At 36.9% G+C, this 72,089-nt stretch overlaps 1 pseudogene; it reads right to left on the bottom strand.

Annotated features, from left to right (window-relative positions):
• Nucleotides 1–14,703: 14,703 nt before the first annotated feature.
• Nucleotides 14,704–61,044, bottom strand: LOC149206349 (uncharacterized; annotated as a pseudogene).
• Between the last annotated feature and the right edge of the window lie 11,045 nt (nt 61,045–72,089).

Below are 72,089 nucleotides of genomic sequence, written 5' to 3'. Positions count from 1 at the left end.
CATAGAAAATTTCTCCTTTATCTTACGCCTTTCTTCCTCTAGATTGAGAAGGGTGTCTACCTTGCTCTGAACAATTGGACATGGCTTACCTTGGGATTCTTGGGAAAGTTGTAAGGCTGGGTTGTACAAGCTCAGAGGAAGGATAACTTATTTTCCATACATGAGGATGTAAGTTGAGGTATTTAGAGAGGTCTTAGGGGTAACACGATCAGTTGAAAAGGCATTCACTAATGGATTATGCCATTTCCTTTTCTTAGAGTAAACAATTTTATTTATGATGTGAATTAAATAATTATTTGTATATTCAGTTAATATGTTTCCCTGAGGTTTATAGTTATATGAGTGATTTAAAACAATGCCATTTTTTAATGCAAAATCATAAAACATCAATGGAGAAGAATAAGTTACATTGTAAAAAAAAAGTGACGTTGGAATGTCAAAACCTAGTAATGATATTTTGTTTGATGAAGTGAATGACTTTCTACTCGTTCACTTGTATTAATGGAACTAATTCAACCCACTATGTAAATTAATATGTGGTAGTTAATATATAGCAGTGTTTCTTTGGTGAATGTGGAAAAATATCTCTAATGACATTTAATCCCCATTATTGAAATTGTTGTTTGAAGGCAATAGGATGCAATGGGGTTGCTGACTTCCTATCTTGACCAACACATATTTGACATACAAAACACATACAAACATAAGTGTGAACATCCTTAAATAGTGTGGGCCAATAATATCCGACCTGCATTACTTTTTGAGTTGTAATATATCCTGTGTAATGTCCACTAGTTGGCCTATCAGGAAGGTCCTTTAATACCCTTTGTAAATTTGGAGACTCCAAGCATCTTAGTAAGACACCATTATGGTGCTTTTGAAAAAGCATACCATGAAAAAGGTGATAAGATAAATCTTTGAGCCGAATAACCATTTTCTATATTTCTAATAAGTATGAGGGCAAGGTGCGTTGCTCTAGATACCATTATAGATCAGTGTACCTAGACGTGGTTGCACTTGTAGGGGTAACTTGATTGATGTTGTATATATCAATTTCTTGTTCCCATCCAAAAGCATCCTTTTATGGGGAGTTGATTGTTTCTACTGCAAGCTGGAAAAGACCATGCCCTTTGATTGTATAAACTGTTGTGATTTCTAGATCATATTCATGAAGACTTGTAATCCTGATTTTCCCTCCTCTCACCCAACTTTTGTTTTACAAAGAGTGATCTAACTGTTGGGTGAGGCAGAAAGATAATAACATGAATTTTCAAGAGGTAAGGCCTGAAACGCGTCATCGCCTTGTAGACTACATACAGTTGTCTATATATGGAGGGGTGATTCAATTCTGATCCTTGTAAGGCAACACTCATAAATGATATTGGTCGTTCGTTGCTTTTATTTTCCTTTTTAGTTAGAACGACTGTAATAAACGTGTCAGAAGAAAAGTTATACAACAAGAAATGTCTACTAAAGTCTTGGGGCATCATCTATCACTTGCTTGAATTGAGAAAAAACATATTTCTCCCTCTGGTCCCCTTTTTAAATAACATCCTTCTTGATCATATCTTGTAAAGGTTTAGCAATTTGTACGTAATCAAAGATAAGATTCTGGAGGAAATTCATCTTCCCTAAAAAGGATTGCATGGATTTCTTGTTTTCGTGATAGGGAATTTGAGAAATAGTCCTGACCCACTACAGGTCCACTTTAATTCCACTCTTCACTATAATGTGTCCTAAGAGGTTTCCCTCGAACACTCCGAAGATTATTTTCTTAGAATTTAATGATATGCCATATTTCTAACATTGCTCAAATATTTTCCTTAGATAATGAAAATGGTTAGATATTTTCTTAGAAAATACTGTAACGTCATCCAAATAATAGACCAAAATCTGACTGATAAGTCCTCGGAACGTGATTCCCATAGCTCATTGAAAAGTAGCACCAACATTTATGAGCCCAAATGATATTCACCTAAATGCTAATGTACCCCATTTTGGCCTGAATGTTGTTTTTATCCTATTGGATTCAACTACTAGAACTTAGTTGTATCCTAAAAATTCGTCGAGTAGCGAGAACATTTTTGCTCTAGATATCGTCTGCAGTTATTGCTCCATAGATGGCATGAGATAATTGTCCTTATCAGAAGCATGGTTTGAATTCTGAAAGTCTATGCATAAGTGTATTTCATTGGACTTATTTCTAACCAGAACTAAATTAGAAACCCACATAGATTGCCAAAATTTGAATATGGTTCGAGCATCCATCAAATTTCTTAATTCTTTTTGTATAAGGGGTTCAAGTGTAGGATGGACCTTTCTCAAATTTTGTTGAGATGGCTTAAACCCCTCCTAGATGGGTATTACGTGCTAGATGATTTATATATCATAAGTTTTTAAATCATCATATTTCCATGTGAATATGTCTCGGTACTATTTTAAGAGATAGATAAAAGCTTGTCATTACTAAGGAGAAAAATGTGTATCGAGGTTCACACACTTTAGATCTTCTTCCATGCCAAAATTGACTTGTCTGTGTAGCAATGTGGAACTTTGAGTATTTGTATTCATTGGTCCTGTGAAGCGACTTTGCAAGTCATAGATATTTTCCAACAACACCACACTCTTGGGCATTGGGTTTCCTTTGTGTGCTTAAACTCTTTCATGCAATGATTTCTCGTGCTCATCTTCAACGATTGCAACGTCTTTGAACACATTAGCTTTAGCCATGAAATCCAATTTTTTTGGTCATAATTGGATACACGTAAATTAGTAATGTTATCAAGAACATATGGCTTATAAATAATCTCAACATAAATACCATATTTAAGTAGTGGCAAACTATAAGTTGCATTAGCTGAAGTGTTTGCAATTGCATTGTTAATTCTAGGAACAAATTTAATATCAAATGATTGACATAAATATATAAGATTCCATACCTCTTGTTGATATTTTTTAAAGTTAGGTGATATAGAGTGAATAACATTTTTTACCTGACATGTACCAATTTCTGAGTCACCTATTACCTTTAATACTTCCACCTTGAGGTTGATGGTTTTCTTTAATCCAACTATGTGTTCCTCATATTATACAATGTTAGTTGTGCACTCGAAATCCAATTTGAATGAAATAATATGTTTCTTCTTGTAAGGGTCAATCATAATGCAACCATCTCCAGAGCCCTCTTGTGTTTTCGAACCATCAAAATACATAGTCCAAATATTAATAGCAACAAGGTTAATTCCTACACTAGTACTATTTACATCTATAATATAGAGGTCATTATTTCTAGTTGGAATGCAAGGAAGGAGTTCCAACTGTGTTTCTGGTGGTATAGAGGAAGGTTGTGTAAGATAACATCCTAGATCAACTTCTAAAAAAAAATCCAAATATTTCCTACACAAAGCTAATTGGGTCATTGTGAGCTTCAAGATCCGTTACAATATGCTTCATAAAAGGTTCACTTTCTTCTCGAATCTGGTTATTCTTTCCCTTGTAGGGAAGCCATACATGAGAATAGTTAGTAGAAAAGTATCCTTGCAATTTACTAGACCAATCTATACTCAGAAGTAGCCCATAGGCTTCCAGAATGTCCACAATGATAATGTGCATGCACTAATGAACTTTATCATTAGAATATAAATGAATTATAACATTGTTCAGTTCACCAATTTCCTAAACTTGTGATCTATCTCATTCTATAATCTAGTGTCATTATTTTCCCATTTTGCATTGATTTTATTAGAAACAAATAATGGCATGACATTTTCAAATAAACTAGAATCAACCAGAAAATTATGGACATAATAATTAAAGATATCAAAAATTAGGAGAAAAGGGGGGCAAGTAGATCTTGAATTTAAATTAGCTGCATTGACAACATATTCAATTATATTATTTGACTTACCTAATGATGCTTTGGAAGAAGAAATTTTCTTACTTGTTGAAGGAATCGATGAGAATGCTTAGATAATTAATTCTTTCCAACCTTCCAACTTTGCTAGCTCATAAATGGAAATATTTGCACAAGCTTTCTTCATGTCTTCAAGAATGTTATAATCAACACAGTTCATGACATCATCATCCTTGGTAGGTTGTGCTAAAGTTGTAGGAAGTGAAACTTTATCTGATAGCTTAGGGGTGATGGATTTGTTCTTTGTATTTATGGAAGTAATCTTAGGAGGTTGAAACTTGAGTGCTTTCGAATTTTTCCTGTGAGCTCTGAGTGGGATTACTTGGAGGTAAAAATTTCCTTAGCAGTTTCTTTCTCACGTATTGCTCAATAACTTCTCCTTTTCTCCCGAGATTTTATGACTTGGATTATTGTTTCAGAGGAGCTTCATCCACTAGGGAATCAATAACACATTGTTTATCGTTATTCAGAATAATATCAGAAGTGAAAATTGAAGCACCAACACTCATATTATCCTCTAGTGGGAATGGTTCATTAACCTCTTGAGTCTTCTCTGATTGTTCTTTTACTAACAAAATTTCTAGGACATTAGCAACCATTGCATTGATATTATTATTCCATTGCAGACATGTTTTTTTAGAATGTGCTTGTTGATGAAATGTACAGTAGTTGTCCATACCCAGGTTCACAACATTAAATACTACATTCAAACTTTGAGCAGACTTGGCTGATTGATTAATATTCTTCTTAATGAATGGATTGAAGGACTTACTACCAATATATGCCTCCCTTGACTTCCTTTTAAGTTCATATACTTCATTAGTGAGTAGCTTCAAAGACTTAGTAAAGTTGTCCATGTCAAAATGATCATTTTCTTTAACTTTAACAGATGAGGCTTGAGATTTTTTCCTAGTTCGCTTGAAGTCCTTCGAAACTTCCTGAAAAATAATGACTCAAATGGATATTTAGTCATTTTCTATAGAAATTTCTTTCGTGAAGTTAAGATCCAATGTCTCATTCGCAACTCTTTTCAGAAAGACAAAAATCTTAGTAGGCAAGGCAACAGTGTAATAATCCTTAATGATTGAATCGTGAGGTTGCACATCTTTGGGTAACTTATTCAAGATACGAGTAAATCTCTACTTAAAATATTTATCCTTTTCTTTATCCCCTATCTTAATGTTGTCGAGCTCTTAAAACAACATGGCACGAATTTTATCATCAAAAAATCTTTCTAAGAACAATTGCTTAAACTCCCTCCAATTATGTATTGAATTTGGTGGAAGGTTGTGGTACCATACTGATGCTCTACCCTCAAGAGTGTAAGGAAATAATATACAAGCAACATCATCATAATGTACCTCTAACATCCTCATATGCAAGTAGAAATCATCAATGTGATCCTCAACCTTCGCTTTCTTGTTTGGATCATACTTTGTAAGCAACGTTTTTGGGTCCTTAGGTAAACGATGAAGGTTTCCCATAAGAGAAATAGGCCCTTAGGCCATCCAATTCAATTGGTCAGCAACCATGTTTTCATTATGATCTTCCTCCTATTCATTGTTTGATTCAAAATACTCTTCTCCTTCACTATTCAAATTTTCATTATGGTTTGGTTGTTCGTTATCACCCAATTGTTTATTGTCTGAAAAATGAAAATCCTCCATGCCTCCCTCTAAATTTCTTGAAATAGTTGGTTGAATTCTCCCTTGATAAAGAGATTCTTCAATTGAGTCAGATAAGTCTTCAAGGCTAGATGTAACCAACTCTTCAACTGAAGAAACTAGAATACCACAATGGGTTGTCTCTTTCTTTGATTGCTTATGAGGAAGAATGGATGTAATAGGGAGTAAGCCAAGGGCTCTAGAAAAATGATGAGTGATAGGTTGAATATTCCAAATCTACTCGTAAGTGACCTCAAATCATGGTTCATATCTTCATGAGATGACACTTCCTTCTCAAATATGTGGGTTGGAGTCAAACTTAGCCAATTTCTACATTGAACGGAAGGTTCCTTATGTGAATGTGTTGAATTATCAACCATAAAAATGATGCCCTCCTTCTAGTGCCAAAATGTTGATTTTGTTGCAAGTCATCAACATACAAAATGTATACCCGATATGAAGTCCCAAATAGACCTCACATTGTTTAGAGGAAAACCCAAATGGGCTGCAATCCAGTGCCAAAACCTCTCCACTTGAGAGGAAAACCCGTAAATCTCTTCTCTTCCTTATAGATTCTTCAATTAAAAAATTCCAAGACGTTTAGACCAAGACCAATATCCTCCAAGACCAAATCAAACCTTTATAGATGATGATCTTTCCTTGTCCAAGTCAAACCCAATCATACCTCTTCTAGTAGCACAACTTTGATCTCCAACTGTAGTATTTTTTCCTCCATTGGAGACCTAAAATTTTCGGCCCTCCTGTAGTTGATGTTGCCACATGTGTGAGCTTCTTTTAACCTCCCAGGACTTCTTTAGAACTTCTCTTCGATTTCTCTAACTTAGGAGCTTGAGGATGGCTTCTTGTGACCTTATTTCCTTCTCTTCTTCAAGATCAAACTTGTAGAGGAAAACCCTAGACCTGCTATAGAAAACCTAGCCTTCCTTCGCACATGTGAGAGAGAAATAGCCCAAAACCAAGTGTTCTTCGTCCTCTTCCTTCTTCACTCCCTTCTTCCTCTTATTACTTCACTTGAATGAGTGATATATGAATGTGTTCCAAGGAGGACGAGTTTCCTCCTTTATATAGGCTTCTCAAAGGTGGACATGGCTCCTCAAATTAGGCTGACTTTCCAGTGGCCATACTGACTTGATTTTGGAGGGTATTTTGACACTTTTAAGGACAAAAATAATCGTATTTAGAAGTTACAATGTTCCCGAAAGGGTCTTCAACTTATGAAATGACTCTTTTGACTTCTTGACCTAGGACAAACCCTAGAATCACTCAATGGGTGATTGACCTATAAAATAAAAGACCTTGATCACGAAACCCATGCTCCAAAAATAATAATAATAATATTTTTCTTTCATTTTACAATTTACAAGAATCAAAATTACATTTCATATTTATGAAGACCGAACCTAGTTACATATTTTTCATCACTCCCTCTTAACTAGGGAGGTATTCATAAATGGTACATGGACATTCTCAATCTGAAGAGATCTCATAAGAATAGTCATATTGATAACCCATTTGTTTAGCTTCATAAAAACCAGCATTTTCATAGAGAAATGCCTTGAATAAGAACTCTATCTCTCCACACAATCAAAGCACAATGATGGCGAGACCAATGATTTAAAGACCCCATCATCATTGTCTCTTAAGGTACATACCCTACCCAGGTATTCATAGAGTATAAATTTCCTTGAACTATTCTTATCATCGATAGCTTGTCCTCAAAGAATATTGGTCCACTACTACTCTTATCTTGGATGCCCTACCTCATCCTCAAAGAGCATCGGATGCCAAATTCTTACCCAATCCTCCATTTTGTCTTCCCAAGAAAAGACAAGAATGATGTGACTATGTCTCCCTCTCAACTAGGGAGGATACATCAACCAAACCGAGTGTGTTTCTCAAATACACAAGATTCTTATTAGGAATATATTTTTTTAAGATGTTAGCTACATTCTCATTAGTGGTGATATATTGTAGCTACAACACACCATCTTGTACTAGTTTTTGAATATAGTGGTACTTGTTGTTTATATGCTTCATCTTTCCATGAAACATAGGGTTTTCAGACAATCAAATACAATTGGTGTTGTCAAAATATATCACTGTAGGGTCCATAGGTGCATCAAATAGGCCAGATAGAAGCTTGCTTAACTAGATCGCTCCTCTACTTACTTCACAGGCTGCAATATACTTTGCCTCAACACTACTCAAAGCAACTCTATCTTGCTTTCTTCTCATCCATGAGATCATGGAGGATCCCAAACTAAAAAATCCTCTTGTAGTTCTCCTTCCATCTTGTTCATTTCCTCCCAAGTTGAAATTTGTATATCCAATCAAGTGGAAACCATTCCTCCTATCGTATTTCAGGAAATAATGGATGGTTCCTTGAAGATATCTTAGAATATGTTTTGCTACTATCCAATGATCATGCTTCAGCTCCACTTGGAATTGACTAAGAACATTCAATTTAAAGCATATGTTTGGTTGAGTATTCATCAAGTACATCAAGGAGCCAATCAATTGTCTATAGTTGGAAGGATCCACACGGCTTGATTCATAACCCCTTAGTATTTTCAAATTTGTGATCATTAGGGCTGTGATTGTTTTACAATCCATCATGTTAAACCTTTTCAACATCTTGATCACATAGTTTCCTTGACCTAGATATATCTCATTAGGTCCTTCCCAGACTTCTAGTCACAAAATAGTAGTGCATCAGCCATAGACCCTTCATGTCAAATTATGCTTGCTAGTTGCTTCTTACATTATTTAATTATACCTTCCATACCTGTCAAGAGAAGGTCATCCACATAGAGAAGAATGATTACTGACTCTCCCTTCACTACCTTAATATAAATGTTTGGATCAACAAAACTATTTGTGAAGCATAATCTCTGAATATATGCATCCATCCTAGCATACCATGCCCTTGGTGCTTGCTTGAGTCCATATAATTCCTTTTTCAATTTGAACACATATGCCTTTCTATATTTAACTTCAAAACCCAAGGGTTGTTCTATATATACTTCCTCATCAATTGTGCCATTTAGAAATGGAGTCTTGACATCAGTTTGGTGGATGTTCCATCCCATCAATGCTGCTAAAGAGACCAATGAACGTATAGTTGTATATCTTGTTGTCAGAGAAAATGTATCTTCATAGGTGATGCCTTCTTGTTGAGAGAAGCCCCTAGCCACAAATATTTCCTTATATTTATCATTACTTTCATCTGTTGCATGTTTGATCTTGTAGATCCATTTGGAAGTTACCGCATATTTGTCTTTAGGCCTAGGTATGATCTCCCAAACTCCATTCTTCATTATAAATTGATATTCTTCATTCATGGCATGCTTCCATTCTTGGTGATTGACATCTTCTTCAAAAGTGGATGGCTCTACTTCTATTAGTTTTTTCATGTAGGCTACATACCCATAGTATCATTTGGGATTCTTGCTCTGCCTGAATGTGCCTTGAGCTACTCCATGACCTTATATGTCAACTAGTGTAGACTTAAACCAGTTAGGTCTCTTTCTAGTTTTGAGCATAACCATAGGTTGTATAGGTTCACTGGGACCTTCATCTTCATGATTTGATTCTTCTTCTTCCCTAATTTATTCTTTAAATACTAGAATTTTGTCATCATCAGAGTCCATAGAGAGATCCTTTTATTTCAAGAATGCAATACTCTCTTCAAAAATCATATCTCGATTGACTTCTATTCAGTTTTCGTCCTTTATGTAGATCCTATAGGCCTTAGAGGAGTTACTATAACAAAAAAATGTTCCCTTCATGCCTGATGGATCCAACTTATTTCTTTTGTCCTTAGGTATTTGAATATAACCAGGACAACCAAAACTTTGGAGATGATCAATGGTAGGTTTCTTCCCAGTGAATACTTCTTCAGGAGTTTTGTTATCTATTGACCTGAGGGGACTTCGATTTTGTATGTATACAACTGTTTTTGTAGCTTCACCCCACATAAATTTTTGTAATTCTTGATCATGTAACATTTCTTTCACACTTTCATCAATGGATCGATTCTTTCATTCTGCAGCTCCATTTTGTTTAAGATTATATGAGACTATCATCTCCCTCTTAATCCCAGGCTCCTTATAGAAAGCTATGATTTCCTTGGATGTATAATCTCCTCCACTATCATATCTTAATATCTTAATTCTTCTTTTTGTAAGGTTTTCTACTTCATCTTTGAATTCTTCAAATTTTGTAAATAATTCATCCTTGGATTTGATTAAGTAAACCCAAGTCTTCCTTGAATGATCATCTATAAATGTGACATAATATAGATGACCTCCAAGTAATTGAGGATCCATAGGACCAAAAAAATCAGAATGAAAAAGATCCAATATTTCTTTTGACCCTGAAGCACTACTTCCAAATGATCTCTTAGTGTTCTTACCCAATTCACATCCTTTGCATACTCCTTGATGATATTCTTTTAGTTCAAGGATTCCATCTACTATTGAACTTAGAGTTTGACAGATTTTGAAATGGAGATGACCAAATATTCTATGCCAAAGCTCACATGGGTTGATTTCAATGAAAGCAAAGGCTTGAGAAAGAGGAGATATCAACCTCTAAAGTCTTCCTTCACGAATGCCAATCACTTTATCGTTTTCTATGCTTAATTTTTTACTCCATACTACTACTTTTCCATCAATGAAAGCCATTATATCACCTTTATATTCTAAAATTGAAATGGAGATTAAGTTCTTATGTAAACCTGGAACAAATAGTATGTTGTTGATATGAATGTTGCCTCCATTATCTAGTTCTATAGAGGTTGATCTAATTCCTCTTACAGGATAGATCTTATTACCTCCAAGTTTTATGGAGTAGGAAGATTTTCCTTTTGACAATGTATTTAGTTTCTTGTGATGACCAGTCATGTGTCTTGATGCACCACTATTGATCACCCAAATGTTCTCATCTTGAAATGTGGTAGTGTGTGCCGAGAAGAGTCCTTCATCCTTTGTCTTGGTCACTTCCTTCTTTGGAGTAAACAGGATATTGCATGCTTCCTTGATACCTTTCTTGAGATGGCTTGCTACCTTTGAAAACTTCTTTAGAAACTTCTTCAATGTAGAAGAGATCTTCGTAATGATCTTAGCCAACCTTAGCTCTCATACCATGTTGAGAAATCTAAAGGGCAATTATTAGAGTGATTTCTCTTTCTTTGATAAATTCTTGTGATGTCTTTTTACTTACCTTACTTATTAGCTTCTATTATTATTATTATGTTTGTGTATCATTAAATAGTTACCAAAAACAATAAGAACAAGTACACAAAATATAGGTTGCAATACAGGGCCAAAACCTCTCCACTTGAGAGGAAAACCCACAAATATCTTCTCTTCCTTATAGATTCTTCAATTAATGAATTCCAAGACCTTTAGACCAAGAGAAATACCCTCCAAGACCAATTCTGACCTATCCGGATGATGTTCTTTCCTTGTCCAAGTCAAACCCAATCAAATCTCTTTCAGTAGCACAACTTCGACCTCTAGCTGCAAGATTTTGGCCTCCACTGCAGAGCTGAAATTTTCGGCCCTCCTATAGTTGTTGTTTCCATATGTGTGACCTTATTTTAGCCTCCCAATAATTTCTTAGACCTTCACTTGGATTTCTCTGACTTCTGAAGCTTGAGGATGGCTTCTTGTGACCTTCACTTAACCTTCTTACCTTATCTTCTTCAAGATCAAACTTGTAGAGAAAAATCCTAGATCTACTACATAACCCCTATCCTTCCTTTGCACGTGTGAGAGAGAAATAGAAAAAAACCAAATTTTATTTGTCCTCTTCCTTCTTCGCTTCCTTCTTCCTATTCTTCCTTCATTTGAATGAGTGAGAGATGAATGTGTTCCAAGGATGTCGAGTTTCCTCCTTTATATAGGATTCTCAAAGGTGGAAATGGATCCTCAAATTAGGCTGACTTGCCAGCTGCCAGGCTGACTTGATCTTAGAGGGTATTTTGACACTTTTAAGGACAAAAATATTTTTCTTTACAAGTTACAATGTGCTTGAATGGGTATTCAACTTATGACAATGGCTCTTTACTTCTTCACCTAGGACAAACCCTAGAAGAACTCAATGGGTGCTTGACCTATAAAATAAAAGGCCTTGAGAATGCAACCCATGCTCCAAAAATAATAATAATAATTTTATTTCATTTTACAATTTACAATAATCAAGAGTACATTTCATATTTATGAAGACCGAACCTAGTTACAAATTTTTCAACGAGTTGTGTTTTACAACATAAGAGAGAGTGCATATACTTTTGAGATAAGCAAGTAAAATTTGTGATACAAACAGTTATAAAGTGTACACACTTTCATGGAGGGGAAAAGAGAGAGTGACCCTTTATAATAAAATTAAAAGTACTATCCTAATAAATACACACATATGTGTAGGGAGAATTGTTAGTTAACTTATGAAATAATTCGCAGAGTAAAAATGGTTGTTTAAGCAAATAACATGCACATTTAAGTATAACCAATATCTATTATGAAGAATTAGAGTCTTCCACGTCATCTTGGTTTTCATTTAACTATCATAGTTTAGATTTCCTTTATTTTCTTATAAGATGGTCTCTTTGTGTCTCTCTTCCACGAGTCTCTTCTTGAAACCTCTGCTTGATGTCCTCCTTGAGCATTATTTTCCATGTAAATATGGGAATACCTACAAGTGAAGTTCACTCATGGAAAGATAAAATCAATCCCAAAATCACCTAGTCTACCTTGATTTTCTCATGCAAGACTCCATTTGTGATGGGACACTGTGCAACAACTAGGAGAGATTCTTAGGGATGCACAATGTGCAAATTCAGGAGGTAAGGAGTAGGAGGTTAAGCATTGGAAGTGTGCAATATAAATGGCAGGAGTGAGAGGCAAGGTCTTGCGTAGTAGGCAAGTCTAAGAGACAAGGGTGTCAGACTTGGGCACTGTGACTGCGGAATGCATAGTGATTCTAGAGGAGGCTCAAGAGATTGAGTAGGTTGCCACTAAAAATTTCATCGAATGGCCCTACTATCCACTAATACTGTGTAGTGAAAAATTATAGGCAGTGATGATCATGGATTGCGAAGTTGGAAAGTGTAAGCAACAAGGTTAAGTGACTATGCTCTAATGTTGCTCAATGCATAGTTGAAGGAGATTGTCCTCAAGGTGAGCACAATGCATAGGTCCAAGAGGTAAGGGTCTAATCACTGAGGATTATGAGTGCATAGTGTGTAGTACACTTGGATGAAGGTTGAATGTGCTCATGGATTGCATAAGATGTGAGGACACAGGAAAATTCAAAATTGACCAAGTGTAAGGTAAGTAAGGCATCAGAGAGACAGACTAAGAGCATACAAACGGGTCCTAAACAAGACAATAGGACACATAGTACCTGAAAACAACATGTATATAGTGAAATGATGACAAAGCCACACTTATCTTCAAGTGCAACAGTTATGATGCAAGCCTTTAGGACATAAGTGTCGACTAGAAAGAGAAAGTGTGCAATATAATGGTAGTGTGTCCAACACATGTTCTAATGACAAATAAGATCAACTAATGCAAGAGAGTGTGTTGGAGCTACTTCTAAAAGGTGCATCAGAGATTCCTTTAACAAAATTTGACACTTCGGGCTTCTTTAGAACGGAACTTGAACACTTAGAAAAACTTATAGAACATGTATATAAAAACTTTAACGACTCAAAATGATAGTTCACATGATCATTGGGAGGCTCCAAAATTTGAATGTAAGTAAAATTTTGAGGGTGTTGTAGCAGTGACAATAGAACCACATGTTCTTTTGGTCTATGTTCATCTTTATTTGAAATATGTCATTTCCATCTTATTAACCTTACTTTGTAGGTCTTGTATCTTGACATGGTAGGATAATATTATCATTTATTTTCAAATTATTTACCTCAATTTGGATTTGTCTGATTGTTTTATTCAATTGTTCTATCTCTACATCTTGTTGAGGCTTTTGAGCATATTTAGGAACAAAAATGTTTATTACATTTGAGGGTTTTCCTTAATATATTTTCCAACACCTCATCCATTAGCAACTCTGGGTGAAGAAGGAGCCTGAGATGAAATAGATATTTTTTATAGTTTCCTTTGTACTCACCTAAGAATAATTTCTGAGTCTCAATTACTATCCAACATGTCTTCTTCCATCTCTATTGATTTTCTTGTGGCTTCATCCAACGTTTCAATTTGTAATGATTTTATTGCATATTTTACAATTGATGGAATTGCATTTTCATAACATCAAAAAATAACTAGGTTATTTGGGCACTTTTCTTCTAGGATTTTTTGCATAGTTATGAAAAACACAAGCTCAAATATCTAATTCTTTATTTTTTCTCAAGACGTATTTGCATGAATTGTATAAATATGAAATGTAACAAGATAAGAATATCTAGTGATCTTTATCTTAGGAAGCCAAGATCTCAGAAACAAAAGAAAAGACATAAGGTGAAAATTTATTACAATAATGAGAAATAGCTACAACTACATTGTGGACAAATATGTCCTTTTATAAAGTGGGGAACATTATTTGTAGCCATCCCAAGTTTCAATACCATGGGTAAATACCATGGGTGGATACCATGTATGGATACCATGGGTGAATGTCATTATCCATTCAGATCAATCCTCCCCCCTTAGGAAGCAATGGTCCCCATTATGTGAAGTTCCCTCCTTAGAAGCTTTTGTTAAATATGAAAGAAGGATTTTGTGTGGTTGACCCATAAGTGTGGGTTTGTGGATGACCCAAAACCAAGTGTTGTTTAAGAGAATGATTTTGAGTGCTTGACCAATAACCATGGGTTTATGGATGACCAAAACCATGATGAAGATCTAAGGATAAAGATAACTGGTAATTCTCATGGGCCAACTGCAATAAATGGAATTCGATGGCAAGGGTTTTGAGTGGTTGAATCATAACCATGGGTTTGTGGATGACCCACAAACCATGATTAAAAAATATTTAAGGATAAAGGTACCTTGTAACGCTCGTGGGCTAGCTTTTATAATCATAGTGTGAAACATAGCAAATAGAATTCAATGGCAAGGGTTTTATATGGTTGAACTATAAGCGTAGGTTTTTGGGTGACCTGTAACCATGATGAATGCTAGTATAAGGATATAGATACCCTCTTCTAGATATAAGGAAGGTCCATGAGGTGTTGTATGTGCCATGATGGAGTGATAAGTTTTGTGCTCTTCCTATTAGATCATCATGTGAAGTTTCAGAATAACCATGCATAAATTGGCTAGGACCAAAGAGTGTTGTTTTTGGAAAAAAATTCAGCTCTAGTAGTACAATGTTGGAGGGGGTAGAATCACTTTTTTGAGATCACTGCTATATACAAGAGGTCCTTGCTTACTGTTTTCTACTTGTGGTACATTGTCTGGAGATTGAACACACTGAGGAGTACGTTGAAGACTTCCAGGACTTTTCTATGCAAGTACATTCAAATTGACTAAATGTGCATAATGTACGAGAATTGACTGCTGCAATTTATCGGACTACCCTACTAGATTTTACCATTGTAAAGCATGCACAACATTTTTAAGATGTGATTCTTGGCCTTCAAGTTGAAACTTTTTATATTCATGCTTTCGTGTTGAAGAGATCACTAAATAAGTACTTCAATCTAGAGGATATGGTTGTTGTAGCACATGGGATGAAGAATATGTTGGTTGTGTTATCAAGACATATTTATCAATTGGTTGTCAATTAAACGGATATATGGAGTAGCCTTTCAGGAAATGGAACCTCGTGAGGTTTGCATGTGTTTCCCATTGAATGGGATAGGTACTAGTGGAGTTGCAGTAGTTGGTGACTTGTAAGAATCACAACTGAGAAAATATAATATTTGATAAAGCTCATCAGATGGAGTATTTACCTTTTTCAGTCTTCGTGGAAGAGGTAACAATGGGAGTGGAGTAACAAGCTGATTCCTCACATTGATACTATTTTTTTTTAGATTGTGTATTCAATCTGTTAGGTTCCTATACCAATAGGAGTCATAATTTTGAATGACTGAGGTTAAGCCTTGTAATATTGTACATACCTTTGCTTTCTGCAAATGTTTTCCATATTATAGAATTAAAAAATGTAAAGAGGGTATGTCCTAAAAGAAGAATCAAAGGACAAAAGAATAAGAGAAGGTCAAAAAAATGAAAATATATGAACCCCAAAAAACAAAAAGAGACCATGAAAGTGTGCAAGTCTAAATGACACTACTATTTACTTTTATGTATAATAATGGTTGTGTGCAACTTTTTATTTATGCCACAATCCATGGTAATCAAACTATTTAATCTTGGTTATTTCATGCTTTGAATTTGATGTCTATAGTTAGAGAATAGAGTCTGACCAAACAGCTTAATCTTGGTAGATCAGTAGATAGGTAGAGAAATAAAAGGAGCTCATTAGTTTAATCTGAGCCCTTGGATGATATAAGGTTAGAAATAGATAGTTTGTTTTATAAAAGAAAATATAGAATAAGGGTTTGCTAGCCTAAATGCACTCAAAGAAATGAAGAAAACATGTTAAGGTAAATAAATGGGTAAGTAGAATAAAGGTTGCAGAAATATCAAGTGATTACACAAAAGCACTTATGTCATGTTTAAATACATCTTTTAAATGTGCTTAAGTAGTAAACAAAGCAAGGACAATGGTTTACAACTTGGTTTATTTAACATCCCCTTGGTCATTTCACCCCTCTACTTACTAATTTCCCATAAATAAGTTCAAAGTACTTAAATCCTTTAAGTCAAAGAGGCTCAGAGCATTTCTCTAACTTTTGGTGGGACTGGACCCTTGGCTTAATGACTTATGGACACAAGTGCTAGAATCCCCTTCATAAAATCTATTCCCCCTTCATTTCCCTAATCAAACCCCATTTTCCTATGGTTAAACTCTTTTTCCTAGGAAAAGCAAAAGAAACTCCATGTAAATCCCTTTTCACCCAAAAACCCACAAAAAACCTTTTATCCTAAGTATTGAGCATATGCACGCAAATATTACATGTTATTTTACGCTCAAGGGATATTACCCACTCCGCTCATTCACTTCATATTAATTTTTAATTTTACTATATAATCCCCAAAATTCCATTATCTCGTATTAATTAATTCCTTTATATAAATAACCCAACCCCTAGTTTAGTTATATACTATACACTTTACCCTATATCCCAAAAAAATTATTAATCCCAACATATAACCCTACCCGATCACCTAATCTTGTCATTAAGCAGTGCTCGATCTGCTAATCTAGTGATTAAATCTTAAACTAATCCCATACTGCCAAAGATTAAAGCTTGGCCCCCCCTTAAGCCCAAGCTTTTATCTCTCGCTCGCTTCCCTCGCCCGTCTGCCATTAGATCGACTTCTCGCTCATCCAATGGCCCAAAGCCATATCGGCCATGCCTGATGGCCGAACATTACCCACCCGATAAAGTGGTTTTCCCCAACCCCCCGATGGCTACATGTCAAGCTATGGACTATATCGGGTGACCCCTCCTAAAAACCACCTCTGCCTCATAAGCAGTGCGACGACCTCCAATACCGCCTCCCCACCAACTCGATAAACTGCTTATTATCCATAAATATGAATTTTCGTGCCATATTTGAAAAGTTACCCGTTAAAGCTTAAAAACCTGAAAACCCTCGTTTTCGTTCGTTTTTCCTGTTTCATAGTATAAACCCATTAAACCCTTCGGCGCCACCCTGAACCTCTGCAATGTAATTCGACCTCCAATTATGTCCAAAACACTGCCACAACTCCTTTCCCTATGCCATAAAAGCCATCAATTACCTTTCCTTCCAACCTATGTTTTCTGAATGATTGTTGTATTTTGCAGGTAATTAGCAGAAGACCAGAGCTTGGATAAATAGTTTTGATACTAGTCACGAAATTTGTTTACTCCAAGACTCGACAAGGAACCTATTCAAAAACCTGTATTCAGAAGAAGAATATAGTTACACACAGAGCCGAGAAGAAAACAGTCACACAGAGCATTGACAGTCAAAACAGAGGAACCAGACCGAATATGTAGTTAGAAGAAAAACATACAAAACATTCAGAGACTTGATCAATATCCATTACCATATGCTGATACATATAAAAACGAAATAATTTACTGTTGAAATACACAGTACAAAAGTTAAAATGTATAGTAAAAGTAAAAACATAGTAAAGGATATTGACAGGTCATCAAAGTAAAAGTGGATCGGATGAAAGTGTATCATATTGAAGAATCAAAGTGAAGATAGATTAAAAAACAGAGCAGAAATGGTACATTTTCCAGAAATTTCCTGTTTAAGTCATAATTTTTCAAAAACTATTGTGGCCAATCCAAGATGCATTTTGAGACACTAAAGGAGGTTTGAGTTCCTAAAATTCCACTCTACAAAAACCTATCTCACATTTTACACAGGTATTACAAAAAGGGAGATAAATGCATATCTTCAGAGCCTATTTTTCGGACTGTGCAAAGTCCTGTTTTTGACATCGTTTTGTAGAGAATATTGTGAACATCTGGAGCTGAATCCTGAGAAAGTGAAAGTGGTTTATCTCAAAAACATACTTATCTACAATAACTTCTTTCACTTTTTACATATCTATCTCAGATTGAGATATACAAAGGTATCACAAGACCCTAATTTTGCAGAATTTCTGGGGCATAATGCACAAAGGAAGAAGGTAGTTAGTGACTTGGAAGCCTCATCATCAATTAAGATTTGCTATCAAATTAGAATTTCTCTTCTTTGTCACCATAAATCCATAAATATAGTGCCAAATAGATTAATTAGTTTTGAGTGTCCTTTATTTAAGTTCTATTAATGTAAAACAGTTTGAGATATTTGTAAAAACAATCTTGATATTTTTTCAAGGTATTTCAGTTTCGAATTTGTATAAATACTTCTTCATTTGAAGTATTTTAGTGTGCATTCTTAGACATTTCTATAGACTTCTTGATCGAAAGAATGTAAAGCCATTGGAGCATTGACTGAGCCAGCAAGCTGGATTGATAAATAAAGACCCGATATTTCAAAGGATTCATGTGTTGAGCGAAGTGTAGACAAGTATTCTCTCATGTTTTTTTTATTTTCTTTAAAGTTTTTCCATTATGTTCATATGAATCTGAATGCTATAACATGGAATGATATCTCAAAATTTGCTTAATTGCACTCTGTTTTAACTGTTAGGCATTTAAATGTTTTCAACTCATATCTAAGTTAAGCAATTCTTAATTGTTCCTTAGTTTAGGTTGTCTCTCTATAATCTATAGCAAAGGATTCTTAATTGCCCTTTATTTTCGATTACCTCCTTTCCCTCGTTTAAATCCCAGGCTAAGAATTCTCAATTGCTCTCTCACCTTGGTTCAAATCATTTCACCCTTCTACTCCAAAGACCTGCATTTTATTCTTCTATCTTACCCTTTAAACATTCCCTTTAGTGAGTTAATTTCAGTTTTGCTACCCTTTTGTTGACTCCATAGCCCAATGGTCGAGAGAGATCATTCTATCCATATGTTTAAAGAACCCCACCACCCAACCTTCAATACAAATCAAAAACCGCCTGAGCATTCATAACTAGCCTAAAATTCAAACAAACAAAGCTAAATCATATAGAGAGAGCCCTCTCTGAGGCTAGGTTGGCTAGAGCCTATGCTCCAAAGTTGGTTTGTGGTTACCTCGATGATTTCTTTCTTTAACCTTGAGAAAATATTGGGTGATAACATAGTGGTGACTTCGCTGGGGATCGAACTAACATTTTCTTCAAAAATGTTTTACAGGTTTAGATCTAATCTATGATGCTGGATAGTGATCAGACACATAAAGGTTAAAATCATCCACCTAGCGACTCCAAATCAATTCCACAATCAAGACTCCACTGGAGGAATGAACCTAAAAGAACTGTTTGAAAAGATCAGGCTTTTAACTTGGATTGTTATCCAAGACATTATGTTCTTTCTCATTGATAAAGTTTTTGAATGTATATTGTATTTTAGAGAATATTTTAGATTAATTTTCTATTATTTCCCTTTGAAAATTGTAGATATAAAATCTCCTTACACATTTGAACAGCAGTCTTCTAACTCTTATGAAGATCATTTTCCAATTAAGGAGCATCAAACAACCAAGACTAATCATACAATCCCTGTACATATTCCTATACCCTATAAATTTCCGGACTGATATAAGCCACTCATATTACCTCCTACACTCCATGCTTTCCCTAACAATTATCACAAGTACCTCCCTAGGTTTGATGGAGAGAATGGTATCACTGCTCAAAAACATATTCAAGGTTTTGAGAATTATCTAGACTTATTTGAAATTGATGAAGATGATGTTATTATTAGGCTTTTTGCTCTTTCTTTGCAAAGTAGAGTAAAGAGTTGGTTCAAGAATTTACCTATTGCAAGCATCTCGAATTTCCAACAGTTTGTCAAATTTTTCCTTGATAGATGGATAATCAAAGTCAATCTTCTTGTGGTCATAGAAGAATATAATCAGTTAAAAAGATAGCCAGATGAAACAATACAACAATTTTCAGACAGATTTAATCAAGCCTATTATTCAATGCCATCAAATATAAGACCTCCCCTGATTCAGCTCTTTTGCATTACCCAAGAGCATTTGATCCAGAGATAGAATTTCAGCTAAGAGAAAGAAACCCCTCAACACTGGAACAGATGCAAAACATTGCAGTAGATGTAGAAGTTAATCTGCAAATTAGAAGAGAAAAGTTGAAAGCAAAAGCAGAGGAAAACAACACTGCAGAGGAAAAACTCGACATTTTGATGAAGAAAATAGAGGAAAGGATGCAGAAGATCACCATGAAAGATGAATTTTTTGTTCAAAATCACCATGCTACATTTATTCCACAACAAGAAGAGATTGAGATTCATGAACAAATTCCTACTAATCCCAACTACCATAGATCAGAAGATAGATTCATAGAGCAATATGTGGAGGAGAAATCTCCTGATCTAATGTGTATGTTTGATGACATTACTTCTTTTGATGATTTTCCCAAATATGATCAGTATGATGATAATCATGTTCTTCAAATCCAAACTAACTTTACAGAGCAATCAGAAGCTAGTTTGGGAAATAAGGAAATCCAGTTTCACCAGCTTGAAAACAGTGACCATCTAATCCATGTCAGCTATGAAAGTGAAGAAGAAAGTGTAGAAAATTTGGAAATAAGTGAAGCTTCTTTGCCTCTTTGTTTTGAATCATTTCAGTTTTTAAAGGAAATGTGGTATAACATCTCTAAAGAAAGGGATGAGCAACTTGTAGAAACCTATGAAGTTCCATTCAAACCTATATGCAATAAGTCGCAACAATCATTCCAAGTTGTTTATAGTCCAGTAGCTGATAGGTTGGATGATGAGTGCAATCAAAATTTTTCTCCATTAACAGACTATGAGAGTCAAAATCAAGATGATAAAGGTTTCATAAGTCAAACATTTCAATCAGAAGAAATCACAAAGCTTGTTTGAAAATATGTAGCGTGATAAAGGTGAAAGTGATATTTCAGTTTCATGGCCTGGAGGCCATTCAGAACAATTGTACAATGGCTTAAATTAGTTAAACAATAATGTATATATTTTGGAAGATCCTTTTGTACAATTTTTAGAGTCCACAAAGGAAATCAATTATTTCCTTATCTTCTCATTGGTTGACAAGGTTATATTGGGCTGTAGAACTTCAGTTTTAATTACAAACAAGCACAAGCAACAAAATCCACCAATGTATATGATGCTTGAATGGTTGCATTGGTTGTTTCATTTTACCTAACCAGCAGTTGGACAACTGATTAGAGTAAGTAGGTAGGATTTCAGTTTGAATAAATTCAGTTTTTCAGCAGCAAGTTTATGTTAGATCAGATTTTAGTTTGCAGAAAAGGGTGTATTTTCAGTTCAAGAGTTTCAGTCACAGAGATTATACAACAAAGCATATACATGTTTGGGATTGGCCCAATGGATCAGGCTACTAGTCGACGGTGTTCTTGACATCTCACAAGGAGATGTCATCCCCATGTGGAGCCACTGTTAGGTTCCTATACCAATAGGAGTCATAATTTTGAATGACTAAGGTTAAGCCTTGTAATATTGTACATACCTTTGCTTTCTGCAAATGTTTTCCATATTATAGAATTAAAAAATGTAAAGAGGGTATGTCCTAAAATAAAAATCAAAGGACAAAAGAATAAGAGAAGGTCAAAAAAATGAAAATATATGAACCCCAAAAAACAAAAAGAGACCATGAAAGTGTGCAAGTCTAAATGCCACTACTATTTACTTTTATGCATAATAATGGTTGTGTGCAACTTGTTATTCATGCCACAATCCATGGTAATCAAACTGTTTAATTTTGGTTATTTCATGCTTTGAATTTGATGTTTATAGTTAGAGAATAAAGTTTGACCAAACAGCTTAATCTTGGCAGATCAGTAGACAGGTAGAGAAATAAAAGGAGCTCATCAGTTTATTCTGAGCCCTTGGATGATATAAGGTTAGAAATGGATAGTTTGTTTTATAAAAGAAAAGATAGAATAAGGGTTTGCTAGCCTAAATACACCCAAAGGTATGAAGAAAGCATGTTAGGCTAAGTAAATGGGTAAGTAGAAGAAAGGTTGTAGAAATATCAAGTGATTACACAAAAGCACTTATGTCATGTTTGAATACATCTTTCAAATGTGCATAAGCAGTAAACAAAGCAAGGACAATGGTTTACAACTTGGTTTATTTAACATCCCCTCGGTCATTTCACCCCTCTACTTACTAATTTCCCATAAATAAGTTCTAAGTACTTAAATCCTTTAAGTCAAAGAGGCTCAGAGCATTTCTCTAACTTTTGGTGGGACTGGACCCTCGACTTAATGACTTATGGACACAAGTGCTATAATCCCCTTCATAAAATCCATTCCCCCTTCATTTCCCTAATAAAACCCCCTTTTCCTATGGTTAAACTCTTTTGCCTAGGAAAAGCAAAAACAACTCCATGTAAATCCCTTTTCACCCAAAAACCCACAAAAAACCTTTTATCCTAAGTATTGAGCATATGCGTGCAAATATTACATGTTACATTACGCTCAAGGGATATTACCCACTCCGCTCATTCACTTCATGTTAATTTTTAATTTTTTTATATAATCCCCAAAATTCCATTCCCGTATTAATTAATTCCTTTATATAAATAACCCAACCCCTAGTTTAGTTATAAACTATACACTTCACCCTATGTCCTGAAAATTTTTATTAATATCGACATCTAACCCCGCAAAATAACCTAACCATGTCAATAAGCAGTGCCGGATCTGCTAATCCAGTGATTAAATCTTAAACTAATCCCATACCGCCGAAGATTAAAGCCTAGCCCCCCCTTAAGCCCAAGGTTTTATCTCCTGCTCGCTTGCCTCGCCTGACAGTCGTTAGATCGACTTCTCGCTCATCCAATGGCCCAAAGCCATATCGGCCGTGCCCAATGGCTGAACATTACCCACCCAATAAAGTGGTTTTCCGCAACCCCCCGATGGCTACGTGTCAGGCTATGGACAATATCAGGTGACCCCTCTTAAAAAACACGTCCACCTCATAAGCGGTGCGACGACCTCCAATACCACCTCCCCACGAACTCGATAAACCTCTTATTGTCCATAAATATGAATTTTTGTGCCATATTTGAAAAGTTACCCATTAAAGCTTAAAAACAGGAAAACCCTCTTTTTCGTTCATTTTGCCCGTTTCATAGTATAAACCCGTTAAACTGTTTGGCACCACCCTGAACCTCTACAATGTAATTCGACCTCCGATTATGTCCAAAACACTGCCACGACTCCTTTCCCGGACATCCATGTGCCATAAAAGCCATCAATTGCCTTTCCTTCCAACATATGTTTTCTTAATGATTGTTGTATTTTGCAGGTAATTAGCAGAAGACCAGAGCTTGGATAAATAGTTTTCATACTAGTCACGAAACTTGTTTACTCCAAGACTCGATAGGAAACCTATTCAAAAACCTGTATTCAGAAGAAGAACACAGTTACACACAGAGCCGAGAAGAAAACAGTCACACAGAGCATTGACAGTCAAAACAGAGGAACCAGACCGAATATGCAGTTAGAAGACAAACATACAAAACATTCAAAGACTTGATCAATATCCATTACCATATGCTGATACATATAAAAATGAAATAATTTACTGTTAAAATACACAATAAAAAGTTAAAATGTATAGTAAAATTAAAAACACAGTAAAGGATATTGAAAGGTCATCAAAGTAAAAGTGGATCAGATGAAAGAGTATCAGTAAAAGTGTATCATATTGAAGAATCAAAGTGAAGATAGATTAAAAAACAGAGCAGAAATGGTACATTTTCCAGAAATTTCTTCTTTAAGTCGTAATTTTTCAAAACCTATTGTGGCCAATCCAAGATGCATTTTGAGAAACTGGAAGAGGTTTGTGTTCCTAAAATTCCAATCTTCAAAAACCTATCTCACTATTTACACAGGTGTTACAAAAAGTGAGATAAATGCATATCTTCAAAGCCCATTTTTCGGACTGTGGAAAGTCCTGTTTTTGACATCATTTTGCAGAGAATATTGTGAACAGCTGGAGCTGAATTTTAGGAAACTAAAAGAGGACTATCCCAATAACATACCTATCTACAATAACCTCTTTCAATGTTTACATATCTATCTCGGATTGAGATATACAAAGGTGTCACCGGACCCTAATTTTGCAGAATTTCTGGGGCATAATGCACAAAGGAAGAAGGTAGTTAGTGACTTGGAAGCCTCATCATCAATTAAGAGTTGCTATCAAATTCAAATTTCTCTTATTTTTTACCATAAATCCATAAATATAGTGCCAAATGGATTCATTATTTTTGAGTGTCCTTTATTTAAGTTCTATTAATGTAAAATAGTTTGAGATATTTGTAAAAACAATCTTGATATTCTTTCAAGATATTTCAGTTTAGAATTTGTATAAATACTTCTTCATTTGAAGTATTTTAGTGTGGATTCTTAGACATTTCTATAGACTTCTTGATCGAAAGACTGTAAAGCCATTGGAGCATTGACTGAGCCAGCAAGATGGATTGATGAATAAAGACCTGATATTTCAAAGGATTCATGTGTTGAGTGAAGTGTAGACAAGTATTCTCTCACATTTTTGTTATCTTCTTTAAAGTTTTCCATTATGTTTATCTGAATCTGAATGCTATAACATGGAATGATATCTCAGAATTTGCTTAATTTCACTCTATTTTAACTGTTAGGCATTTAAATGTTTTCAACTCATATCTAAGTTAAGGAATTCTTAATTTCTCCTTAGTTTAGGTTGTCTCTCTATAATCTATAGCAAAGGATTCTTAATTGCCCTTTGTTTCCGATTACCTCCTTTCCCTCGTTTAAATCCCGGTCTGAGAATTCTCAATTGCTCTCTCACCTTGGTTCAAACCATTTCACCCTTCTGCTGCAAAGACCTACACTTTATTTTGCTATCTTTCCCTTTGAACATTCCCTTTAGTGAGTTAATTCCAGCTCTGCTACCCTTCTGTTGACTCCATAGCCCAATGGTCTAGAGACATCATTCTATCCATCTATTTAAAGAACCCCACCACCAAATCTTCAATACAAATCAAAAATCGCCTGAACATTCATAACTAGCCTAAAATTCGAAAAAACAAAGCTAAATCATATAGAGAGAGCCCTCTCTGAGCCTAGGTTGGCTAGAGCCTATGCTCCAATGTTGGTTTGTGGTTACCTCAGTGCTTTATTTCTTTAACCTTGAGAAAATACTGAGTGATAACACATTCTTGAAGACCTCCGAGTTGGTTTAACCAAATCATCATCTGTCTCATATTTCTCATTGTTGACAGTGAGAAGAGAAGATAAAGGAGCTAATGTCTTTTCCCATGTAACAAGAGCTCCTACATCAATTGCATCATGTTTTCCAAGTACACATTGTTGCTTGTAAGAACAACATTCTTCTATAATATCTATTATCACTTCCTACTTTATTCCCTCCAAAATTTGCAAATCAAATATGCACACTATTAGCACCAATCTCTTTACTATGAGGATCCAAATCATTTAACATATCTGATTTGGTGGAAATGATCCAAATCAATTTCTCTTTTCTTAACATTATTTGTAGCACCACTTACTTTCTTAGGCATGGGATTCTTCACAACCTTTAGAGATGTCGGCTTGGACCTCGTTCTTGTAAAATACCTCTTTAGAGCAACTGAATTAGTGGTCGATGCAAGTTTATTGGCCTTTAGGGGTCACTTCTTTTGGAGTTGTGGGCTTCACCATTTTCTTTGGAGCCTATGGCTTATTTGAAGTTTCAGGCTTAAAATATGGGGGTTTCGTGAGAGCTTTAGTTGTATGTGCTTTAGGTCTCTTTGTGATGGGATTCTTCTTTCTTGGCTTGGGCTTGGGAGCATCGAGCTTCTTTTCTTTCCTAGTGAGACTATGGGATCCCTTCACTTTGGTTATCTTGCAAGAATTTCATAAATTCTAGAGCTACACATTAAGCTTCTTCTAAAATGTGGGAGACGTATTAGATTTATACTTATCGCTAATAAATTTGGTGATTCTATAAGTGCTGGACCTCGTACACTCTTTCAGGGATGTAATTGCTTAAATAATCATTTGGAAATAATGGGGACGGGTGGGCGTGGTTTTCAAACCCTTGGTGGATTTTGGCTTCCTCTACCTTGGATTTTCGCCTTATTTTTTTTCCTTTAATGCCTTGGTAGGATTTTCTTCTGTAGGTTTCAGATCTTTAGTCATCGCAAGATAAACAACAACGAGATTTGAAAAAACTTCAAAAGAAGCCATTGACTATTGTCAAATTAGATGAGACAAGTGTTTTATTTTTGTAGCAAAAGATAAAATTTGGATCTGCTTACAAAAATTGAATTCAATCACAATATTGCTAAAATCAATGATCGTGGTGATGGAATTGAGAAACATAATGAGAAATTTCTAGAATGGGACTTGTTGATGTCCTGATTTCTCATTCTACTACCTCTACCATGATCGCTACTCTTTCCATTTGCTAACTCTGAACCCTCCATGATCCACATACTCTCTGCACTTTCGCTCCTCTTGCATAGTAGCCCTCATTTTCATTGAGTTGTAACCCACTCTGATACCACTAATCCAGATATTCGGAAGCCAAGATTTGAGAAACTGAAGAAAAAACATAAAGTGAGTTTTTATTAAGATAATGAGAAATATCTACAACTACATTGTGGTGGGAAAATATGTCCTTTTACAAAGTGAGGCCCATTATTTATAGCCTTCTTAAGTTACAATACCATTGGTAAATACCATGAGAGTGTACCATGGAAGGATACCATTGGTAAATACCATGGTTTGATGCCACTCTCCATCCATATCATCTAGCCATAAATACATATTCCATGTCATAAAATAGGCAATTGAGGTTTCTACAAGAGAAACTTACCAACCATAAGATGAACCTATTAGGGTTTGTAGCATAACTCTAACCATAACATCATCATGATCAATCAAATGAATGTCACATTTAGTGAGAAATGAATCAGGATGGTTTTCAAGTTTCATGATTCCATTACCACTAAGGAGAGGGAGACCACCCTAAGGAACATTAGGAAACTGATGTTTCTCCCCTCATGAGTCTAAGGGACTAGACCTTGATCAATTCCTTTGATTTCTTTGTATTTCATTGTTCCTTCATCCATTATTAGGATGTTCTTCATGATCTTCCACCAGTATTATAGCTAATGCTTGTGATGTTGAACCTTTAGAATTAGTTTCTTAAAAATTTCAAGAATCTTGCTTTTACTCCTTATCAAAAGGGCCTTTGAATCATTCAATATTCAAAATTATACTGGTGTCTTCGTTGTCTTTCAATTTTAACAACTTTTTCTCCTTGGGATAATATTTTCCAAGTGCATTCAAGCTCCTCTCTATTTCTTACTGTTGATAGAGAAAAATCATATAATTGATTGAGAACACTTATTTGATAATCAAATCCAATTAGTTTCTAAGGTTGTACTGTATTTTTACAAGTCATTCAATTTCCATGGCCTGCAAAACTAGTCCTAGAGATTAAATTACAAGGAATCTTTTCTCTTTACTTTTTGAGAGACAATACTTCTCATTTCTTCAAAAATGTCAAAATGCTTGAGATAGGATTAGACTCCTTTTCTAAAAGTAGTAAAATTAATTATCGACAATGGAATATGTACATTGCAGATCTTAAAGTAAGACACGGACAATATTTTTATGACATATCATTTCCAGCATGGTAGAAGTCAAGCATAACACATCATTGGGGTTGATGAAATGAATGTAACACATTTGTAGATAACTTGAGATGACAATTAAAAAAACCATGTAAAAATGAAATAATAACATGCACTTGCAATCATGTGTTTTAAACTCAGTGTCACATATGACACTAGCTATGTCCTCATAGGAGTTCTTTTTGTATCCTTTAATATTCTAAAAAATAAATGTTTATAAAAGAAGTTCGTATTATTCATAAAAAAATGTTTGACCAAATGAACTGGCATGGTGGTCCCATGGACTGGATAAAGATGATGGTGAAGAAGAATTAGAAGAAAGAAGGAAATGCAATTAGAAATCAACCTATAACATTCAACTACTTTGAAATGAAAGGTTGGATGAAAACTAATTGGGAAAGATATGTTGAGATTTCAAAGACAATATTTTGTTACTATGTTGGAAAAAAATGATCCTTTGTTTTATGAAGTCTCTATTAAAACTAGAACCTTGAGAAACTTTAAATGTCATAACCACTTTTTTCATGGCTGGTGATCAACATTTATTTTCTATATTGCATCATTAAGGCATTGTAAAATAAAAATCATATAACCGTTTTATCATTATTTCAAGCTTGATTCTAGAGGTTGGGAACTCATCTTCAATTTCCTTTAAGTTGAAACCCATTTGATAAATAATAGCTCTTTTATATTCATTTATTAACATAGTTGATGAACCAACTTTCTATTTCATCTTTAGAAAAATCATTAAAATCATTTTCCCCAGAGTCCTTTATAGTTTCTAACCATTCTTTCATTACTTTCTTGGTAAACAATACAACATCTATTATCAAATAGGGGACATTCAATTCTTTCACTAAATCAAGTATAGGAACAATTCACTTCTTTTATCCTTAAGAGTATTAAACTTATAAATTAATTGTTGAAGTACATTGATATTTTCTAGCAAGCATGCTTTGAGATATTTGACCCTGAGCTTTCATGGGATATTTTTTTCTCTTATATTTGTCTCATTTATCCCTAAAAAGATAAAATTAAAAATATTTACATCATATTTATAAAATTGCTCATAATATTACAAATCCTTTTGCAGATATTTAATAAAATATCTAATTCTAGATCCCATGCTAATTGAATTGGTGATTATTTCTCATTCTTGAAAAATTATTGTGAGAAGTTTGTTGATATTATCAATAAAATACTTTCTTATTCCATTTAGTAGACTTGAATCTCTTTTTACTTTTGAGCTTGTTTCAATTTTTTCCCTGAGAATTCAATTTGGTCTACGAGTGGTCAATGGTTCAACAAAGAGTGATTTTGGAAATAAATAATCCTCCAATTCCTTTTTTTTTCCAAGGAAAAAATTGTAAGTTTATTTCAATTGAAAGAAGGAGCAAAATTACATTTTGTAGATGCCAAAATAATTTAGTAAAATAAGCCTCTCGACTTATGAGGTAGAAGAAGAAAAATCTAGAAAAAATACATAAAAAATTATGAAGTTAGATGTGATATTAATCCCTTAACTTCCTTTTTTTCCATTCTATTGCTAGACCTTCTACCATTCCCATGAGTTGGGTTTAGTTGGAATCATTTCCAAATCACTTCCTGATGTCTTCGGTGGGATTTCTATGTCTCAATACGAGCTCTCAGAATCATGAGCTCTCTTTTCCCGTCCATCTTTTTTTTGTGGTGTGACTCCCTTTTATTTTCTTCTGTAGCTTGGATCTCTTTTGATTTAGTTGTGTTGCCATGTTGAGTTGGATCACCCCATTTTTCTTTCATAAATCACTATTTTTGCTTAATTTTGCACATTTCTCATTAGTGCCATTAAGCTTAGAGCCCAATTTCTGCCACCGACAGAAGAAACCTTGGAAATAATCATGAAAGATTATATATCAAATGAAGATAGTATTCATTATGAATAATGAAGACTATCTTCATTTGATATATAATGTTTTTTTATTCTTGATAAGGTTTCTTCTTCTGGTGGTAAAAGTTGGCCTCTGAGCTTTATCGCACCAATGAAGAAAGTGCAAAAATTAGGAAAAATGTAACCAATGATTCACATCAATCTAGAATTGTCGACTAGGTCCTTTTTACACTTTCTCAATATTTACAAATTGTACCCAAAATGACTATCTTGCAAGAAAAACAAGTTGGGAAATATTGAGAACACAGAGTCATCTAGATCCTTGAGGTGGTAAAATGTCAACAAGGATAATTTTTCTAGATTAATGATTTGGGGTCCCTTTTTCTCCTTTTGAGATCTGAAAATTCCCTCAAATGTTTCATAGAATAGTGGATTTTGGTTTATTGTTGCACCTCTATCCTAAACCCTTTGGAATTTGTCCAAATTCTCCATTAAGTTTCTTCTTATCTACTCTTGTGATTCACTATCAAAATTTTATTGAGAATATGGCATGTATTAAGGAATACCACCCTTTTATTCAATCATCGGTTAACCATTGGCACTTTTATGTTCATCATTACTGTGGAAGTACACCTAAAATTTAACCTAGATATGGCTAAATATGCTCCCCTTATCCTTAACATAATATTTTGGATCCAATTCTTTTAAATGTATATCACCATGTTGTTGGTGTGGCAAGACACATGGTCATTAACATAGAATACGGGTCCTACATGTCAACCTATAATGCGACCATGTAATCTCTCTTGCCACATGTGCTACCATGCTAATCTTGTATGACCCTCATTTTCCTTCCTCTACTTTATTTTTCTTTTTTCTTATAAATAATAGTTTAATAAATTTATTACCCACTCATACTTCCTAGTCCTTTTCCACCACTTGGTCCACTTTTGTTTTTATCATAGATGGGATAGGGGGTCCCACTCTATCCTAACACCCTTCATGTGGTACATGATCATAAGTTTATTTGATGGGTAGCAATCTCGTATCCAACCTGCATATGTTGGAACACATGTTCCCTATGTAGATCATGGATCAATCACAAAGATATATTATGACTACATAACATGTGCACCATTTAATTTTCTCTTTGGTACCGTAATTGCTTACCCATATCATATTTCTTGGCAAACTCACATCACCCTTATGAAAATTATAGGATCCTAATACATGATTCAAAAAATGCATTTCATGAGCTTGTAAACCACTTTTTCCAATATGGCCTCCTGCCATGTAACTACCACTTGCACAACGATGATTCCACCTAGTTTCAACCTAATGCCTCCATGTCACCAATACATGTCCACACATCTAGTATGGGTCCATGTCATATTATTGACATTAAAAAAAAAAATCAATAATACACACAAACACACACATAATGTTAATCACAACTACCATGTATTTTGAAACTTAGCCTCTACAACTTGTCCATTCTTCCACTAAATTCGACCCCTCATCCTCTCAAGTCAATGTTTCTATGCCAATTACCCTTCTTATTTCATCTAGAACTATGGATATTCTCCCAACTTCCTATTGTATTTTCCAAATTTCTTGCAAGCCAAATCTATGACCATGAATTGTAAAATTTACGCTTCTATATGGCCTAATAGGAAATCATTTCAAGGATTTGAGTAATCATTCCATAATAATTGAATACATAACTTTTTCCCAAATGCACCCCGAGGAATTTTATCAAATGCTTAGTCTATGAACTATAAATTTATTCCTCTACAATCTCTACCTACTAGCTGATATAGCCCTAGTTTTGTAACCATGGCTCTAAAATCACTCTGTAACATACAAAACCACTCGTGCATGTTATTAGGGAAGTTGCATAAATCAAATTCCTCTCATCTATATTAAAATATTTCTCTAATGCCTTTTATAATTGTCCTAGTCATCTAACAAATTTGGTTTCTACCTTTTAAGCTATGTATGCAACATAGGGAATGAAACTCATATATATACAATTAATTCATGCATGCTTATAGGTGTAAATTTATACATACAAACAAACATCACTCCAATTTATATTATACATAATATTCAATTAATAAGTTCACAACATTAAATTCAACATAATAATCAATTCACCATGACTACACATATTGGACATTCTACCCAACTAGAGGCTTTGTTTCACTTAATCTTTGTACAAAAAAGTAACCATTGATATGGGGCTCTCATTCCACATACATAAATTTCTCTTATGACCAGTCTAATCCTATCACTCTAACAAATTCCTGGAACTTACACTTTGTTCACTCTTACAAGATCCCAACTCACCAGCAATTTTTTCCTCTTTGTACTGCACAACCAAAGAATGGGATCTCCTTCTCTTCCACATAGTACCTTGGGCTATCTGAATTCCCTCTCATATCCAACATAGATTGGACTAAAAGTACCACGCCTAGAACTAAAGTGATTCTCAGTTATGGTTAATTTTCCTCGCTAGCATGGGTTTTCCTTGCACATAGGTACATTTCTCACATCTCTCATAACAGGAATAACTAGCAATCTATTATAGTCATAACAATGTAGGATTTTCCCCAAGGCTTCCCCTATAGTGATGGGATAATTCCTATGCATAACCAAAATTCATTGAATATGTATGCATGCTCACAAATCACCACATGGCCCCTAAGAAGCTCACAAAACTCACATGCATCTCATCCCAAATAAGGTTTGTATGAAATACATTGACATACGTAAATACTTTAGACTAGAAATAAAATATTATAATTTGGATTCAGCCCATTTAAGCCCCCTTAAGCTCCCTTTCTTTTTTCTCTTATGGATTCATAGTCCCTAATGTTTTTTTTCTTCCTTGTATGTAATGGGTGATGTATATTTATTATTAAACATTCAATATACAATAGTTACATATCATATTTCTTTCCCTTGGTCATTTATTACATACACAAATATACATTGCTAATCCAAGGATCAAAACTAAGGTGTTACATCTCCCATCTCCAATAAGGCCTTGAAGGATGGAGTATGCGTTATGTTTTGAAAACAAACACAACCATTTCTATGGTCTCAGCCACCCAAAACTAAATATCGACCAAGTTGTAACTATTGAAATAATGTTAACTTTAATAATATAAGTATAGATGTCATAATCCCACTAATATAAAATATTTCCGACAATCATAATTTCTATGGATGTTGAAACCTTAATTGGTATTACATGATAAAGTATTTAATGCTTTCATTGCATTTTTTTAATGTTTATTACAAAACCAAATATCCAATAGAGAATAATGCATAAACTACATTAAAAAAACCATGTAGTATTTGATAACATGGTTATACTATATTTCTAGAATCATTAACATGTTATAATCCTTTTTGTAGGTTGCTACAGCCCATCAGGTCAACTTTCAATAGCGATATCCAAATCAAAACTAAATTACAAATTTGAAACTCTACAAACTATTACTAAAAATTTTGATCCCACAAATAAAATTGGTCAAGGCAGATTTCGTTCAATCTATAAGGTGATTTCCATATCCATTTTATACCATTGATTTTTTAAATACATTGATAATTTTACAACATCATTGAACAGAAAAGATTGGACATGTTGGCAGGGAGTTATGGTAGATGGTAGAGAGATTGCTGTGAAGAAATTATTTGTCAATAGAGAAGATAGTGTGAGTGAGTTCTTCAATGAAGTGAATTTGATAAGTTGTGTTCAACATAAAAACCTAGTCAAACTTCTTGGTTGTAGTGTGGATGGCCCAGAAAAACTCTTGGTCTATGAATACCTTCCCAACAAAAGCCTTGATCATTTTCTATTTGGTAATATTTCTTCTCTATAAACTAATTTTCCTTATAATCAATCTTCAAATGTTAGGAATCATTATTTTTTGAGTTATATTTAAGTTAGTTGAGATAATTATTCACTTTGCAACAGATGAAAACATGGGAAATGTACTAGATTGGAAGAGGAGGTTTGACATTATATTAGGAACTGCCAGTGGGCTAGCTTATCTCCACCAAGAATCAGATATACGCATCATCCATCGAGACATAAAAGCTAGCAATATTCTACTAGACCACCTTTTCAAGCCTAAAATTTCAGATTTTGGGTTGGTTAGATACTTCTCAGAGGATCAAACTCATCTGAGCACAGGAATCGTTGGAACCCGGTGAGAATAAATTTAAAAATTATCACAAAAAGACACTCATTATAGAAAATATGGCTAATACTTATTTTTGTTTTTGCAGAGGTTACATGGCCCCAAAATATCTCGTTCATGGCCATTTGACAGAAAAGGTTGATGTTTATGCTTTTGGGGTATTGGTCCTTGAGATTATTAGTGGCAGAAGGAATAAAACCCCTATGCACACAAATGATACACCATCTCTCTTAACAATGGTAATGGCCTCATCGTATTCATAATGTTCATTTCTTCTTAGAATTAGATTATAGTAATATTTAAATCTATAACATATGTTTGTCTCAGGTTTGGAATTGTCATCTATCAGGCACTATTTCAAACATAATTGATCCCAACATCCAAGAAAACTACCAAGACGAGGTACTGCAAGTTGTTCGCACAGCTCTTCTTTGCACACAAGCATCTACAACACTGCGTCCTTCCATGTCTGAAGTTATCATGTTCCTCACTGGAAAATATCAAAATCTTATAGAACCTAGTCCACCCCCCTTTATAGATGTCATCCATTTAGAACGAAACATTCATAGTAGTGTGGCATTAGGGCATTCAATATCAAACACAAGTGTTGCATCAAACCATTCACACTCTAATACTTACACAAGTGTTTCACTTACATCAGAAGCACATGATTTAGTTTCAAACATTGCTTCTTCCTCGGCCACTCCAATGTCATTAAACACCATTTCAATAAGCTCTTTTGGTCCAAGATGAAGAAAAGAAGATGTTTCAAAGTGAGAAAATGAACTAATCCTGTGTCGTTGAGATTATTATATTTTACAAGTACTATGGACATATATTAACCTTCTTTAGAGAAGGGGTACAAATTGACTTTTATTAGATTGAAATTAGTCTAGTGAAACCATATTTGTTGTTCTTGTATTAGAATGTATTCAAAAACATGTTGAATTCGAAAAAAAAAGGCTATTTATTTAACATGCAATATATAGATATAATATATATCTATATTTAGATTAGAATAAGCATAACCATGTGAAATTAGTTCAAGCAATCTATGGATTTAATATACTATTGAAGTGTTACCAGCAATATATGGATTTAGTATAATTGAACTACAATAAGTGCAACAATATTAATGGGGATATAATTCAATAATCGTGTATATCTTGTTATTTTTTTTATGAGAACATGATTATATGAATGAATATGTTGGTTGTCTTCCTCCCTTGTACCCTACAATTGCAAATCCAATGAAAAATATTATTTGCTTCAGTATTTCTCCATTTTTTTTAACCTTGCCTTCAACTTTTAGCAACTCTCGGCAAGGTTAAAAGAGGGAACAATCAAAGCATAACGTCTTACTATGTTGGGAATTGCTTGAATCTAAGGATTTTGTGTTCTAACGTAAACTAGACAGATGATGTGACACCAAGGGTCATATTATCGAGAGCTTGGTTTTGAAAATGAAACAGGTGATCTTGTATTAGATCGGATTAGCAAGCAAATTAGTTTATCATTTTTTTACATTAAATGTCCCCTTCTTGGTGTTGCTATGTTCCACCCCATGGGGCCGCATTAGAAAAAATATTTCAAGATATTATATTAGCATTATAACAACATTTGCACAGTTTTCATTTTCATTATCTATCTTGAGAAGAAGGTAGGACGTGGATAGGCACTTTGAAGGAAAATTGATTTGTAATATATTGTCGCATTAAGAGAAAATTTTAGCTGAACTTTTTATTTTATTTTTAAATTTAGGAAGAAGATTTGTGGCCATTTAATTAAATAAAATAATAATGACCAGGAATTAAATAGTTATTTATAACCAATAAGGTAGAAAATCCTTTTACATAAATGACCCAATTTGTAAAATCAAGAAGATGAAAAAATATAAATAGAAAATAACTTTATACTTAATTTATAACTTAAGCAAAATTTAATATGATGTTATATTGTGTTATGCACTTGTTTAGATTCATCATAATTTTGAATTTATAGAGCATTGAGAGGGACTAAATCTTTTAAGGTGTAAATATTTTTTAGACTACAAAACTTAAGAAAGGATTTGATCTTTTTGATATGCTTAATAAATTTTAAATTAAGATAGATCTAGTTATATGACTAATTAATTTTGAAGTTTAAGAGATATCATTTGTATTTTAAATTAGAACTACTTTACCTAGACCTTGAATATTAATATCATAACTTAACTAAGTTGATCTAGGTTTTCATCATGAAAAATAAGTTTTGATAGAAATGTTTGACATATAAAACTATTTATAGTATATTATGTTTGTTTGGTTTCAAAATTATTATAAAATAATGTTGCATCAATTATAGATTTCGATCTTTGTCCCTTGTGTGAGCTCACCTAGAAGGCACATGCAAATGTAAAGTAAACGTGAGTACAAAGGTCACACATTCAAATCCCTAGTTTCTTACCTATGTCAGTGTGCTAGAAGGAAATACGGTTCACCGAGGGATTATAGTGATGGTGGTAGGAATAAAACCCATGTCATGTGAGTACAAGACTAGCCCAATTGCTTATAGATAATATCTTGTAAATTATATGTTATTGTTGTTGTTTTGTTTGAAAAAAAAATTACTCATTTATAATTTGAATATAATTTAAGTTAAACACTATTTTATAAGGGTCTTTGAGCCTTACACGTAGTCATAGAGTTATTGTAACAAACATTTTGTATTGTATTTATTATTTTAGTCGTTGACTTTGACAATATAATTTCCCAATTTAAAATTAATATTTTCTTTTAAAATCTATTATTATATCAGGAATCCTATAACTATCATATTATTTAACTTTTTAAAATTATTTTTATATAACTATCATATTATTTAATTTTTAAAATTATTTTTATATATTATTCATTTATACTAATAATAATAAAAACTTATGTTAAATCATGTGATATTAAATCATCTGATGATGTGATATGCTATCTTTGACTTTTAAGTATACTATAGAAAATAACAATCATGTAATAAGGTATCCCTTGTACTTATTCATCCCAAGCGAATGTGTATAATACTATGATATAATAATTGAAGAGAAAAAAATGCAAAAAAATTACATTAATGACCTTAAAAATAATTTAGAAATTTTATATGAATAAATAAGTTAGTACTGAGAACACTAACCAAGATAGGAGTATACATGGTATTTTTCCTTTTTGGAAATGTTTAGTTCTCTACTCACATATTATGTGAACTAACTAAATGTACCATCATTCATACATCAACTTGTTCCTCCTAAGTGAATGTGTGGAATACCATGCTATAATAATAATCAAAGAGGAAAAGAAGTGGGAAAGAATTATATGAATGTCTTTTTTTTTTTTTTCTTCATGTATATGAGTAAATAAGTTAGTATAAATAACGTTGACCAAGATAGGAGCATATATGGTGTTTTCCCATTTTTTGAAAATGTTCTGTTGTCTACTAACATGTTATGTAAACTAATTAAATATATCAAAGTTTACCAATCGTCCGTCTATATATAATGATTCAATAACCATTAACAAATAAAAGGCTTAAAAAATATAAGTGAAGTCATGCCCCAAATCTTGAATATTATTTTAGATAAATCATAAAGTAGACCCATGTAATATGATTAATCTAAAATGTTTCGATTTTTGTTATTTCCTATATGGTATATACTTGAGAAAAAAACTTAAGTGACTAAATAGGCCAAGTTTGAAAAGGAAATACATTTTTCTTTGAAGGCTAAGAGAAAACAAAAAGACTTGAAAATAAGAAATAAGAGACATTCTAGTTATCAGTTTGAATATTATCAAAGTGAGGAAATTATTATAAAATAAGCTAAATTAAGACGGGAATGATAGGAATCTAAAATAATACAAAATTCTAGGATTTACAAAGTTTTATGGGAATGAGAAGTAATTTTAACCCAATTTTCATTTTTTTTAAATACCATTTATAGTTATTTGAATTAGTAGGGAAAATTTATGGGAAAGCATAATTACAAGTTTTTGGTTGAGGCTCATCAAAATTTCTTTATGTCGATATAAAATGATCAATCTAGTGTTGAACATGTTGTCTCATGGTGTTGGCATTGAAGTTAACCTAGTAGTCGTGGCCCTCATGATCTTATTAGTTTACAAAGTCTCATGGTGTTGGGATCCTTTTCAACTTAAGAGTGGTGCCCTTCACAATCCTAATGCTTTATAGAGGAGTTTGGGTAAGGACTCCATTTTGGAGTCAATTGTTGATGGCATTCAACTTAGGATGTCAACCTAGGTGGCTACCTAAGGAGTCAGCTAAGGAGTCTACACGATGATCAATTAAATAGGCTTGGATGCCTTGACATGATTTTTGTAGTCTTCACATGAGGTTCCAGATGATCTACAGGCTTGATAGATGTTTGCAAGTACATAGATTGATTTTTTGGGTTGAAAACAAAGTAACATAGGTTTTTAATGGAAAACCAACATTATAATACAAGTTCACAATGTATTACCAATGTTAGTAATGCACATCCTGAAGGATGACCTGTGTTACCCTTTCTCGACTTGGTTTTCTAGATTCTACGTACATCTTAGTGAATTCCAGTGGAAAAAACCACGATCTTTACACATGATTTTTGGTGGAGAAATTGAATTTAATTAATCATCATCTAGAAGGTTATCAAGTCAAATATGATAAAGATTAGTGAAGTGTATTGACTACATTCCTATCAATTATAAAATGTTAGAGTGTGAAGTAGAAGGGGTTAGATGGGGTGAGAGTGTAGGGAGGATGAGCTACGATTTTGCCGAGTTAGAGAGAAGATCAAAGCTCAAAGTTTGAGCATATTTCAAATGATGGTGGATCTGTAGTAGATCTACATATCTAACGTTTTTGTGTTGCATATGATGTTGTTATCAATTGATGTTAATATGGAGATAGAAGTATTGGTCGAATTGCTACAATAGAGTTTGGATTTCTCATGCATTTGTGTTGTAGGGATTCCATTGGAGAGCTTGTGGATGTAACATTGTATCTATGTTTTGTATGACTGTTATGTTGATACATGGATGAGTTGTTATGTTTAGAATAGTTATGTTGCTGATGGAGTTGTGATTAGAGTGTGTATGCAGGAGGTTTGTCTAGTGGTGGCTAGGTGAGACTCATTGGGAGTGGTGGCTTCCAATAGATGGTGCCTTGGAAAGTTGAGGGAGTGGTGGCTTCTAGTAGAGGGTACCTTGGAAAGTTGAGGGAGTGGTGGCTTACTATAGGTGGTGGAATACAAAGTTCATACAGGTAGTGGCCTGGAGTGTGTTATGAAACTAGCTCACAAAAAGATAGAAAAGATAGATGAACGCCTTAGAAATAAGCCTCTTCGAGGGGGCAACCTCCTTTACATTACACAAATGAGAAATTCTTGGATGATACAAATGACAAGACCTCCTTTCTATATATAAGGGTCCAAGGGGTCATAATATAATCAGAGTCGACATAGCAATAATAATGTAAGGGCACAATAATAACGATAGTGGGCTTCTATGGGGCACAATAATAATAATATGGGGACTACATGGATACAAAAATATAATAAGGAGGTTGTACTAATAACAATAAGGGGTTACACTAGTAGTATAGGGGCCTAACATGCCCCTCTCCTTCAAAAAGTGTTGTCCTCAATGCTTGAGTAGTTCTTGATGCTTCTGTATAAAATTCTTGCCCTCCCATGTGGAATCTTCAGCGGGTAAGTTCTTCCACTTGATGAGATACTCTGCAATTGATTGATTTCGTAGCTGGCGGGTTCTTGTTTCTATGATTGCTCCAGGTTCCAATATGATTTTTCCTTACTCTTCAAGTTCTGGCAATATTGTTTGAATTGGGATATTCTGCAACTTTTGAATGAGTGGCCACACTTATTTGTCCTTCTTCCATTCATCCCTTGCTTCGTTTATCCAATCTGGTTGGATAATAGAAATAGCACAAAACAGTGCTTCCACATCCTCATCCTTTCTTGAGAGTGCATCTGCAATAAAAAATTTCTTCCCTTTTCCGTAGATGATGTCAAAGTCATAACCCAACATATTTGTGACCCATTTTTTCTATTCTTCTAAAGATAATATTTGTTCTAAAAAGTATTTAAGACTATCATGATCCATTTTTACCTTGAAGTGTCTTCCCATAGGGTAAGGTCACCATTTTCTAAGCGCATGTAGTATTGCCAACATTTCCTTCTCATAAATAGCTTGCTTGAGATGTAGCTGTAAAAATACCCAATCACCTACATCAAAAACTTTTTCACTGCGATGTTGATCTACCTGTTGTTTCATTCGATTTTGCACCAAAGTGGTGTTATCCTTTAAAAGTTGGAGAACTTGTTATTGATACTCGATTTGATCTTTAATTGCTCGAACCCTTTTCTTCTTGATATGTCCTTCTATCTTAAGAGTTTGAGGAGTGGTAATTTCTTCCAATGCTTTACAAGATCTGGTCGAATTCATTCTCGATGGTTGATGAGATCTTTCACTTCTTGAAATTTTTTTTTCTTGATATGTTCTTCTATCTTGATAGTTTGAGGAGTGGTAATTCTGGCCAATGCATTACAAGATATAGTTGGATTCATTTCTTCTTTCTCGACGTGATCTTTCACTTCTTGAACCTTTTTCTTCTTGATATGTCCTTCTATCTTGAGAGTTTGAGGAGTTGTAATTTCTTCCAATGCTTTACAAGATATGGTCAGATTCATTTCTTCCTTCTCTGGGGTTGGGTCCTGGCATATATCCTCTTCTTTGATGTTTCTTGATCCTTTTCTTCCTCCTCTTCATACTCTATGTAAAATAATTTCTTCTCAGCACACTTATGACCTTTAGTGCATTTGCTATCACAATTGTAACAAAGCCCTTTTTCTCTTTTTTCTTCCAATTGTTGTGGTGTAAACCTTGTAGCTTGTGGAAGGTTAGGAGAAGAAACACTTCCATAATTATAGTCGTGAGTGGTGGGATTCCTTGTTTCCATAGTTGCGCTTTCAATTTTTCTTGCCCACCTGAATGCCTTCTCCAAAGAATCAGGTTCCCAAAGACAAACCTCATTTTGAATGTTATCCTTTAAATTACCTATGAAGACATCAATCCTTTGCTTTTCTGGAATATCATTTACCCTTATATTCAAATTTTCAAAGTCCTCAATGTGCTCTGCCATTGAACACTTTTGTTTGAGATTTATCAATTGGATAAAGAAGGTGTTTCTCTTTGTATCCTCATAATGTGCTATCATTTCCTCCGTGAAAATTGACCACATAACAAGTGGTTTATGAGAACAAAGCCCTTTATACAATAAAAATTGATCTAGTTCTAAATATGAAGCTGCAATACATAACTTTTGCAACAGTTGCACCTTATGTAGATCAAAATATTGCTCCATCTGTAGTATCCAATTTATCGGATCCTTGCCATCAAAATTCCTCATATTGCCTTTTCTTGATTTTAGGAGCTCGATCTTGAAATGACTATAACTTTGTAATTTTAGCTCTTCCAATTCTGAAATTGTGACCTGCTGTAACCCCCAGTCTGATCAAAATTGGATTCTCTAATAAAGAGTTATGCACAATCTCCCAAGATGACCTCATTACATACCTTTTCAGAAGAGCAAACATGTATGAAGTGCCACGTGTCACTATTTCAACCTTCAGATCTGAAAAATATACACAGAAAACTTTAGTCAGTCCTCTTTCTACAACTTCTGATGAAATTTCATTCTAATGCTCAGAGAGACAGTTATGACGATTTTCCCAAGGTGACATGTTTTAGTTGTAATTCTGGAGCTTGCAAAAACCATAACTTCCTCATATCGTATCTCTGAACATATAGCGAGACAAGCTCTGAAATTCAGACGCGAGGTTCAACGCAAGTTCGTCCCAAATGGGTTTTTTTTCGCTTCTGAAACATCGCAGAAAAAAAGCTATAGCGAAAATTCCACGATGACATATTTGGAGTAGCAAAACCTTAGAATCCAAAGCTCTGATACCAAATGTTATGAAACCAGCTCACAAAAAGATAGAAAAGATAGATGAATGCCTTAGAAAAAAGCCTCTTCGAAGGGGCAACCTCCTTTACATTACACAAATGAACAATTCTTGGATAATACAAATGACAAGACCTCCTTTCTATATATAGGAGTCTAAGGGGTCATAATATAATCAGAGCTGACATAACAATAATAATGTAAGGGCACAATAATAACAATAGTGGGCTTCTATGGGGCACAATAATAACAATATGGGGACTACATGGGTACAAAAATATAATAAATGGGTTGTACTAATAACAATAAGGGGTTACACTAGTAGTGTAGGGGCCTAACAGAGTGAGTAGCATCCCACATGATATGAAAGTTTTGGCTTGCACACTGGTGGTCGCTAGTTCACTTTTCTAATCATATAAGAATAATGAAGAAAAACATCCAATGGTGGTCTTCTCCCTTTTGGTTTCCACCTTACATTTTATGTCTCTATGTGTGCATGTTGTATTTTTTATGTTGATACTCATGGTTATTTTCTTTGATGGTGTGCTTTGATATATTGCTTATGGTTCAAGGTTATGCATAGATCTTCTTACATGTTATGTTGTTGATGGATGAATAAATCAGGGTTTGACATAATAAAGGAAAATTTTGGTATAAGTTGAACATAAGGCAATATATTAATTGACCCAACCTCTCAGTATTGTTCATGGTTTCTACCAAGTGGTATCAAAGTGGGGCTCTTAGTTTCAACTTGATTGTTGAAGGGTATATCTAGGGAAGTGTTGGAGAAAATTTTGAATTTTTCTTTAGGAATGGATCAACAAGGAATTCCAATTCTTCATGGAGGTAAATATGCAATGTGGAAAGTATGATTAGATATCTATTTTTTGTCTCTTGATAAAAATATTTTGTTGTTAGTATAATATGGGGTGAAAGATGAACTTAATGATATAGCTAAAGGGGTCATTTTGCATGGGATTTCAAGATCTACCAATCTTTATGTAAGACAATGTGAGATTGAGAAAGAGATGTTGGATATGTTGCAAAGTATGTATTGTGGAAAGACATTGCTACTCACATGTTGATGAGGAGCTGTTGTACTATTCAACAACCCCATTTTAATGTACTATAAATTTCCTATGAAATTTATTATATTAAGATCACGACCCTTTAGTTTTAGAAAATCAACATATAAAAAAAATAAGGAACTATAACCAAAGTTTAATACTTAGGATTTTTAATTAAAACCCAAGTATTAAACCTTGATTATCCCAAAAAACCAAATTAAATAGCCCCAGAACCAAGACTTATTCTTAGGCTTTTAAAAACCTTAAATAATAAACAATAGGGGTTATTTGATTAAAAAACAAAATAGTCAGAGTTCTAATTCCCAAAGGTTTTATTCTTTATAATCTCTGACTCATAGCTTCCCTGTAAACTCCGACTTATCCTAAAGGAAAAGACTTCCCCGCATTGCAAATAATACAAAGTTTCAAAGGCTCAAGATCGCTCCACCAAAATCCATTGTGATAGCAATTAGACCGAACCCGCGGGAAAATATACAATACAATCCATAAGTCCCCGCATCCACGACTATCATGAAAAATTATAAAGAACTTAAGTTTTAAGCCTTAACCGATTGTGATTGTGATAAAGTCCGGACCCTACTGGATTATAAAATCTAATCCATAAAATCCTATGTGCACAGGCTATCGCAATAGTTTAAAAGCTTAAGTCCATACTCTTGTCGAAGGCTGACTGTGATATGTTATTAAGCTCGGACCCCGCGGGATTATAAAATCTATTCCATAAGTCCCACACGTTTGGAGCTATCGCGGTTTCCAAAATTCCATGGGCCACTACACACCGCTGATTGCGATATGCGATATAATCGGACCTGTCACGATTATACAATGAAATCAAAATAAATATCATGTTCGTGCAATCGCAAAGTTCCAAGATTCATGCCTCATTTGAATTGAGATTGTGATATCCTTCCTCATGTCGATTGTGATATGACATCATGAATGATGTTAGATCCACATCATCCTCCATGTCAGCTACCACATTGTTGCCACGTCACTGCCATGTCATCTGCCATGTCACCCACCACACCACATCATGACATCATTCGTGATGTCACTTCCACGTCACCCCGGGACCCCACAATCACAAGTTTCATAGGGACACGACTTATAACAAATCCTTCACCCTAGCCAATTTGCGATTGCGATTAGGTCACCTGGACTCGACGGGATTATTAACTGCATTTCTAAGAGACCCCGCATCCATGACTATCACAAAGAATTTCAAAGGCTTAAGTCCTGCCTAATGTTGAATGTGATTGCAATAGCCAGACCCGATGGGATTATTCACTCCAACATATAAATCCCCTGCATCCATGCAATCGAAAGAATCACAATTTCAATCCTTCCGAACACCAATTTCGATTTGCGATAAGCAGCTAACCCGATAAGAATTACATGTTAATTCATAAAAATATCATGTCCACGGCTATCGCAAAACCAAAGGAACTTAAGCCATTCCTCCTCTGCCCATTCCGATTGTGATTTGGTCTTATTCGGATTTTCATCTATTTCAATAAGGATTCTCCTTGCTTGAAATATGACGATAATTCAACTCCTGGCCTAAAAAGTGATTGCGATTTTGTGATAAGACTATAAAGTCCGACTTTTATTACCACATACCTCACTCCACATTACTCTCCATGATGGTTGTGTTCAGATTTATTATGCTCTACATTTTTCCTAATTTCCTGCAAAAGTGATTTGTTTCAAATAAAACTCGCTTATCAGTCTCATTTATTTCTAGCTTATCGATTCCTATTTTCCTTGTTCAAGTTCATGACATGGGAAGACAACTGTGCTGATAAACGTAGTTCTGTTCAAACAAATAGACAAACATCCAGAGAATCCGATGGAACAAACAAAGGTGATGAAGACATAAATCACATTCAGAACATTTCTATCAATTTTTTTTTCTTTACGCGTATTGAAGGGATTTGTTTAAATGCCCTCAATGCTCTACACAGTAGATTCAGTTGCTTTTTACTATTTAAGCTTACTTGTTGTATCAAATAAAGGTCCTGAATTTTATGAAGAAAGGCTTACAAAATCTCACACTATTGTACTTTCATCCTTTTCTCAATAGAACGACTGGAACATTGTTTAGGAATTTTCATAAAGAATTTTGAGAAGTTACATTACTATACTCCTGGAATCATCTTTGTGGGAAGGAATAAACTGCTACTATTTCTTTTATGAGCTGAGTAAAGTACATCTAGTATTTCTATTTTTGTACCTCTATTTTGTTCATAAATAAATAGTGAATTTATCTTTTTCAGATTTCTTATTACATGTTATTCAAAGAACAATGTTACATGTATTCCTTTCTGGTCATGATGCCATTGATATTTTTAAATACATGTTCAATGATTCTCTTTGATATTCTAAATGTGATACGAGTTATACACATTATTTTGATTAACTACTTAATCAAAGTAATCATCTTGAAATATTTTCATTTCCATTGTTGTTTGAACAATCTATATTCTCATTTACTAAGGAAAATCATTATAGATCACATCCACATAAATGTTAAACAATCCCAGGTTATAGAGTAGATTTATGCATATGTTTTTATTTGATTCATTACTGCAAATCAATCTATTTCACTCCACTATAAGCATTACACATTCACTCAATAACCTTTCATTGGGAAACTGGTCCCATTATCCCCAGTCGGAGCCATTACCTAAACGAAAAAGGAGTTGTCTTAAGGTCCGGACTCGGTGGTTTTCCCCCTGTGTTGAAGGAGCGCTTTTCGACACCTCAACACTTTTTGGTGCTAGAAGGAAGGCATGCAGACTATGAATAGAAAGCAAGTCCAATCCAAAAACAAAAGGCCATTCCAAGAGTCATTCTCCCTCCAAAATCCTATAACTTCCAGATCCCCTCTTGAATATCCTACTTTTAGATCAGGAGTTCTACAATCACCTCCCAAGTCTCCTAGAATACTTCATGAGCTAATCCCTATGGATTATACTCTAGAATCACCAGAAGTTATAGCTTTGATATAGAAATTGGAAGACATCTCTGTTTTAGCAGAAAAGCCTAAATCATCTGAAGATTTTGAAGGAAGAATAACTTCTATTTTCCAAGGAACTGGTGTTTTAACTCGGTCCCAAAGTGAAAAACTTGGCATCTTGCCATTTGAATTTCCAATTCAATACCGCCGAACGTAAACTTCTACATCATATTTCGAAACATCTACTAGTAAGATTACCTCATTCTCTCATTCACCAACATCTCCATTTCTTCCTTTTTCATTTCCTTTATCTCTACCGTTCACTTCATCTATTTCCATTTCCTCTACACAAATCTTGTGCTGCCTCAAAATAGTACTATCACAGCTACCAGTTCTTCTTTCATCACATCCACTTCCCCAACTGTTACAATGGTAGGTAGACCATGGTCCAATCTAGGAGCTATTCAAATGCAAGCACCACTTCATCCTCTACCAAAACATCCTGAAAGATGGCTTCGTAAATTAAATCCTAACGATGGGTTACCTGTTGAAGATAACCTTCATAACTATATGTTAGCCATCAATATTAATGAAGTAGATGAAGAAGACGTTGTTGTTAGATTATTCTCATACACTCTTACAGGATCAACGGGGTCTTGGTACTTTTCATTACCAACCAATTCTATTACTAGTTGGGATATTTTTGAAGAACTATTTTTGACTAAATTTGGCGATTATCACTCAACCGCATCTCTTATCAATGACCTTTCCAATTTAAAAATGAATTCAGGGGAAAATATAAAATATTTCAATTCCAGATTTAACAAATTGTTAAATAAAATCCTAGCTACTTCTAGACCTAGTGTTGATGTACAAATTGAATGGTATATTTCATCTCTTCCTTCTAAAATAGGAATTTTTTTAGATAGAGCTAATAAAAATACCTTAGTAGATAACATGAAATAAGTTTTGTTCATAGAGAAGTGTAGGTTTTAACCTCGTACAATAATTACCTGCATACGAATTTTAAAACACAGAAAATAAACAATGCGAGAGCATAACACATAAAACACATATACACAGAGATTTTCCCCTGGATCACAAAACCGAGACTACCAGCTTGATTTTTCATTATGTTACTTTCAATGTTACAATACATATTTATACATGCCAAAGCATCCAATACCACGGACCAAAAACCATCGCGTCCAAAACCATGGACCGAAAACCACCGCGTCCAAAACCATGTGCAAAAAACATGCACAAAACCATAGGTAGGTCTGCCCAACCTAGTATAGGGTCCAAAAAACAAAATTTTTTGGGGCGCTACCCCAGACCCCATAGAGGGGGGTTACCTGCACCCCTCAAACCCCCTGTGACCCCCTTGCTATGTAATCGGTGCAATGAAGGGGGGGCTCCACCCCCCCAACCCCTTGGTTAACTACGTGGGCTAGTTGTGGAAAGAATATAACACAACCCAACATCCTCCCACTTGTTGTTTTCTTTCCACAGGGGGCCACAAGAGAGCTTAATCATTTATCCAGCCCTGCAATGCCCATTGTTTCTCTACACCAATAGAACTTCTCAGAGCTCACAAATTTTGTCAATGCATCTGCAGTATTCTTCAAAGTGTCCACCTTTACCAGCAACACCTTTTTGTCTTCTATCATATCCCTCACAAAGTGATACTAAGCATCAATGTGCTTTGTCTTTGAATTATATGCGGGGTTCTTTGCCAAGAACATTGCACTTTGGCTGTCACAGTCTATCCTTATAGCTCCATGTACTAACCCCATAGTTGAACACAATCTCTGCAACCAAACTGCTTCCTTGTTTGCATGAGTGGTTGCCATGTATTCTGCCTCTGTAGTTGATAGTGCCACTACAGATTGTTTCTTACTCATCCAACTGACTGCACCTCCAAATAGGTTAAACACATACCCACTTGTAGATTTTCTCTGATCTGGATCTCCAACCCAGTATGCATCAACAAAGCTAGGAATATCCAACACTTTGTCCAATCCCGGTCTTCCTTGGTAGCACAAACCATAATCACTAGTGCTAGGAAAATACCTGAAAATCTGCTTCACTACTGTCCAATGCTCCTTCCCTAGTTTTGACATAAACCTGGTCAATACTCCCATTGCATGTGCAATTTGTCGTCTAGTACAGACCATTGCATACATCAGGCTACCGATTGCACTTACATATGGAACATGGGACGTGTCCTCTTCCTCTTCTTGTGTCTTGGGACACTGTTCATCAGATAACCTCACACCTACAGGAATAGGAACCTTCACCAGTTTACTATCCTGCATATTAAACCTTTGCAGTATTATCTCGACATACTTCCTCTGGTTTAACTAGAGCTTCCTCTTTTCCTATTCTCTTTTAATTTCCATGCCCAAAATATGGTTTGCAGCACTAAGATCTTTCATGTTGAATTTGGAGGACAATTGGGTCTTTAAATCCTAGATAATTTCATTGTCATTTCCAACCAGCAACATATCATCCACATACAAGACTAGATAAATAACATGGTCACCAATTAATTTAAAATACACATAGTGATTTTCTTTGCTTCTGGTGAAGCCAAGTCCCTGTATAAATGTATCACATTTCTGATACCACATCCTTGGTTATTTTGTTAACCCATACAAAGACTTCTTTAACTTGCATACCATTTCTTTCTTACCCTTCACTACAGAACCTTCAAGTTGCTTCATGTATATCTCCTCTTCCAGATCGCCATGAAGAAATGTTGTCTTCACATCCATCTGTTCTACCTGTTATGAAACCAGCTCAAGAAAAAGATAGAAAATATAGATCAACGCCTTAGAATTCAGCCTCTTCGAGGGGGAAACCTCCTTTACATTAAATAAATGAACAATTATTGGATGATTCAAATTACAAAACCTCCTTTCTATATATACGAGTCTAAGGAGTCACAATATAACCCAGCTGTCCTAACAATAATAATATAAAGCCACAAAAATAACAATAGAGGGATTATATGGGGCACAGTAATAACAATATGGGGACAATAGGGGCACAACAATATTAATAAGGGATACACCTAGAATAGTAATGGGGTAACCACTAGTATTATAGGGACCCAACACTACCTCAAAATCAAAAGAAGTAGCAATAGATAAAAGTAATCTAATAGAAGCTACCTTTGCAACAGGATAAAAAATATCACCAAAATCAATTCCTGACACCTGGGAATAACCTTTTGCTATCAATCGAGCTTTGTATTTCTCTACCTTTCCTTCTACATTTGTCTTATTTTTGAACACCCATTTGTTGCCAATGGTTTTCCTTCCAGCTAGGAACTCCACCAGATCCCAAGCCTAATTTTTGTGCAAAGATGCCATTTCATCAACCATGGCCTCTTTCCAAAGTTTTCCATCCTCTAAATCTACTGCTTCCTCCACAGTTCTGGGATCATCATCAGTAACAGACAAAGAAAAATTTGAACAGAAAGCAGATGGACTATACCTTTCCAATTGCCTTCTTTCTCGAGCTGATATTCTCACACCCGTAGTTTGTGGCTCTTCATCCTCTGATTCCTCCTCCACTGTAGAGTTTGATTCTTCCTCCTTAAGCTCAAACTCTATCTTCTCAAGTTCCTTTGGTTGGAATTTATGTTTAATAACATCTTTTACCTCTTTGAACACCACGTCTCAGATGTACACAACCTTCCTTGTTACTGGGTTCCAAAGCTTATAACCCTTTAAACCATCCTTATACCCAATAAATATGCACTTTTCAGATTTACTATCCAACTTGGTTTGTTTCTCCTTTGGAACATGTACATATGCATCACATCCAAATACCCTCATATGTGAAAGAGAGGGTTTCTTACCAGTACATACCTCTTGTGGAGTCTTATCCTCCAATGCTGATGAAGGTGGTCTTTTGACCAGGTAACATGCTGTCTCCACCACCTTTGCCCAGAATTCTTGTGCTAACCCGGCAACACTGAGCATGCTTCTTTCCCTTTCCATCAATGTCTTGTTAATTCTTTTTGCAACTCCATTTTGCTCAAGTGTGTATGGAGTATTCTTCTTCCGTGCTATACCACACTTTTTACATAATTCTTCAAATTCCTTACTACAGAACTCTCCACCGTTATCTATCCTCAAAACCTTTATCTTCTTCTCTGTCTGGTTTTCCATGAGAGCCTTAAATTCTTTAAACTATCAAAGACTTCAAATTTATTCTTAAGGAAATATATCCATGTATTCCTTGAGAATTCATCTATAAATGATACACAGTACACAGAATTACCCAGTGATGGAATCTTCATAGATCCAAACACATCACTGTGCACAAGCTTTAATATCTGTTTCACCCTCTTACCACTAAAGGGGAAACTCACCTGATTCTGTTTCCCATACACACAATTTTCACAGAAATAAAAATCCAGAGAGCTATTACTCATACCTTCTACCATACCTTTACCATGAAGTATTCGAAGGCCCTTCTCTCCAATATGTCCAAGCCTTTGATGCCACAACATGGTCTTCTCTCTAGAGACCACTAGATTTTCTGCTCCTCTTTCAGGAACCACAGAATTGTTGCACCCATCAACAATAGTGCTACCTTGCTGCTTGTACAGATTTCCAATCCAAACTCCTCGCATCAATACCAGTGCTCCCTGAACCATCTTGCAAGTATCCTTCTCGAACATTGTTTTTACTCCTTCATCATCCACCTTGCTTATGGAAATCAAATTTATGGCCAATGCAGGAATATGTAGAAACCCAGAAGTTTTTAAAACCTTCCACCTTGCAACTTCAACTTTTTTCCATGACCAATGATTCTAGCCTTCCTATCATCCCCTAAGAAGACATCACCACCATGGTATTTCTCATACTCGTAGAACCACTCTCTATGGGGAGTGAAGTGAAATGATGCACCTGAATCAATCAATCATGCCTCATGATCTACATGTGTACTTGAAGAAGCCAAGTACACATCCCCACCTTCATACGAGGTGGTTTTCGCCTCTGCTGAAGGAGCATCATTAGATCCCTTTCCTTTATTGGGAGATTTAGATTTACAATCCCTTTTGTAGTGCCCTTCTTTTCCACATTTCCAGAACACCACCTTTACAAGTTTTCCTGGAGATTTAGATCTCCCACTCGATGACTTATTTTTGTTTATGTTATAGGATTGTCCTCGTACAGACAAGGCATCACCATTCTGGCTCTCCATATGTTTTCATCTCATCTCCTCTATCAGCAAGGATGAGACTATTTCGTCAAACTGCAAGGCAGTTGTATTGCTACCTATTGCAATAACAGGATTATCCCACGAATCTAGTGGAGAACACAACAAATTGATGCACTTATCTTCATCTAAAATTTTAATATCAACGGATAATAGCTGACTTACCACAATATTAAATGTGTTCAAATTCTCTGTCACCGAGTCTCCACCTTTCATCCTCATGTTATATAGCTTTTCATAATTGTAACCATCTGCATAGTCCAATCAAATTTAGCATGACAGATATAACATCAAGCTAACTATCATTCTCATCAACAACATATAACCTAATCGTCAAGATAATTGTCATATAACAACAACAAGTTAACCTATAACATACTCATTATCAAAATATAACATAATCATTAGGTTATCTAATATAAAACAACAATAGAAATGCATACAACTATAGGTTATTATCATTCTTGACTAAACAATGTAATCTTTGAAACGGGAACTGATACTGTTACCCGTTTCGTAGAGATAGCTAAAAAGTGACCTGATTTTGAAAATGGGTGATGCAGAACGCACATGTTTTTTCTAGAGCATAGTTTTTGGCACTTTAGTTTTTTTTATGTACATCACGTTTTAGAATGGTAGTGATTTTCATGCTGATTTTAAAAAGTGAGCATTCTGCATCACACTCCTTTTTTAAAAGCCCTGTTTTTTGGCTTTAAATTTTTTAATGTATAAAATGTAAATAATTATTTAGTAAATTTGATAATTTTTGAAGTGGTCGTTTTCTTCACATTTTCTTGTTTTTTATTATAATTTAAAAAAAAAAAATCGTGAGGTTTTTACTGTTTTGCATTTGTAAATTAGAAGGTCAATATTTAGACTTTTCGATATTCTACATATTTATACATCCTTAATTAATTTTTCAATCGACATGAAATAATTGTTTCTAAAAAACAATATTTTTTAACAATGGACATAAAAATAACCATTTTTAACATAAATATAACTAAAAAACTACACATTTTGATAATTTTTTGTTAGAATTGACATGTCAAAATCACAATTTTTATACGATAATTTTAACTAAAAATGGTTAAATAATAGCTTTTTCTATGAATTTCATGTCAAAAAAATAACAAAAATCACTTTTTGTTTTCAAAAAATAATGATTAACTTAAAAACCAATGCAAAAATCACATATTACCAATATTGAACGTATAACAACCCTAATTGAGTGTTTATTCTTCTCATAAAATTTCAAAGTCAAAACATTGCAAAGCTTGATTTACAAGCATAACTTAAATTTAATCAACAATGTCACGTAATCCAAACTCTTCGTCCTCTAGAGTTTCATCATTGTCCTCTTCCATAATATTTTCTATTTCATTTTGCTCATTTTCCTCTTCTAATGGGTCTTTGATGTCTACGAAACTCCCAATGTATGTCTTTCCAAACATTCCATGTAATGGTGGTTTGGGTTCCTTTGCCTTTTTTGCCACACGTGATTCACTAAAGTCCCCTTTCTTCAACCCAATTTCTTGCATTGCATCTGGAAGAAATTGAAGAGCATTAATTCTTTGCTGAATGAAATTGCATTGTACTGGATCTTTTTCAATTGCAATGCAATTTCTTCCTTTTTGAAGGCAACATGCTAGTGTTGTACCTAATTTTCAAGCACAAAAGAAATAATGAACTAAATTAGTACAATGACATATTAATTAAAAAAATAACATATTCAAATTCAATTCCATATAATAAAACTTACCTGAGCCAGAAAATAAATCCAAAACCCAATCTCCTTCATTTGAACAAATGTCTATAAGATAGTTAATCAATAACTATGGTTTTTGATAAATTTTAACTATCTCTCCTTTTGCTTCTTTGTCTTCATATGTTAGTTTTCTCACAACAGCATCATAACTCAGTATTTGGCTATGACTCTTTCTGTCTACCCGATTAAAAATCATAAACATATGGCTATCATCTTTTGCCCAACTATCAATATGAATGAACTCACAATCATTTATAAATTGTTGATCTTCATTGTGAAGAAGATTTGACTTTTCCCTGTAACATGAAATAGTAAAAGTTAAATTAACTTGTACATAAATAAATTTTTCAACATTAATCAAATATACATTTTAAACGTCTTACCATGTAAGCTGCATCCTTGAATTTGTTTTCCCTTTGAAGCTTGACAATATCATTGCCAATTGTGTGTCTGAATGAAATGTCACAAATCTCCATAATGGTGATGGCGTGACTTCTACAAATCCCGCAACCACTTTACTAAAAGCTTGATAAGTATAAGGGTCACTATCATAGTCAATGTTTGGAATATTGAAACCATGGGGAATATCTGCAATGACTAGGGCATAATCCCTTTTAGGTATGAGTTTAACAATGTCTTCACAGTCGCCTTGTATTACTTGATATTGAATAGTGTCTAGCCCATTCCAAATGAAATGATTAAGAGTTGGATCAAGTTGAATATCCTTAATACGTTGTTTCCTCAGTCTTTCGATCTTTATCTTTTCGATAAAGGTTTTGAAACTATCTGGCACTCCATTATCATCCTTCCTCATCTTTTATAAAATAAACAAATATATGTGTAAGTTATAAATTAAAAATATTACACAGGTGAATAAAAATGAATGTATAAATCAAGATACCTTTTTAAATGCAAGATAAAAAGATTTTAATGTTGATGTAGAACTTGAATCTGGATAGTTGCGTACGACATCATCCCAACTATCTTCATTCAACAATCTAACCATTTGTTCTTGAATTTTCATGTAAACTTTGTGACTGCATAGATAAAGTAACAAAAAGTTAATATAATGATATGTATAACAAATACTACCAAGAACAACATGTTTTATTTAAAATATAATTACAATCTAGAAATAAATAAAAATATTTCAAGAAACTTACTTTTGAAATTCTTCAGACATTTCCTCTAATGATAATTCCCCTGACCTCACACGAGATAATATTGTTTTGACAATTTTCTCATCTTTCACTCCTTGCATCGCCCTCCAAGGTGTGATAGTCATATCGTCTGGAAGATGCTTCATTTCAGGAGCTGATTTACTGTTGCCACATATGAATGGCTTAGACTTTTTGACCTTCTGGTTTTTAATGGCAATGTCTTCCCACATGCCAAAAATCTCATCAATCAACCTCCAAACATCTCCAGTTCTAAATGCCAATTGGAAAATGTTATCAACACCTCTGAATAAATCACTATGTTTGTTGCCCTTTCCACCTTTTGAATTGGTTTTCTCTTCAATTTGATATCCTATTTCCATACAACATTCCTTTCGGAACTCTGCAGTAACTTTTGTCCTATCCCCACCACATTTTTCTTCAAATTCACTATGAATAAATCTAACCCTTTGGATGAAAGTCATAGACATCCTATATTCATTATCTGAATTATGATCCCATGCCACTAACTTTGCTTCTGTATCAGATAAACCAGCGTAAATGATACATTTCATTGTTTCAAAACATGGATTATTAGGATATTCCTCCATCAATTGTCCTTGAGCTTCTATAGAATGGTTCCCCCCAAGCACATAATAATTGTATTCAAAACATTTTGACTTATCAAATGCTTCTTTGTTGGGAACTTGAAGTGGATCAACAAGAAGCACATAACTAACCACATGAGCATATGGATTGTACCTCATCAATGTCTTCAAGTTGTGAACATGCAGATGATGTGGCTTTCTAACTTGATATTGACATTGTACTTCACTTGTTCTATAGGTTTTCCTGACATTAAGCTGAAATGTGCGACCACCATCAATTAAGTTTCTCTTTGTCAAATTCTCTCGAATGACATTTTGTTTTGTTTTGATAATGCCATCTTCTAAATCAACTCCTGGTGTAATGATTTCTCTGCTTTCTTTTGAAGTTTCACTAGGTTCTTGACTGCTGGTAATGACTGCTTCAAAATCATCAACTCTAATTTTCTTGGTCATAACATTCCCACCAGAGTTATTCTTGGGCATTGTTACTTTTGGATTTTTATGGCTCTTCTCAGTTCCAATGTCATCTTCAGTATGGACAACATATGTTTCATCGTCAATTTCAACTTCATCGTTCTCAAAAGTAACTTGTTTACCCTTGCTAGATTTATCCACCAAAGACCTTTTTTTCTGATTCTTTGGATGTAGTTTTGTAGCATTATCAATTACTTCATTTTGCCTTTTTTCCATATTTTCTTCTGACACTGAGTAAAAACTGCTGACAACTTTCATGATATCATTCTCAATGAAATGAATGCCTCCCAACTTAATTGAACAACTTTCAACGAAATTCTGCCAAACAAAATATCATATGTCAATAAAAAACAAAGTTAAAAAATATAGTGAGACACTTTAAAAAACACAAAATACAAATATAAATAATAATACTTACGATGTTTTCTGTCATCTCATTTACGATTTGACTACACAACTTTGTAGATACCTCGCTCGTGTCATACAATGAATATGATAGTTGGTATTTAAACCTTTCATGTGACTTGGGAGCTTCTGTAAGTACGTAAACAACTTCAGTGTCCAGTACTGAACACATATCTACGACTCTTCCCATCACCTCAAAAACTCCATTATCATTCGGTATATCGATATATAGATATATATTCACATTTGCACTTTCTCTTTCTTTCACATACCACATTCTTGATGGAAATTTCACCTCTTTCGAATTCTTCCAGTCTGAAATCATCTTCTTATCACTTGCGGCACTTGAAAGATTTGTAGCCATGAGCTCAGGTGGAGTTCGTTCACCAATGTTTCTTTTAGTAGCACCTTTATGAGTCTTTGGTCCAGAAAGATTCACTGAAATTCTCTTTGATGCCATTTTCCTGAAAAATAGAAACACATAAATTAGTAAATAATAAAAACATATTAACTTAAAGTAACAACGAAAACATATCATAAATTTTAATCAACAATCGCCCCACCCGCCCGCCCCACCCCTCCGGGCGCCCTCACCCGGCCCCCCGCCCGACACCCTCACCCACCCGCCCGCCTCATCCGAACCCCCCTCCGCCCGGGCTCCCTACCTCTTCCCACACCCGCCCACCCCGCACCACCTCACCCGCCCGCTCCAACCCTCCCGGCGCCCTCACCCCTTCGGGCGCCCTCGCCCGCCCGTTCGCCCGGCGCCCTCACCCACCCACCCGCCCCAACCGAACCCCCCTCCGCCCGGGCTCCCTACCTCTCCCCCAACCCGCCCACCCCGCACCCCATCATGCACCCCTCACCCACCCGCTCAACCCCTGCTGGCGCCCTCGCCCGCCCCCCCGCACGGCACCCTCACCCACCCGCCTGCCTCACCCGAACCCCCCTCCGCCCGGGCTCCCTACCGCACCCCCTCACCCCGCACCCCTTAACCCGCACACCTCGCACCCCCTCACCCGCCCACTCCAACCCGCCCACCCCGCCCCTTTAGGCGCCCTCGCCCGCCCACCCGCCCCACACCTCCAGGCGCCGTCACCCGGCCCCCGGCCCGGCGCCCTCGCCGCCCCCCGCGACCGGCGCCCTCATCCACCCGACCGCTTCACCCGAACCGCCCTCCGCCGGGCGCCCTCGTGCAGGGGCCACCCGGGCCGCCCGCGCCCTCGCCCGGCAGGCAGGGCGACCCTGCTTGCCGGGAGAGGGCGCGGGTGGCCCGGGTGGCGCCTGCACGAGGGCACCCTCCCTTGTGCAGGCGCCACCTGGGCCGCCCGCGCCCTCGCCCCGCAGGCAGGGTCGCCTTGCCTGCCGGGCGAGGGCGCCTGCGGCCCGTGTGGCGCCTGCACGAGGGCGCCCCCCCTTCACATTATTTCACGCTTAGTTCATTTTTGTGTCGCATTGTGCCAACCTTTCGTCGCACCACAACCGCCGTTTTGTCGCATCATAACCACTGTCCGCCCGCCGTGCAGAACCGCGCCCGCCCGCACTCGTCGGGGCGCCCGCCCGCCCGTCGTCCAGAACCGCGCCCGCCCGGGTCGTCCACCGCCCGTCGTGCAGAACCACGCCCGCCAGCTCGTCGCACCGCCGGGTGACTCGCCCGTGCAGACCCGCGCCCATCAGCTCGTCGCACCGCCGGGTGACTCGCCTGTGCCCGCTCGTGTATGTCAGCTCGCTGGGTGACCGCACTTGCTCGTCGGGTGACCGCGCCCGTGCCCGCCTATGTATGTCAGCTCACCGGGTGACCGCACCCGCTCGTCGGGTGACCGCGCCCGCGTCCGTTCGCCGGGTGACCATGCCCGCTCGTCGTGCACGGGGCGCTCGCCCATCGTGCAAGGGCGTCCGCCCGCCGTGCATGCCTACCCGGGTCGTGCCCACCGCTCGTCCGTCGTGTAAAGATGTGCTCCCACGTCGTGTGAAGGGGTGCCCCCCCGTCGTGTGCCTGCCCGAGTCACGAGGGCCTTACATCCTCCTCCACCTAAAATCGTTGTCGTCCTCGACAACACACCATCCTGGTAGCTCTCCACCAAGATCGTCATCAACCATGATGTAGACCCCTCCATATAAGGCAAACATCACTGCAACATATATAAGGCTCCGTCTCCATCAGGGTATCCTCTCCATGTGCAAACTGCCCATGCATATCAACAAGTGCTACACATCCCAGTCATGTGTCAACACTCATCTCCACGATCCCATGCTCAGGTTCATGGAAACTCCATCCATCTCATCTGCAACATGTTGTCCATGATGTTTGGTGTCAATGTGCTACAAGTAATCAGCCACATTTATCCCAACATCATCATGTGTGAAAAGTAGTTGAGTCTCGGCTCAACCCATGTCCAAGTGTTGCCACCAAGGCATCATCATCATCATCGTGACCCCATCACCTCAAAGTGTCTCATCGATCCTCCACATCAAGTCACTCTTCCAAGCCATGCCCATACATGTACTTTGGAAGTATGCATCCCATACTGCATCAAAGTCTCCTGACCTCAGCTCCTCAATGCATCAGACCTCTAAGTCCACCATGTATGATGTCCCCAAAAGTCACAACAATCTCATGTCATCATGAGCTCCATAAACCATCCCCAACCAACACTCTAGCAAGCATACAAGTCTCGGCCAAAAGGTCCCTGCAAGATGCCTCAGCTCTCCATGTAGTAGGATTGCTCCATAGTCGCTCACAACTCCATCCAAGTAATCAACTCTCGATGTGCCCCATTCAGGTCCATGAAGCCCTCTTCATTATCTGCAATGTGCCATCCTCAAGTCTCCAACCTGATGTCCATGACTTTGTTGCCCATGTAGTCCAACCAAGTACATCACAACATCGGTCATCCTCATCCAAGCTGCAATCTTCGGTTTAGTGAACTCGGTCACCCAACCATATCATCATCATCACGAGTCCCTTCCATCATAGCTCCTCCACCAAGGTGTCCATCAAGACTATCTCTTGGTCTCGGCCATGAGAAGTCCACCCAATCATCATCATCACGAGTCCCTTCCATCATAGCTCCTCCACCAAAGTGTCCACCAAGACTATCTCTGGGTCTCGGCCATGAGAAGTCCACCCAAGGGTGTGCCCTTCAATCTGTCCATGAGTCATGCCGGGCACTTAGCCATGTGGCTAAAGCATGACCCAATCATCCACAACGATCATCAAGTTCCACCCTTGTCACGGGCCTTTGCACCTTCAACCATAAGGTCACAAGTAGCCCCAACAAGTCCTGCAATAGTTGACAATCCTCGTTTCTCCATACAAGGTTCCATCATAGTCATCCATGGCAAGATCCTCCATAGCATAGGCAAACTGGCTTTGCCTTTCACTGCACAAGGTCCATCTACCAAATGCCCAAATGAAACACAAGTACCAATACTTACTTCATCATCATGAGGCTCCTCCTCATTCATCCATGTTGACAAACTGCACGATCCTGGTTCAAATTGATCAGCCTCAAGTTCGTCCTTCATCGTAGTCATGCCTGCAACATCTTCATCATAGAAGGGGACAACAATAGCCTTGTTGCCCTTCAAGAATTCTCGTCCAAGTATCATATCGAAGTCATTCATCTCCATCGTAATGAAGTCCAACTGACCTCCCCATTCTTCTATCTGCACAGGTACATCGTGTACCAAACCTGCCACCTTAGCTCTAGAGCCCACTGCCTTGACCTCCATAGTAGATGTCAGCCCAGCCTCTTTTGCTAACCGTGTAGTCATAAAGTTATGTGTAACTTTCGTGTCTACCAGAGCTTGAATGGTTTTACCATAAACCATCAAGTCTATGTAACCCAAACTGTTCTCCATAACCTTTGTCACGAGCAACCCTGCTCACCAGCTCAGACCGAGCTCTGATACCACCTTTACTTCGGTAAAGGTGTGTAGCAGCTTCAACACCTCGTGAACCTACTCTGATACCACCTGTCACGCCCCCAGGCCTACGGTAGTCTTCCAACCGTGTCCGGCGAGGTGCGGCACCACCGTACACTTTCTTTTTAACAATACTCATGCACATGGACTACGCCTTTCCACATTAACATACTTAGTTTGTGTTTCTCAACTAAGTAAAATGCAGTAACCTTTATACTTAATGAAGCCCATACTCATTCATTATCCAATATGCAATTAAACCGAGAACAATAACAATTGCACACAAGTATAAAGGGAGGGGCAACTCCCGAACAAGTCTGCCCGATAACAATATATTATGATAATCTTCAATATTACATCAACAAGTGTACTTGGCAAAATCCAAGCCAACACTTAACAATATTTACAACAAGGCAAGACAACCTTTTACATACACATTTGTGCACCTTTGCCCAAGAGCGGGTACCCACACGGGTCACCAAGACGCTCATACAATCCTACACAAATACCGTGTACAGAACCTCCTCAACCGTGATAAACCTTCACATAACCCAATCCACAACATGCGAGACCTTCTTATCTTTCATGCGCATGAGGAATGTGCATATCCTCAAGACCTTCGCACTTTTCCTTGTCCTTATGCGAAGACACTCCAAGCGAAGTTCGATGGAGAAATGAAGCTCCATCCTCCATCAATATATACGCTCCTCTCATGTGTTTTAAGGGGGGGGTGCACCACTCATGGCCGACCCCACCATTACACATATGTGCCCACGTATATATATATTATATTATATTTTATTATTTTTAACCACACATATTTGTATATGTGTACAAGCCTCCATAATATATGTTTATGCGTTCATTTGGAGAGGGGTGTCCAGCCTTAAGGCCGACCCCCATATCCTTCGCTCAACGCCCATAACCACATATTAACACGTCGGCTTCGCTCATGTGTAAATCCTCAACGCATGGGTATAACCTTCTTTCACCCTTCACATTATTTCACACTTAGTTCATTTTTGTGTCGCATTGTGCCAACCTTTCGTTGCACCGCAACCGTTGTTTTGTCGCATCATAACCGCTGTCCGCCCGCGGTGCAGAACCGCGCCCGCCCGTCCATCGTGCAGAACCGCGCCTGCCCGGGTCGTCCACCGCCCGTTGTGCAGAACCGCGCCCGCCAGCTCGTCGTCCCGCCGGGTGACTCGCCCATGCAGATCCGTGCCCAACAGCTCGTCGCACCACCGGGTGACTCGCCCGTGCCCGCTTGTGTATGTCAGCTCACCGGGTGACTGCACCCGCTCGTCGGGTGACCGCGCCCGCGCCCGCCTGTGTATGTCAGCTTGCCGGGTGACCGCGCGCGCGTCCGTTCGCCGGGTGACCATGCCTGCTCGTCGTGCACGGGGCGCCCGCCCATCGTGCAAGGGCGCCCGCCCGCCGTGCGTGCCTACCCGGGTCGTGCCCACCGCTCGTCCGTCGTGTAAAGAGGTGCTCGCCCGTCGTGTGAAGGGGCGCCCGCCCGTCGCGTGCCTGCCCGAGTCACGAGGGCCTTACAGCAGCCCCCCTTGTGCAGGCGCCACCCGGGCCGCCCGCGCCCTCGCCCGGCAGGCAGGGCGATTCCGGGAATCGCCCTGCCTGCCGGGCGAGGGCGTGGGCGGTCCGGGTGGCGCCTACACGAGGGGCGCCCTTGTGCAGGCGCCACCCGGGCTGCCCGCGCCCTCGCCCTTGTGCAGGCAGGGCGATTCCTGCAAGGGCGCCTCCCCTCGTGCAGGCGCCACCCGGGCCGCCTACGCCCTCGCCCGGCAGGCAAGGCGTGGGCGGCCCGGGTGGCGCCTGCACGAGGGCGCCCCCCATGCAGGTGCCACCCGGGCCGCCCGCGCCCTCGCCCGGCAGGCAGGGTGATTCCGGGAATCGCCCTGCCTGCCGAGCGAGGGCGCGGGCGGCCCGGGTGGCGCCTGCACGAGGGCACCCCCCCTCGTGCAGGCGCCACCCGGGCCGCCCGCGCCCTTGCCTGGCAGGCAGGGTGATTCCCAGAATCGCCCTGCCTGCCGGGCGAGGGCGCGGGTGACCCAGGTGGCGCCTGCACGAGGGCGCCCAACCTCGTGCAGGAGCCACCCGGGCCGCCCGTGCCCTCGCTCGGCAGGCAGGGCAATTCCGGGAATCGCCCTGCCTACCGGGCGAGGGCGTGGGCGGCCCAGGTGGCGCCTGCACGAGGGCGGGTGAGGCGGGCGGGCGGAGGGCGGGTGAGGAGGGCAGGTGAGGCGGGCGGGCGGAGGGCGGGTGAGGCGGGCGGGTGAGGGCACCCGGGGGTGGGTGGGGCGGGCGGGCGGGCGGGTGAGGGCGCCCGCGGGTGGGGCGGGCGGGAGGGCGGGTGTGGCGGGCGGGCGGGTGGGCCGGGCGGGTGAGGGCGCCCGTGGGCGGGTGGGGTGAACGGGCGGGCGGGTCGGGGCGGTCGCGGGCTGGTGGGGCGGGCCGGTCGGGGCGGGCGGGGGCGGGTGGGGCAGGCGGGTTAGGGCGCCCACGGGCGGGTCGGGCGGGCGGGTCAGGGCGCCCGTGCCGTGCAGGCGGGCGGGTGAGGGCACCCGGGGGTGGGTGGGGCGTGCGGGTGAGGGCGCCCGGGGGTGGGTGGGGCATGCAGGTGAGGGCGCCCGGGGGTGGGTGGCCCGCCCAAAGGGGTGAGGTGCCCGGGTGAGGGCGCCGGGAGGGGTTGGGCAGGCGGGTGAGGGCGCCCGGGCCGGGCGAGTGGGTGAGTGGGGCGTGGGTGGTTCGACCGGAGGGGTGGGGCAGGTGGGTTAGGGCGCCTGGGCCGTGCCGAGTAGGCAGGTGAGGGGCGATGGGGTGTGTGGGTCGGGCGGGTGAGGGGGCCCGGGCTGGGCAGGCGGGTGAGGGGGGGCTGTCAGGGCGCCCGGAGGGGTCGGGCAGGCGGGTGAGGGGGGGCGCTGTTAAGGTGCCTGGAGGGGCTGGGCGGGCGGGCGGGTGAGGGGGGGTGTGGAGTACCCACTGGTGTTACGAAAATGAGGTTGACCGGGCCCACCATGCTTACGATTTTTCATGAAAGTAATTTAATATGAAAATTTTCAAGAAAAAAATTTAACTTACCTTTTAATTGCAAGAATTCTTCATTGATTATGTTGTTGATAGCGATTTAGTTGCTCCACAAATTCACGACCTCTTTCAACGATTTTCAGAAAGCCTGGATGTGATGTTAGTAATAGTGATAATGAAATTTTAATATGTAAGTGAAGTTACAAGGATGTTTTACTGTACGGTTAATATGGGATAATTTGTTTTACAATATTATAAAGTGAATATTATTGATTTGTTTTACAACAGGTTGAATGTGGGATAATATGTTTTAAAATATTTTAAAGTGAATATTGTAGTATTGGAAAGCGAATATTATATGGTTTAACTATTATAATAATTGTAGAAGTTGTAGTGTACAATTTTAATTATGATTTCATAAAAAAATTTAGTTTACATTTTCCAATAAATTGTAGAACAAAGTAATAAAGGTAAATAAATTTAACAGATTTTTTGGAGGGAAATATTTTCGCGAAACTTTTTGGAGGGAAATATTTTCGCGAAATTTTTTGGAGGGAAAATTTCATTCTTTAAGCTATATAATATCTTTAGGAGACTCTCCATTTGTATCATTCAAAATCTTCTATTTGAAAGGGATGGATTGTTCTGATAGTGAAGTTTCGATTTATACACCATCAACTTCTGCATCGCGTAACAACTCTATTCATATTGATGAACATAGCGGGAATTCTTCCACTATGAATAGAAAGTCACTTCTTCCACTTAGTCCTCATTCTAAGGACTATGACAGTAGCACTGATGAAAGAGGGGATGGAGAATTTCAAATAAATAAAGAGTCACAGATTCCACTTAGTCCTACTTCTAAGGACTATGAAAGCCGCAGTGATGAAGAGCATGATGGTGAAGTTCAAAAGAACAGAGTGTCACGATGTCCACTTAGTCCTAATTCTGAGGACTATGAGAGCAGCAGTTTTGAAGAGCATGATGGTGAAGTTCAAAAGAATGGAGGGCCACAGTGTCCACTTAGTCCTAATTCTGAGGACTATGAGAGCAGCAGTTTTGACGAGCATGATGGTGAAGTTCAAAAGAATGGAGTGTCACGGTGTCCACTTAGTCCTAACTCCGAGGACTATGAGAGCAACAGTTTTGAAGAGCATAATGGTGAAGTTCAAAAGAAGGGAGTGTCACGGTGTCCACTTAGTCCTAATTCTGAGGACTATGAGAGCAGTAGTTTTGAAAAGCATAATGGTGAAGTTCAAAAGAAGGGAGTGTCACGGTGTCCACTTAGTCCTAATTCTGAGGACTATGAGAGCAGCAGTTTTGAAGCGCATGATGGAAAATTTCAAAAGAATGGAGTGTCAAGGTGTCCACTTAGTCCTAATTCTGAAGACTATGAGAGCAGTAGTGATGAAAAGCATGATGTTGATTTTCAAAAGTATGGAGTGTCAAAGTGTCCACTTAGTCCTAATTCTAAGGACTATGAGAGCAGTAGTGATGAAAAGCATGATGTTGATTTTCAAAAGTACGGAGTGTCAAAGTGTCGACTTAGTCCTAATTCTAAGGACTATGAGAGCAGTAGTGATGAAAAGCATGATGTTGATTTTCAAAATTATGGAGTGTCACGGTGTCCAGTTAGTCCAAATTCTAAGGACTATGAGAGCAGCAGTGATGAAGAGTGGGATGATGAAATTCAAAAGATTGGAGTACCACAGTGTCCACTTAGTCCTAATTCTGCGGACTATGAGAGCAATAGTTATGAAGAGCGTGATGATGAATTTCAAAATAATAGAGTGTCACTGTGTCCTCTTAGTCCTAATTCTGCGGATTATGAGAGCAGCAGTGATGAAGGACAGGATGATGCACTTAGTCCTAATTCTAATGAGTATAAAGGTAGCAGTGACAAAGGACGGGATGTAGCATCTTCAATAAGTAAGTCACATTTTCAACGTAGTCCTAATTCTATGGACTATGAGAGTAGCACTGGCAATGCATATGAGGAAGAATATCCATTATACATCGAGTCAGATTTTCCATTCAGTCCGAATTCTAAGGACTACGACAGTAGCACTGAAGAAGCAGAAGATGAATAATATCCTCCAAGTCAATATTTGAAAAGCAAGGATGATCATAGTGTGGATAACATTCCTCTTAATGATGATGAAAAACCTTATACAAATGATGATCAAATGATGGAGATGTTGCCAAGAAACATTGTATCAAGGAGTAGGAGACCTTTTCGTATCAATGCAAGTTGTTCTAGTTATACAAGGGGTAGAGCAGAATATCTGACAAGAAGAAGTTCTATCAGTGCTCTCATTTCAAGTGAATGTTTCCAAAAAGATTGCTTGAAACACATGGATTTCAAATTTTCATTAGAAATCAGGAAGAGATATTTGTCAATGAATAAAAGAATGCAAAATTCATATTTAGTTGGGTGCATGCAATCTACATTGTCAGGTTATGATTATCATATTGGGACTTTTTTTATCTGTAGAAAAGGTTTCAAAATGTTTCATTCGATTGGGAATTTTCGTCTCTCGAGAATTCAAGAAAATTTGGAAAAGGATCCCACATTTTATTCAGAAGTACGTCATAAAAGACAGTTTGGTCCATTATCAAATACTGCAATGTCATGGATGAAAGATTTCTTTTCAAAGCATGGAGAGTGTATGCCAAATGGAGGGACAATACATATTCCAGATAATTTTTCAAGACGAGAAATCTACAACTTATACAAAGAATATGCAGAAGGTGCTGAGGGACATGGCCAGTTTATTACATATCAATATTTTGTGAAGGTATGGAAGAAAGAATTCAACAATGTTCGTATTCCTAAGAAGACAAGGATGGGGATTTGCGGTACATGTGCTTCTCTTAAATCAAAAAGGGACAAAAGTGAAGGCTTAGAAAGAGGTAAGCGTTTATAACTTTAACTTTTAAAATTGTATAGTCATCAACTATGAAAACATATTTCTTAATGAATCTCTTTTATGTTGTGTAGATTTAATTGTCAAACAACTTCAGGAGCATCGCGAACAACAAACAAATGAAAGGAAGAAGTTGTACAAGCATCGAAATAAGTGCTATGATAATCCAAATAAATATTTGGGTTTGATAATTGATGGTATGGACCAGAAGAAAACACTTTTACCACATTTTGTTCGCACACCCGAAAATTTACAGGAGGAAAACTTTATTCAATTTCACTTGGTCGGTTGTATGGTCTTCAATGGGAAAATGTTGCCAAGGGTGTACTTCACAGCTCCAAATATTCATAATGATGCAAATCTGACCATAACTATAATTCATGATGTGATTTCTCATTGGTCTGGTAATCTTCCTGAAGTTTTGTATCTACAATTGGACAACACTTGCCGTGAAAACAAAAATCAGGTTGTTTTTGGATATCTAAACATGCTTGTTGAATTGGGAATTTTTCAGAAGGTAAAGGTTGGTTTCCTTCTTGTTGGGCACACTCATGACCATATTGATCAGATGTTTAGCCGCTTTTCAGTCACATTGAGGAGGAAGGAAGTTGGTAGCTTGCCATCACTAATTGAATGTATTAAGAAATCATACATGCCAGAGACTACTTTTGATGTGTTGGAAGAAACTATTGGCATGCGAAGGTTTATTCTGGGATCATATGGTGAGGGGAGATGCATTGAACAACTTAATGACATTAGCTTCCAACATCAATTTCGTATCAAAAAAATTGATGGGAAAACACTAATATGGGGCAAGAAGTATTCAACTACTACAGAATGGGCACCGTCATCAGGATTGCAATTTTTGAAGTTCATTCCAGATCATCCAATATTTGCATCAAAAATATTGTTATTACAATCAGTTGGTGAAGTTCAGAATGCACGTAGACAGAACAGGGCTATAAATTATTCTGATTGCCTGGAAGAAATTAAAAAATGTATTAGATATACATATGAGTACTTTGACATTGCTGATTCAGTTTGGTGGGAGTCGTTTTTCAATAATCAAAGTGATATCATTTCGACAACAATAAATGAAGATATACCTTTGAAAAATCCATTTATTTGGCCACATAATGTGTCGAATGAACATGAGGAAGTAAACATTGTTGAACAACAACAATCTCAAGGTATTATTAATTCTTCACAGGCAGAGGAAAGAGAGATGTATATTGGTTCCAGAAGATCTCGTGCACAACGTGAAGCCATGGAAGACCTTTATAGGGGTTCAGTACAGGATATTAAGGAGGGTTGCATGATTGCAGTGCTAGAAGATGGAGATCCCAATGGCTATCCATTTTGGGTTGCTAAAGTTATAAAGGTCATTACAGAAAATGAGGATGTTACAAGTGTTGAAGTACATTGGTATGCCACAAATACACACCCATTCAATGGTGTGTATAAGCCAGAGATGGTAGTTGACAATAATAATGGCGGAAAAAGAAAAAGAAAGGGTACAAATGTAAATCGCCGCCGCACAGACATATTAAAATTGGAGGATGTAGACATACTTGTTTATGACTTCAATTTAACAAAGAGAGGAACTCTTCGCTTCAAGACGATAGAGATTCTGAAAAGGTTGTTACCAGAAGGAACAGTGTTAACATGGGAGTCACCTGAAACCAGTCATAGATCTAGAAGAATTTTGAAACCTGAAATGTTGGGCATGCATGTGGACTCAGATGGGGCACTAGTTGATGAAAGAGAAGAATATGGAACATCTTCGTCAGCATCCAGTCACTCATCTGAAGATGTAAATTTTGATGGTGTGCCAGAAAACATGAGTGATTTTGAATAGTTGTTCAAGACAGTTTATATAACTGATGTATGCATCGTATCTTCAAATAAAATTAATGTTTTCCATATGGTGTTAAATGAGAAGTTATGAGGCATTTTTATGTTGTTGGATTATATGTCTTAGTTATGATAAATTTTATTGTTTAAAATATCTACAATGCAATATTAAATTAGAGATATAAAATATGTTTTATTCAATATACAAATAATGACTTTTGAATGCATTTAGTGATGTAATTTGTTCATAATGTCATGGTTTTTTTTATTTTATAGTTGAAAAAATTTCAATTTTATTTGTATCTAGCATGTTATGGTTGAAAACATGTTAAATTTATACTTAGGAAAGAAAAATGATATTCTACCAAAAACATTAGTGTGTTTTTTCCCGCATAAACAACTTTGTTTGACACATAGAAATTTGGTTTTATTAGCATTTTTTTTAAATACTGAAAATTGACCCTAAAAAAAAATCATTGTTCCAGTGTCATCAGTTTCATTTTGAAGCTATATTTTGCACAAAAATTTCATTGTAAATTTTGTAGTCACTGCCAATTTTAAAACATGTTCAAAATTGACGCCTAAAAAATAAAAACATCGTTCCAGTATACACACTTTTCGTTTTGAGCACTGTTTTTGATGTTTTTTTGGGGTTTTTTGGCCAGAGTTCCCGTTTTGAGTTTATATTTCCCGTTTCAAAGTTTACATTGTTACTATCTGACACATGTGCATATAACTACACTAATCGAGTAACATATATCATGAATGTAACCATAACATCAAAAGACATGTACATAACCCTAATGTATATAAACCTAATTCATATAAAAATCATTGACTTACATACTTTCATGCCAAACACACAATACTTGTATGATGATCTGCTCTTACCCCAAAGTCCGATTCTGCAACCTCATTATGATTCTCTACATCTCCTACTCTATCTCGGCCAACACATTAGCATCATAACATACCAATATCACCCTAATGACCTAAATTGCACACCATGACTTCACAAGGAATGTTTGACCTACTATTCATGTATAACTATAACTAAGACCATACATGCATGACCACAATCATTTCTCCATTGTACACATTGCCTCCTCCTACAACTATGAACCTGCATAAGTAATGCTTAATCAACTACACATATGCATAACCGAATGTAGTTGTGCATAAGCGATCAATTCTTGTAATCAACCTACAAAACTGATGCATGTAATCAAATAACCAAGAATACAACCAACCATACAAGGATGTAATGAAGCTGCATATACTTATGTAACCTATCATATACTTCTAATGATGCATTCCATAAAATAGACATCAAGTTACTCATGATAATCTTACTTATACCATGATCAATATGATGCATTTCAATAAGCACACAAAACATCAGTGTAAGAGCCACACATGAAACTGACATGCATGCATGACCGAAACATTCACCCATATCTGTAGCACGAAATATGACCGAAAGAGAGTGTAACCATGCTTTGATACCATTTTGTAACACCCCCTCCTATGTCTATCTAGAGTAACCATGCCAACCTGGGGTAAACATGAGAAGAGAGGCTACTATGATCCAATTCGACATCTGTTACATGTCAATTTGTCACCATGACACTTGATCAATTTATGATATTTTTACCATCCGTGAACATGTTGAAACTAGCTCCCTTATAAGTCAAACAACTAAATATATGTTGAATTACATGAGAAATTTGGGTCAAATAGCTCTCACACCTTCTTAAGTTTCACCTGTTCTGATTTCTCTAGAATTTCCCCCGCATGCGCTGAAATTGACTCTGAGAATGGCATAGAGTTGCACTCTGTCTGTAACTATAAACCTGCACAGGTGAATTCTAGAAAGTAAAATAAAAAGTACATTCTAGAACCATAGTTGGTCGAATATTTCCCAACTGAAAGCTTCCAAGTGATGACTATTCGAACTATAATACTCTTAAGATGCATTTCCATCCCTTTTCTCATGATAACCTCATCCCTCATTAAAGGAGGTTCATCTTCTTCTTAGGAATCTAAAACTTCCTCCCCTCTAGTCTATGAAAGGACTAGATGGTTGAGGGATGAAGCAGGTCAGAATTTAGAGAATACAAACTTATGTTGTTGGTTTGAGATTGGAGAACTTGTCATCTGAGGAGGATATTGAAGGAATTTGGTAGGGACCTCAAAACATCAATGCAAAGTTTGTAAGGCTCCTCTTATCTTCTGATTAATAAAAATGAGCACTTTCTCCCATTGATTTTGTCTTTTGTGAATGATGAATGGATTACAATTGTTTATTATGTTTATTAAGTCAAATTTAATCCCTAATTTCCTTAATGATTAGGCTAAGTTGTTTGAATTATTATATCACATGTGCTTTTGATCCTTTTCTAGCCTATGTTTGCAAATCTTATCAAGCTTGAAGAGTTGAATCAAGTCACAACAAGGGATCTTAATCAGGAATTTCGTGAAACCAGTAAGAGGTCTATCCATTAGCTATATTGCTTGTAGTTCGAACAAATTTAACTTAGGGAATGAGTCTGTTCATTTGTCATGATTGTTTCTAGTTTCCATTTAGGATCTAGGGAGATCACTCTTATACGCAAGAGGGATTGTTCAGTGTAACAAACTAGAAACTCCGCTGGGGATCGTCTTTGTTCTCATATTTTTCCTTGGACTTACTTTTTGATTTTTCTGATTTATCAGACCTGAGAGTTCATAAATTAATGGCCTTTTAGATCTGACTGGTTGATTCTCAAATTTTTTATTTTTTCTATAAGTTTTCCTCCTTGCATTGTTTCTATTTGGACATAGAGTGCATCCCTGTGCCCTTTTTGTTGTAGCAACGGAGCACATGCACTCTGTTTTCTGCTAGAAATCTGCACAGGCCTTGAAATTTTTTGAAAATTTCGTACTTGCTTCAACCCAGACCTGAATTTTTCTTTCTGAAAGTGTCATTCTATTTTTTTAGACTGTGTGTTGTCTCTTCTGAACTTAGTTGATTGCTTTGTGGATAATTTTTGAAAATTTGGTCTTTTCGAAAGAATACCTTAGGGTTTTGCCTGGTTGATTTGCTGACTGATCAAGACAAGATTGAATATCATTTTGTAAATGATATTCTTATTTTGTTGTATCAAATACACTGGTTAGGCCTTAAATATTTCTTATTTGTAGTCAAAATTGCTTTGAATTGCAAACTAGCGTTTCTGAAGACCTTGTGCTTTTGTGAAAGAATTGTGGTTATTTTTTCTTGATAAAAGAAATTTTTCATTTCATCTCGGGAAAATTTCGCGATTTTACTGTTGTTGTCATTAAATCAGAGCATTCATAGAAGAATATGTCTTTTCTCCAACCTTCTTGATCGAAAACTATGTGCTTGAATGTTTTTAGTGATTCAAAGAAAAGAGTGTTTTAATTTGTTTTGATGATTAAAGAAATCTGGAAATTAGTTTGTCGACTTCATTTTCATCACAAAATAGTGAAATTGGTTGCTTTAGAAAATTGGAAAAGTCATGAGTTTTGCATTTCATTTCTTGAAAAAATAAAAGAAACTCTTTCTTTTCTCTAAATAGAATTTCATCGAATATGAAAGTTCCTTTTGCATTTTAAAGCACATTAAGATTTCGAGTCATGTCACAACATCATAAGTTTCACCTTCGTCACCCATTGAGTAAAATAACAACTTAATAATACAACGTTAATTAAAATTCACCTAGAATTTATATTTTTTATGGCTCTTTTCACCTATAGTGGCTTAAGTGTAGGAATTTGGAATAAGGAAGGAAGAAAACTTTCCAAAGCTACAAACGAACAATAGAATCTTGAGTTAGGGAGAGAAAATCCAATTATTTTCGTTTTTCTCTGGGAAGCTCTTCTTATACATGAGTTAAGTACAAGGTCGTGTCAAATCTGGTGAATTGATCTGACCAACTTCATTGGCCTAGATACAATGATTTACACGCATTACAATGGTACTGAAAGGTACTTGGGGTCACTTGAAAGTAAACCTCCAATTGATCATGTGGAGGATCCCTTAAGGGGATTGAGCGTGTTACTCTACCCTTGCATGTACATCTAATCTACGATTGTCCCCCCACGTAAAATTGTTGTATTTGGTGAACTTAGTGACTATAATCCTAGGGTTCTACCTAAGGTGATGGTAGAGGGAAGATCTTGTTGTACCTGGAATAGATGTTAGCTAGACTCACTTGGACTCTCTGGAGGGTAATCTTGCTCGCAATGGTTTATACCAGAGTTACTTGCACCAGACCATTTCATTAAGCAGGTTTTCAGGGTAACTGATTCCAAACACTCATTTTCTATAATAAAAAATCACCTTGATCTCTTCGATGTTGGATTTCATCACCAACTAGTAAATATTGATCTCTGTGAAGAGTAAGTTTGTATGGTTTGAACTCCTAGATTTTTTAGCATGTGTTACTTTATGTGTTGTTTTTTTTTACTTTTTAGAGACTTTAGGTGTAATTTAGATATTGTGTGATTAATAAATTGAAAAAATTTCATTGTGGCTATTGGGACAGGGTCCCCTATGGTCAAGTTTTGGGGAAAAAAACCCAAGTTTTATTGTAAAGAAT

This window comes from Pinus tabuliformis, chromosome 1_2, assembly GCF_031772625.1.
Source record: "Pinus tabuliformis cultivar Carrire ecotype Pingquan chromosome 1_2, CPIR1, whole genome shotgun sequence".
Taxonomy (NCBI): Eukaryota; Viridiplantae; Streptophyta; class Pinopsida; order Pinales; family Pinaceae; genus Pinus; species Pinus tabuliformis.
This window is presented reverse-complemented; position numbering and strand designations above follow the sequence as displayed.